Source organism: Uloborus diversus, chromosome 3 (assembly GCF_026930045.1).
Source record: "Uloborus diversus isolate 005 chromosome 3, Udiv.v.3.1, whole genome shotgun sequence".
In the NCBI taxonomy this organism is placed as follows: Eukaryota; Metazoa; Arthropoda; class Arachnida; order Araneae; family Uloboridae; genus Uloborus; species Uloborus diversus.
This window is the reverse complement of record NC_072733.1, coordinates 92982696-93054784: the sequence shown is the minus strand read 5'-3', so window position 1 is coordinate 93054784 and position 72089 is coordinate 92982696. Positions and strand designations below refer to the sequence as shown.

The 72089-nt window shown below is 31.2% G+C and overlaps 1 protein-coding gene across 1 annotated transcript; it reads right to left on the bottom strand.

Moving 5' to 3' along the window:
• Nucleotides 1-14970: 14970 nt before the first annotated feature.
• On the bottom strand, nt 14971-45280 carry LOC129218098 (mannose-1-phosphate guanyltransferase alpha-A-like). Its single transcript, XM_054852294.1, has 11 exons — nt 45241-45280; nt 37095-37296; nt 35146-35335; nt 30850-30909; nt 29829-29962; nt 29439-29579; nt 26030-26174; nt 21916-22008; nt 18387-18558; nt 17447-17576; nt 14971-15250 (listed from the first exon to the last, which is right to left on the bottom strand). The coding sequence occupies exons 1-10, from the start codon at nt 45278-45280 to the stop codon at nt 17476-17478; spliced, it is 1278 nt and encodes a 425-aa protein (XP_054708269.1). The 3' UTR covers nt 14971-15250; nt 17447-17475.
• Between the last annotated feature and the right edge of the window lie 26809 nt (nt 45281-72089).

Here is a 72089-nt window from a genome sequence, read left to right as displayed (position 1 = left end):
TGACTTCCCATGATACAAGGGAGCCCCCTTGTTTATTTTCAGCCATAAAGCAGTTGAGAGATTTTTGTTAAAAAACAACAAGATGAATTTTGTTTTAAAAACCAAGTGTGGTTATTAGGAATTCTCACCTCCGTGAACCGAATTTCAGGGATGTAAATTAATGTGAAAAAAGAAGTGCACATGTTTTCATATGCTTAACATGTGCAGATTGTAGCAAAGAAGAAAAAGAAAAATTCCCTGAAAAATGTATCCATTAAGACTAGATTAAATTGAAAATTCCTCACCTGCGTGACAGACCTTATCAGTGTCATTATTTCTGAGGTGAGAATAAATTATGGAGGGGAAATACATCAATGTTACGCAGTCTACCAAAATTATAAATTACCAGTATGTTCTCAAATTTATTAATTTGGAAATACATTAATTATATACTATTTTTAACACAAATTTGAATTAAAAGGATAACTAAAATTTAAGCTGTACTTTAATTAAGATCATTTAAGATTAGATTAACAATAATCATTAAAATAGCTCATTATGTGCACAATTAACAAAATTACTACTTTGATATTAAGTTTGCTTCTGTTTTCAAACACTATAAACGTTTTTTTTTTTTTTTTTTTTTTTTTCCCATGAACAAGGCATTTTTGATTTTTCTTATTTATGAGTAAAATAATTGGAAATTAGCTGGCCATTGTTTATGGTTACTTGTAGTAGGTAACTCTTTCATGTAAAAATTTAAAAAAAAAGAAAACAAAAAGTTTTGAAATTTAAAAATTTTTTCGTTCAAAAGTTACACATTTTGGAGAATGACCCATTAATGTTGTGAAAGAAAAATTTTGAGATGAGGACCAAAATAAGAAAAGAATCATGCTTAAATCTGAAGCAGTGATTTCTTTTTTTTTATGAATTTTCCTTATTAGTTCAAGACTTTATAACCACTCTGCATTTCTTTTGGCACAATGAAAGTGCAATGTCAACATGCAACATAAGTTACGCGCTCGCAATGTACAACACCAAGAATCGGATGCAATTTCGTTTCTCTTTCGAGTATTGTCATAAATTAGAGTTAATGAAAGTAAAAGAAGTTTTTATCTACTTGTTTTTAAATCTATCTAGAAAAAACTATAAAAGCCCACTTTTTGGTCATTCGCTGTTATACGTTTTAAACACATATCTTCCTTCAGATTTTGTTTATTCTCCGTTAAATCTGCATTCAAACAAGATCTCGCTTTTCACTTAATTACAGACTTCACTCCCAACCGACATTTGAATCTAAGTTGTTCGCGCATTTTCCGAGATTTCTGTTTTCGAGATACACTATGGGTACTCTCTGAGATTTTTTTTACATTTGGTGCAATATGTAATCAATTATTACAAAAATAAGACGACCTACTCAATAAAAAATGCCCTCCCCCTCCCTCAACAATTTCATCCTCTGATTCAAAACTATAACTTTACGTTATAGTTTAACTGCGATGATGTTGTACATCGCACGAAAACTTCAGTTGTATGTTGAAACTACTCTCATCTAAAATCAAGAAAATTTTAGTGAATTTTTAATTCGAATGACTATTAATTTATTTACTGATTTATTTTGTGAAAACGAGAGTGTATTTTGAATATGAAATAGAAGTTATGCACGCAGTGTATGGTATCATGAAATTAGTTTAAAAATGAAGTCTAAATTATACAAAAGAAACATAAAAATGTAATATCAATTGAGTAATTCGATTTTAAACTATTTTTGAAAATGTATTAATTGATATCTCATATAAAACAAATATTCTTAGTTTTATTTTCTTTCTCAAGTAAAGGAGAATAATTTCTACGCTTCGCGTCATTAGGTAATTTTAGAAATTGCATAAGTAGCATTAAAAATAATGAAGGTGCTTTCGAAAAAGAAATCAAAATTTTGAGGGGTAAAATTTGTTTGCGAAAAGGTTTAAATCTGTTCGTTTTATCAGCAGCATATATAGAGCAGAAACTAAAATCCTTGGTAGCAAAGAACTGAGAAGACTCGGGGCTGAGGAGAGGAGGGGTAGTAGAAGTAAAATTAAAATAACTTCTACTTTTAAAAAAATTACATTACAAGAATGAAATTTCAAGCGGTATGCAATGTTAGGCGAAGCACACAATTCAAGTTCGCTCGGTTAAAAACATGTAGTATTTTACTTGCACAAGGTAGATATTAAAAGAAATTTAATTTAAGTGCTTGCTATCTTTAAAAGTTTACGGAAATCATTAAAATAAATCAAAATGCTATAAAAAGAAAACTATTGAAATGTTAACAGAAGTAATTTTCAATGAAGCGCTCATATTTAATTTACAAAATGTCAGTACCCAAAATAATAATAATACTAATTCGTTTTTCTTCCTGAATGTTTTAGATGCTTAAAAAAAGTAATACAGTCACGAAATGTGGATACTTTAAATCTAAGCATTTCACTCTTTTCAAATCGTGGTAGCAAAATTGTATGTAGTTTAAAGATCTCCTTACTTTTTGATTCCAAAACTTATTAATAAAAATATATTTGAACTTTCGTTTATAAAAAATAATTTTCATATTCGTGAATCTAACCCTTCAAAACACAAACTGCCATTGGAGTCATTCCACGTCACAACTGACCTAATTTTCCAAGTCATCCCCACTCAACCATCTCCGATTTGAATGAAATTTTATAGAAGCGTCGAGATGCCTTTGAAACTAACCTATGCAAATTTTCAACTTCCTATATCCAAATCATGAGGACCTAGGATCTCCGAAAAATGTGATCCAAGATGGCGGATTAGCTTTTAGTGCCAAATTGCCAAGTTTACAGAAAATTTTATCACACTGGAAACCTGAAATTTTAGGCCCTTAAAGTATGTTTGACCTTTAGTATATTCAAGTGTTTCTGTGAATTTGAGTTCTTTAGATTTTGTGTAGTATGCGCTTGAACTTGTGAAAAAGCGCGATGGGAAAAATTTTTCCTAGATTTTACGTTGTCATAAAATTTGAACAAAAATAATTCAAAAACTTGAACTCCCAGATTCTATTGTAAAAATGCTTGTTTTTAATGGGTTACAGTTACAGAGCTTTAATATCTATTTTCTTAAAGATACTGTGATTCAAAGTGGCTATCAAAACCGCTCAAGTAAAAAATAGCCTATTTTCCAAGCGCTATAGCTCAAGTTTGTCACCTCGCATCTTTTTTTCGCTTATACCATTAAAAAGAACACATTTTTTCCTTTCAAAAAAAGTTTTTTCTTCGATGGTATTCTTTCGAATAAGGATTAAAAAAAAAAACAAGCTTGAAATTAAGTCTGTCTAACGAATTGCCATGTTTAATCTCAGATTACGGGACATTTTATAACACTAGAAGCCTGAAATTTTAGGAGCTTAAAGTACTCTTGGTTGTCAATACGTTCTAGTATTTTTGTGAATTTGAATTCATTGACTTTTGTGTAGCACGAATGCAAAGTCTTGACAAAACCTAGCAGAGAAACTTTTTCCTGGATTTTGGAATGTCATAAATTCTGAACAAAAATGATTCAAATGCTCGAAGTTTGTAATTCTATTGTCGATATGCATGTTTTTAATGGGTTATAGTTGCAGAGCGTAAATATTGGTTTTTTAAAAGATATTGGCATCCAAAGTGGCTATCAAAATAGTTCACGTGAAGAAGAGCCTGTTTTTAATGCCCTGTAGCTCAAGTTTGTCACCTTGCATCTTCTTTTCGTTGGTACCATGAGAAAGAACATATTTTTTCCTATAAAAATAATTTTTCTTTTCGATGGTGTTTTTTCAGATAAGAAGGAAAACATGAGCCTGAAATACTATTTGTTGTTAGCGAGAAAATCTCGTTCTACAGTAAATAAAGAATGGTGAATGCCGTGACAATCGACTTATAGTGATTATGCAACTGTTATAAGTGAGAAACAAATTTTTATCAATCATTTAAAAAAACACTTTGCAAATGAAATATGTTTTTAAAAAAAATTATCTAGTTCTGTCTGATGTATCAGTCTGCTTCCTGAACAAAATACTTTTCTGATTCTAACATATTTAACTTGCGAAAGAATTTTTTAAATGATTAATGAAAAACTATTTCTGACTTATAACAGTTGCAAAATCCTTATAAGTCGGTTGTCCACGGCATCCACCATTCTTTATTTATTGTAGAACGAGATTTTCTCGCTAACAACAAATAGTATTTCAGGCTCATTTTTTCCCGCTTCTTTGAAAGAACACCATTGAAAAGAAAAACTATTTATATAGGAAAAAAATATGTTCTTTCTCATGGTATCAATGAAAAGAAGATGTAAGGTAGTAAACTTGAGCTACAAAGCATTAAAAACAGGCTATTCTTCATGTGAACTATTTTGTTAGCCACTTTGGATGCCAATATCTTTTAGAAAATCAATACTTACGCTCTGCAACTACAACCCATTAAAAACATGCATATCGACAATAGGATTACAAAGTTCGAGCATTTGAATCACTTTTGTTCAGAATTTATGAGATTCTAAAATCCAGGAAAAAAGTTTCTTTGCTGCGTTTTGTCAAGACTTTGCATATGTGCTACACAAAAGTTAATAAACTCAAATTCACAAAAATACTAGAACGTATTGACAACCAAAAGTACTTTAAGCTCCTTAAATTTCATGATTCAACTGTAATAAAATGTCACGTAATCTCAGATAGAACGTGGCAATTCGTTAGGACAGATTTAATTTCCAGCTCGTTTTTTTTTTTTAATCCTTATTCGAAAGAACACCATCGAAGAAAAAACTTTTTTTTGAAAGGAAAAAATGTGTTCTTTCTAATGGTATAAGCGAAAAAAAGATGCGAGGTGACAAACTTGAGCTATAGCGCTTGGAAAATAGGCTATTTTTCACTTGAGCGGTTTTGATAGCCACTTTGAATCACAGTATCTTTTAGAAAATAGATATTTAAGCTCTGTAACTGTAACCCATTAAAAACAAGCATTTTTACAATAGAATCACGGAGTTCAAGTTTTTGAATTATTTTTGTTCAAATTTTATGACAACTTAAAATCCAGGAAAACATTTTCCCATCGCGCTTTTTCACAAGTTCACGCGCATGCTACACAAAATCTAACGAGCTCAAATTCACAAATGTAATTGAATATACTAACGGTCAAACATACTTTAAGCGCCTAAAATGTCAAGCTTCCAGTGTAATAAAATTTCCTGTAAACTTGGCAATTTGGCACAAAAAGATAATCCGCCATCTTGGATCAAAATTTTCGGAGATCCTAGATCCTCAGGATTTGGATCTAGGAAGCTGAAAATTTGCATAGATTAGTTTTAAAGGCATCTCTACGCCTCTATAAAATTTCATCTAAATCGGAGATGGTCGAGTGGGGACCCCTAGGTCACTTGACAGGAATGACTCATTGGATAACTTGACTTTTATTTCTCAGTGAAAATTAAAAAAAAATAACTTTTTTATTCACAGGTTTTACTACTGTGCTTATACTGAAGAAAGTGCCAATTTTTGCAAATGGACTTATTTTGCCAATTTCACAAGCATCACATTTCGGCAAAACAGCAAGACCACGCCTATGGTAAAAGTGCGTTAATTCCCTTCCTTTAAAAAACGGTTTCTACTATACATCCAGTTCATTCGAGTCAACCATCAAGAACTGTTTCAGAAACAGACATCATTTTACAAACATTTCATTATATTTATTGTTACATTATTTTTAATCATCTGCCAAAATGTGCAAATTCTGGTTTCATAAAGTGTTTTTTAATACTATCCCATTTTGTACTTTTATTAAGTAGCGTAAATTTGTTTGGAAATCAAATCACTTCAATGAAAAAAATTTCTTATGACTTAACTGGAAAGACCTACAGTTTTTTTTTTCACTGAAGTGATTTTATTTCAATGTAAAAAATTTTGATTTCTACACTAAAAAAAAAATCTGGAAACGTTTCTACATACATAAGGCAGCTGCGGTTCATGAAATTTTCAAAAACGTTTCCGAGTATTTCTGAATTCAGTTTCTGTCATTTCCAGAATTGTTCGAGTATTTCGGTATCCTCTTCTTTTTCTAGTTTTCAAAAACGTTTCTAAGAAATTTCGGAATCCTCTTTATGTAATTTCCAGAAACGTTTCCGAGTATTTTTGAATCCTCTTTCTATAATTTTCAAAAACGTTTCTGAACATATTGTGCTACTGCGGTTCATGCAATTTTCAGAAACGTTTCTGAGTATTACTTACGAAATCCTCTCTGTAGTTTTCAAACATTTCGGAATATTTTTCCAGTGTCTTTTTTTTTTTTTTTAACCTGAACTACAGTGTCGCGAACTATAATAATTTCAATTGATTCTTTCACATCTAACAGCAAACAAGCTGTTAAACATGCGATTATGAAATCATTCAAGTTTTTTTTTCTTTCGTACTTAACATCTTATACGATTTTGATTTTCAATGTCAGATCAATTTCAAGGTTAATACTGAAAGAACCAATTGAAATTAATATAGTTAACATATATCCGTTAAGCTTTATTCAATAAGGATTCATATAATTTGCAACGGGTAGCTATTGAAATAATAATGACAGCGTGATTAACAGCATAACACATGCACAGATACATAAAAAATGGTTAAAACTTCTCTAGGATAATCTAAGTATAAGATTCCTGACAGAAGATATTAGGGTGCGGACATTAGAAATCTTTCCGTTGAACATGACATTGTTTGTACAACATTAGAGGAATAACTTCTAATAAAATTTCTCAAAAGCAGAATGAAAATCAGAGAAAAATCGAAAATCCGTTTTTTTACGAGCACTTGATTATAACGAGTGAATATTGCCGCTCTTCATGCTCGTTTTAAGCGAGTTCCACTGAAATATTTCACATTCCCATCAATTTTGATTAACTTTGATTTATTCAGGGATAATCTAGTACTGATAAAAATTACCAAAAAATAAAGAGCGTTGAAAGCACGAAATATCAATAAATATTGCAGATATGTATTTTAGAGTTACAAGAAACCCATTCTTAAAACAAAAATACTTCAGCTTGTGAACGGAATGCATAACTTCACTACCATAATCTCTCATCTTTCTGCATTTAAAAGGGAATCTCCAAGTAGCCCCAAAGTATCTCTACAATTTTTTGTCATTTTGCTCTTTTAACGTTGATTTTTATTTTTGATTAAGGATTTAAAAAAAAAAACAGGATTACATCAGTGTAGTATCAGTTTACAGATGAATTTTTAACTGGTTTAATGATGGAAGATCTACATCAGAGCTTCTCAAACTGTGGTCCGCGGACCCACAGTTTGGGGTCGTTGGCAATTGGTCGTTTTCAATTGGGTCGGCAGAAAACTTTGAAAAAAAAAAGTTTAAAAAACCTTTAATGATACTGAAGTAATACTTTTAAATTGAAAAAAAACCTTCAAATTTCAACCTTCGAAGTATGAAGTGGTTCTTTCAGCACTCCTTTCTGACATCTCGAGCTACAATGCTGCAAAATCATGCATAGGTGGTCGAATTGTTCAAGTTGTTATCATGGGAATATGAATTATCGATAGACACAGGGCCGATCCTAGCAGGTGTACAGATGTGCGCCGCACAAGGGTGGCCAAATCTAGGGGCGGCCGCAGGCCGCATCATATAGTTCTTATATAATCAAGCAAAATTCCTCAAGAATTTCTCATAAGATAACTTATAATAAGTAAAATAAATATGCTGATTTTTAAATGTTCAATTGTCAAAGTATGTGTCGATTTACCGACAGCATATCATAGTTTAAGAAAAATAGAATGTTAGGGAACATTGTGTTGGTTCATTGTCCATTAATATCTACTCTTAACACACATGCTTCATTTAGTTGCAAAGTTTGTGACAGAACCGGTAGTACAGGGGAGGGGAAAGGCCCCCTTCTGAAACATGAAATGGTGCCGTCTAAAAGGAGCACCGAGGGCGGCCACTAATGAAAAAGCTTTTCAAAAACCTCCCAAAACGAAAAAGAAAACCCCCCAAGCTTTTATAGACCTAAACAATGAAGGCATATTTTATTTATTTAAAAAAAGCTATACTGATTAGATACTCTCGCAAGCATTTCAAACAACAAACAATGTAACAAACTCTGTGTTTAACAATCGTGGATGTGTCAGGCACGGATCCACGGGAGGACAACTGGGGGAACGTTCCCCCTCCAAAATCCCAAGTGTACCTAAAAATTTTCAAAAGAGAGTACGGGGAAACAATTCCGTTTTTCAAAACTTGAACTTTAAGAAAGGCGCTAGAAAAAGTGAGGAGAGAATTTCAAAAGCGGATCTAAGAAGAGGAACTGCTGGAATGTCCCCCCCCCCCACACACACATACACCTCGGGGGGAAAAAAACAAGTGTGCCTAAAGCTGTTCAAAAAACAAAGTACAGGAAAATGTTTAAGTTTTTTAGACCATTAACTAAGGCACCAGGAAAAGCAATTAGGCAACAACAGAAGCGGATCCACGGAGGAGAACTGGAGGAACGTTCTTCTCCCCCCAAAAAACCCATATATACCTAAAAATTTTGACAACAGAGTGTAGGGAAATTCTTCTGTTTTATAGAACTTAAACTTGAGGAAAAGCTCCAGAAAATTTGATCAAACAATAGCAGAGGCGGATCCCAGGAGGGGAACTGGGGGAACGTTCCCCTTCCTTTAAAATCACATGTGTACTTAAAATTTTTCACAACATTGTACAGCGAAATTCTCTTGTTATATAGAACTTGAGCTTGAAGAAAGGCGCAAGAAAAAGCGAGGAGAGGATTGGAAAAGCGGATCTAAAGAGGAGAACTGGGGAATGTTCCCCTCTTCCCTGCATAAAAAAAAAAACAAGTGATCCTAAAACTGTTCAGAAAACAGAGTACAGGAAAAATGTTCTGTTTTTTAGAACTTTATACAAGGCTCCAGGAAAAGCGATTAGACAAGAGCAAAAGTGGGTCCAAAGAGGGGAACTGGGGAATGTCCTTCTCCAAAACAAAAAAATGTTAAGTAAACCTAAAACTGTGCAGAAAACAGAGTAAGAAAAAACCACCTGTAGTTTACGCTTAAAGGATTAATTTTTGGTGTTAGTTAACATAGCTTGGAGGGAACTCATCCTAGGGGAAACTTTTAATAAGTTATAACTGCACCAACTAGTCCCCTATTATAATGCAATTTGCTCCAGTTCTAAAAAATCGAAAATCCGGCACTGCAGGAATGCAAAGATAGTTATATTATAGAAAAATACAAAAATTTAATGCTTTTTGTCACAGTTTATAAGCTATGCTAAGTTATAAGACTACGAGAAGTTAGCTACATAAAAATTCGAGTTCGGGGACTGATAGTAAATATTTTTCATCGCACTTATTTTTTAAGACTCATCGATATTGTACAATACAGCTTTCCAGTCGTAGTTCAATTTATCCACTTTAGGGCCATTTTAAGTCTCCCAAATTTCTGTACTTGCTTTTTGTATCTGTTTTCCAGTAATCTTTCAAAAAAAGCCTCTTTGAACACAAACCTATTTAAACTGTATTTTGCATTTATTTGATGAAGGGTTGATCATTATAATTTAAAGCTTCTACAATTCAGTGGCGCTATCAGAGGTGGAGGCGGGAGGGGGGGCACAGGGCGACATGACCCGTGATTCCCCAGAAGGCCGAGTAGAATGTTTTGTAAGACATTTCTTATAATTAAAGAGAAAAATAGAACGTACCTTGGGAACAGTCCCCCTTTTTTAGTCGGTCTAAAAATAGGAAAGTCTTCATAATGCTATGCTTCGGAAGTCCGCTTCTTCCGCCAGCACCTTTAAAGCGAATCTCAAATCTTGTTTTCAGGACTTCAATTTTGAAAATTTTAAAGTGAAGAACTACCTAACACCTCGCATTCTAATAACATCGAGAATCATTTAAGATTGCTTTTTAGGAGCTTCAATTTTGAAAAATTGCCAAACCCTTGACTTAACCAAATATGGTCTACAGTCATGTTTTTAAGATTTCAATAACGAAAAATTTCCAGACGAGGGTTTAAATGCTCCTGTTGAAAATCTGAACAATAAAAAATTAAAATTTTGAAAAATTTAATGGGGAGAGCGTTTAAATCCTTTATTGCCGAATATCGCTCTATTCTTCAATGGATTTTTTCTCATGTGAAGTGGGGAAATGGGAAAAGGTTGGAAAAGTAAGTGAAAGGGAAAAGAAGGAAGAATTCAATAGAATTCCTTGTTATCCATTTTCCTGAATATAGTTGTGTCTGGATTTGCATATGTTGAAGGATTGCCGTCCTATAGCTCCTCCCCCAGATTTGCCACAGGAGAGTTCAAGCAATCAGCTACACATTTTGAATCAAAAAATGTCTTTCCATCATTTGTGTCCTTCATATCAAAACATTTTATGCACTGGAAATGTGCTTTTGAATGATCTCAATGAAATTCTAGTTCCTTGATTTAGAATAGTGTTAGTGTTTATGAGTATTTTTTACTCATACTAGTGGAGTGTATTTGTTAAATTATAATCGATAATCAAAACATGTTAAATAAACACATAATTAAAATGTTTAAATGCATTGATGTATTTTAATATGTTCAGGTAGAGCTGACAAACCACTCTACACTAGTTCATGAGTTCGCAACCTTACCACTATTGGTCACATTGAGATTAAATAGTTTTCATTTAGAAAAGAAGAGAGGGAGGGATGTGATAATGAAGAAAAACTAGCACAGCATTGATTGAAGAAGCTTGAAGTTAGCAAGCCTAAATCAACTTGCTAAAATCCAATTATAAAAAAATAAACTAGATAAAGCTCAAATTTCAATGTCATGTAATCAAATGTCCATTTCAGCATTATTATACAGACACAACAAACAGCATAGATAAACAAAATTTAAAATTTCATCAATAGATTAAATAACATAATTCACTCTGTGCTTCTTACATGGAGTAGAATAAAATTGTCATAACATATCAGTATCAAAAATTTTTAATTTAAAAAAATTAATTTTGCAATACAGCGGAGCGATAGGGTCATGACATAAATTTAATTAATTATTAATACATAACCCTTGAGTCCTTAAATTTTGTAAAATTGTATTTTGCACACTTTTTATTAATAAATGGGCACATTTTGCTCAATACTTTGATTGTGAGTGTGTGTGTGTTTTTTTTTCTTTTTAACTATTTTTAAGGTAAAATATGTGCTTTATTAGTATAACACAAATAATCTAAGCTTTTTCAAATATCAGTGTTGAATGTGATAAATTCAAAAGCAAAGTTCTGGGTTCTACCTAGTAACCAATCACATTATACTGATATTGCCCCCCCCCCCAAACACACACACACAATTTTTTTTAAAAATCAATTGCAATAAATAGCATATTAAACCTCTATTATCTCCTGTGACAAAAGCACAGAACATTTTATACAGCAAATTAAGTACAGTTCATTTACCATTTGCAATACTTGACTCAAAATATTGATGAAATAAAATGAAACAGTAAAGTCATAAAACAATTTTTTTGCTCTATATTTGCCAGGGTGAGATTGACATAGTACTTTATTTAGCATATGCAAACTCCAATTTTAAAATATAAAAAATATATTACTAAAAAATTTAAGAGCATAATTTATCACATTTAGGGTAATGAATCTATTTGGGAGCAAAACGCTGAATACCAAATTTAAATGACAGAACCAAAGTAGTGTTTTCAAATACATTGTAAATATTGTATACTCCATTTCTACATTGTGCTATTGTGCAAAATAAGCATATTTAATAATATTATAAACTTAAAATTACAAGCGTGTTACAAACAGAATAAGCTTATAAATTTTAAACATTAAATTTATTGGAATCACTTGACTTCTTTTTTCTTCAGTACAAGTTAAGTTTCAGTGTAAATGGCTATGTGTTCCAAGTTAAAAGAAGTTCCAGAGTGAACCTGAATATTTTTGAAATCACAAAACACATTGTATGGAATGCAAGACCTAGCATAAGTTGTAATACATAATCAATCAGTAACTTTTAATTAAGAAGCTCATTTATGTTTTGCTCAAAACTAAATATCACATGCCAAAATGTTTGCAATTTTTCAATAAATCTGTTCCAAAATAGAAGTGATCCAAACAATAGTAAGATTTTACTAGGTGAAAAAAGATAAATTTGGAGGGATACAAATACCAAACATGCAATCAGAAATGCAAAATTTGAAAATAATTTATTCAAATAAATATTGGCACTAGATTCAGACACATAATTCAGATTTCTTGGTATACATAATTCAGATTTTAGACAAACAAAAAAGAAACAAAATATATTTTCAAAACAAAACATTAAAATAAGTATCGTCATAAAAATAAGTAATTTAAGTATATATTTTGATCAGCATAGCCTGCTTAAAATTTAATGCATATTAATTGTATGTAAATGACAATTTAAAGTAAAAATAAAGAATTAAGAATTTGGGTATGTGCATGAAAAAAGTTTAGTTCTACACTTGTATTTGAAGTGAATGAAGTGAAAAGGGGGGTGCTTGAAACAAGTGTGAGCACCGACAACTGGTCTATTTTACTGCACATTTGTATTTACTATTATTAAATGTTGTTGACCGTCAGGGAATGCATGATACCAGATGCCTCCAAAGCAAGCATGGGCTTTGGAGGCAACATTGGAGGCTATCAAAACATTACATGATGTGTAGAGTAAACTTTAAGAGTAAATCACAAAAAGTTTCATAGAGAAAAACCAATTAGTTAATTTATTACGTGTTCCATAGAATTGAATCCTGTGAAGTTCATGAAGAAATATCTGCTACATGAAATAATTGTACATCCACCACCAGACATACCCTGGAATCTGTCAAACTAAGGAAAACACTTGATTTGTGTAATTCATGTATCAATTTTCGATGTCAGTGATGTCATTCTGTTATCTCTTGCTTGACTCATGTGAATAAACAAAGTGCATCATCCTTTCAAATCCCCTTAAGGAGTTTTTGAACGCTTTATGTATGTTTCAGCATTAATATCTTATATATATTTTTTTCTGCAATCATTTTCTTAACAGAAATTTAGCCATGTGTTGCAACCTCTTTATCAATTAGTGCTTACTCTTCAAACATGATGGCAAGGAACTGAACTTGCTAAATTTTTGCAACGTTTGTATAATTTTTGAAGAACACAGGAATCTACCAGTTTCAGAAATGATCTAAGCCAACAAATACTTAATCTATGGTTTGTCCAGCTTTAGTGAATCTCAAAATCAATTATTTTTCTTTTTTTTAGACTGATTCTGAAAAGGATCAATCATTAGAGGAATTCAGTTTAACATCATTAAAAATATGCATTAACATTCTTTAAACTTAAGAGTGAAACCTGTGTGAACAGTTGTCATAAGTATGCAAACATTTGTAAAAAGACACAAAGCATGGGGGAGATTGAAAGATGTAGGAATGACAGATTAATGTCTCTAGTATTGTACACACACTCAAACACACATAAATATGTACAGACACAGACTCCAACAAAATTTGTAAAATCTTAGGAGCCAGGAAAATTCTTGAAGAGGCGGACATGACAAATTATTTTTCAGATTTTATCATTTTTACAAAATGTAAATGTACATGGAACAACTTGAACCTTTTATTTAAAAAAAATCACATCAATAAATTAACAACAAATAAATAAACAATAAGAATCAAAAAGCAAACAGGAGCTTGAAAATATTCGAAAGATACATTTCTTATGAATTTTTTTATCAAAAACTTTATAAAATTTTTGTTCAGTTTTAATGATTAATTTAAACATAGTGGATGCAACTGTATACAGATAAGCAATTCTATATTGTTGCAAATCAACAACTTACTGAACTTGATTAGTGATTATAGGCTCCATTTTGCAACTCAAAAATAAAATTTCAAAAGGTAAAAGTAAATGAGTGAAAATAAGAACTTTTTTACACTAAGTTACTCATACTTCAGACATTAATATGTTCTGGTGATGGAAATGTTTTAATATTTCCTGTTAATTAAATCTAAATTTTTACAAATATAAATTATACTTTACTACTTAAATATCATTTTACTTGGAGTTTCGTAAAAAAAAAAAAAAAAAAAAAACTTAATGGACTTTTTTTCTCTTGTTTTGAATGAACAAGGCAATTTTTTAGTCGCACGAGCGACCTGGCACCCAGGATTTGCCATATCATCCCTGATTTATACAATATATTTATATATATAATAGCAAGAATTCTTGATTTTAAGATTTTAAAAGAAAAGATATTGAAAACTTAAGAAGCATGTGATAAAATATTCACAACAAAATAAGACCCCAGTAGTAAATATCCAAGTGTTGCATAAATGCCCTTTTTATATGGTTATTAATATATTATTTATAAAGTTAAATATTTTGAAATATAATAATCAAATTAAAAAAATAGACAGCAAAAACAGCAATACCTTACTTAAAGAAAGGTATTGTAAAGCATTAAATGCATATTTGTTTTGTATATCTTTAACAGATACACATTTTTAATGAAAATATACATTACAATAATGATCTTTTGGGAAATAAAGACATGACTGCTGACTATGAAACACAGTTCACAAAAGTGAAATGATTTTATGCAAACAATCATCTCATGCAGCAGTAGAAAGAAATGAATTTGTAACAGCTAATATCATCGAAGAATTAACAACTGTATAATTTCACTGATAACATTCTTCCCTGCATAATACTAAAACTATAAAATTTAAATCAAAACATATGTGAGTAAGTTTGCAAAATAAATACAAACTAAAATAAAAGTTACGTTATTAAAAGTAAATTCTAATTAAAGAACATTTGTGACAAGTAAAAATAATTTAAGTTGAAACACTGGATTTGTTCGAAAGAAACTGAAAAATACAGTGAAATTTCATTACAATAAATACCAATACAACAGAATATTCATTTCAACAAAATAAATTTTCTCTACTCATTTAATTTCCATTATAATGGTTGAATTAAATTGCTATGAAATTCCAGTTAGAACGAAAAATATTTGTGGTCCTTAAAGTATGTTGCAATGGGACTTCACTGTATCTTTACAATTCCTGATAGGCAAAATCATATAAACTTAAAACATTGTGTTGAAAAAAAAATGTGGCAATATCCAAGGTTTTCTTCCTTACTGCTGGGATAAGATTTGGGGATTTCTTCTTTTCATCCTTCTAGCAACTACTTTTAGAACAATATTCCCTAAGATGAAAGGTTTGTTGCAAAATACCTGTGGAAGAATTTAGGTGAATATGATAAATGTGCTAATATATAAGAATACCTCTATATAATGTTTAGTACCTCTTTTATTTTTAGTAGTAGTTTTTATAAAAAGAGGAAAAGCGACAATGAAAAATTAACTAAGTAAAAAAATAACTTATGCATATATCATAACAACAATATTGTTGCAGATTTTATTTAACTAACAATAAATATTACTAGCAACAATACTCAAATAACAAACATAAATATGTTTTAAATTAAATTACTGTAAAACCGGGAACATTGCTCCTCTAGGGATAACATTGCTCCAAAAAGTGTAACAGTGGTTTTACTGATTTTCGAGGACTTCAGTGATAAAGTGTTTGACAATGCGGAATTTCTTTTTACTAGGTAGAAGATAACAGTAAACAGATAGGCAAGTTGCCAATCCAAGACCAATATCAGTAAAAAAACTTGTACACTTTTTGGAGAAATGTTATCCCTAGAGAGCAATGTTCCCTTGTTTTACGGTAGCAATGAATTGCAAGTTAAACTTACCAATTACAAGAAAACAGAGAGAAAAAGCTCGATAACATTCTTTGCACATTAAATCAGAATATAGTTCAATATTATTGTTATTTAAAATCTATAAAAATTAAAAATTTTCCAGCTCCATCTTCACAACTTATCTAAGTTTTTACTTGTTTTCTAACTCTATGTTATAAACAAAAAGTAAAAACGATTTTGTTTGGAAAATGTAGTTTTTGATTTATTGCATATTTGTGTTATAATAAAATTCCTTAAGCTAAACCTCTATGCAAAATCTATGCTTGTTACTTGAAGTTATAAGAATGAAGCGACTGCTTTGTGTCAGAATCTATTCAGAATTGTCACAAAAGTTACAGAACAAAAAGCCTAGACTTTTCCAGCTTATTTTAGAAAAGATCTAGGTTAATCGATGCTGACTTACATTATCTAAGATTAATATATTGCATCAGTGGTGCACAACATTTTTTTTAACCCGAGACCAGCTCCTCAGCAGGAAAGGAAAGTAAATTACTAACCAAGAATTGTTGTCACAATTATTGTATTCTCATTTTATTAGTACGAGTTTTCCATCTGAATTTTAGAAACTCAATTCTAACTATTTGGCTCTGAATTTACAACAACTATAATTAATATCAAATGAAGATAATCAGTTGTTTTTGAAGATTCCAGAATACATTTTTGAATTCAAAAATATTTAATGCAACAGAGGTTCTAGGATCAGCTTTGAGGGCCACATTTGGTCGATGGGTTGGGCACCACTGTAATACATTATTATAACTAGTATTTATATGCTACAAGCAAATTGTCTGAAATCATGCTTTTTGAACTTGAATGCCGAAAAATTGTCTGCAGAGTTCCTCTATCTCGGCTCAAGGGAGCGGCCATCTTTCCCATTGCCATCATCACTCCCTTGTATCCACGCTTGGTGGTAACTCCCACCCACTTTTACCCACTTTGATCCTCAGTTTTGTATTCAAGGGACATAACATCTCATTTCCTCAATGAAATGATCAGTATAGGAAGAACTAAACCACTTTTGCTGTTGTGTTTCCCCAAAGATAGGGAAAAGGCAAGGGCGTATCCAGAAATTGTTCAAGGGGGGGAGGCTGATTTTTTAAATTATCTCTTGTTACATATCTGATTTAAACATACGGGGGGGGGGGGAGCTGAGACTTATATTTTTATCAAATACAACTAAAATGTAGAGATTTATCCAAGGAGGCCCCTGAACCTATTGCTTCCCTTTTTCTTTGAAAGAGGTGTTCTAAAATTATGTTTCAGAACTTCAATTTTGCAGTAATTCCGGGGAATGTTCCGAAACTCTCTTCCCCAAACATTACCAAGCATTGTTTGAAATTGCCTTTTTGAAACTTCAGCTCCGGAAAGTTAGAAGGGTAGATTTGAACCTCATTCCTTTCCTTAATGTCGTCAAAGATGGCCACACTTGCGTTTTAGAGCTTCAATTTGAAAAAATTGCAGGTTCAGGGTCCCTCAAGAGAAGGGCGCACCCATCGCCCCTCCTTTGTATCCATCCTTGGGAAAAGGCTTTATGTTTTAAGGCAGGGTGTTGAGAAGCAAAAGTATTTATAATTTACATAATATATTTCTTTCAAAAATTCCATAACTTTAGAAACTACAATAAAAATTTTAACACTTGTGAAAACAGATTTTTTACCTGACCAGCAGTTGTCCTTCAAATAGTCTCTATAAAATAATTTCATTTTTGTAACTCTGAGATAAATCCTTGTGAGGAAGAACAATTGAGTTAAGCACAATAACTTCTGGGGGGACTTGCACATTGCAACCTGAAACGTAAAAATTCAGTAATTATACATATCAATGCAGCAATTTAACATGCTAAACCCCATGCTGGTTTTTCATGCCATTCAATTATGCTATGCAAGTTTCCATAGGTGGCGGGGCACCAAAAAAGTGTGGGGGGGGTCCAGGTAGGTGAGGGGGCAGGTTAGGTAGATGGAATCCTTAAAGCTAACTTCTTTTAAATTGGGCAATTGAATTTTAAGGTCTTTATTGATCACAAGACTTTTGCAAAAACAAAACGGGACACAGCTTCAAATATTGGGACAGATGTTTACAGTATATATAAACGCTCTTTTTCCAATTCAATACTTCGTTTTAATTTTTATGTAACAATAACATGTGAAATATATAAAACATACACTTATTAAATCAATTCTTCTGTATTTGATTGCATCAATGGATCATCATTTTCCCATCGCTCGTTAATTTTAAACTTAAAAAGTGGTTTCTCCCCTTGCCACCTCCCTTCTTTTGAACAAGTTGCCTTTGCCAGTTTTGTTTAAGAAAAAGAAAAGAAGAATATTAAAGTTGCAATACTGTCTCTTAATTTGTTAAATCAATTAGTCAAATGTTCCCCCTAAAAAATTTTTGGGGGGAGGTTACAGTGGACAGTGACCCCTGGTGACTTCTCATCGGGGTGACCCTGGAGGAGGGGGGTGAAATTTCTTAAGTTTACCAGGGTCGCCAGACCCCATAGGTACGCTACTGAGTACACTGAAATTTATATTGTCAGCAGTTACAATTAATGCTAAAATACAATTTTAAAATAACATAAGCTGGCAAATATTACATACCTAAAACTGTTATTGACGGATTTAGACGGCCACTGTTGTTAAAAAGTGGAACATTTTCCATTTTTGCAAAGAGTTTATTAGGATTTGGATCACAAGGTGTACCTTCTACACGTGCCCATGTTCCAACTGTACTATTCCAACCAATGATGCTGTGAAGAACTAAAGCATGATCCTAAAATTTATAAAAGTCCAAGTACAATTTGGTCAAACAATAATTGAAAAAAAAATTTCTCGTCTAAAATAGTTGTAAAAATTTTGAATTTATTTTTTAAAAACACACAAAATGAAAATCTTTTTCCTTAAATTTAGAATTTTCTCTGAAACAGCTAGAATAAGTCCAGGTCAGAATTCTGTTGACAATAATTATTCATACTAACTGAAAATCAAACTAACATTCAGGTTTACTTTTACTGTAGTATTACTTAATTAACAAAGTTTGCAAAAACTAGCCATTAGTTAACAGTCAGCTAGAAAAACAGAATGATTATAACTATACATAATGCAATATATCAATGAGCAATTTATTGAAATTGATAGCAATAAAAGGCTAATGAGGATTTGCTCTACGGACAACTGCTACTTTAAAATTAAAAAAAAAGACTCAAACTAAGAATAAATAAATTATTACAGTGAAATCTCATTACAACAAATATCCGTTTCAGTGAGAGAAATTCTCCCCCCTGATTTTATTTCCATTACATAACATGAATTATATGACAATGAAATTCCAATTGCAACAAACAAAATTTGTGGTACCTTGAAGTTTGTTACAACAGGATTTCAATAGACTTTATTTCAAACTGATAGAAATTCTAATTATATTTCTTCAGCCAAAATAGTAAAACTGCAATAATTTCATTAAATAAGTATAACAAATAAAAACTCAACACACAATGGGAGAGCAAAATTGGGGAAAGTAAGTCAAGGGAGCAAACAAGGACTTTGTCACTGTGTGGCTAACCCCTGAAAGAGTTCCACTTATTGCCAATAGCCTTCTTGAAAAAAAGATTTAGTAAAATGCATTCTCTCATATATATTGCTGTTTTAGTGGCAGGGTTCAAAATGAGGAGTAGTTCAATGAATTTCAATCCTAAAAATTTCATTTAAGCAAGTATCCTTTTACACCAAGTTGTCATCTTTAGCACTTTACTTTTTAAGAAAGTAATTAGCTGAAGACTATCATTTTAATGGTTATATTTTAATTCAATGCACTAATGAAAATAAGCATCTGTGTAACATCTAAATAACGTGACCAATGTCTCAAAGTTTTAGATTTTGGATCTTAACATTACCAACAAACCTGAATGAATCAGCAGCTAGATAGTTTAAATTAACAACAATATCAAAATGAATTGTTATTAGATGCTGGTTGACAATTTGTACATTTTACCAGTTAGTTAATTTGAATTGAAAGACTAAGTTATTTCAATTAGTGTTTAACATAACAAACTACTACTGAGAGAGCTGTTATAATGTCAGACTGGAAATCATCAATTATAAAGCATCAAGTAGTACTTATTCAAAATCTGATCATATTTCATCTGATTTTGAATAAGTCTTGAAATTTACAGAACAAATTATAAGGTATCAAACAGTTTGCTGATCAAATGTACTCCACTTATAAAGTAAACATTTTTTTTTTTTTTTTTTTTGGGCTAAGGTGTAAAATAACTTTTTTTTTTTTTTTTTTTTTTGAAAAGACATAAGTTGGGTAAGTTCTTTTCAGGCTGAATCATCATTGATTGAACCATTATTTCAATGAACACACTACATATTTAGCCAAAATATTGACCACATATATATATATTTAAGATCATAAATAAAATATATAATAGTTTCCATGAACTAATTCTTTAACTAATTTTTAAAAAGTATATTCAGCAACTGAAAAATGTCTAGTAATGATGAAATTTGTAACTTTAACTAACAAGTTCTAAGTGACCCCTTTGCACCATTTTTTTTTCTTTTTTTAAAGAAATTTGTTTTATTTGGCTGCAATTTTTTAACTGAAATGACAGTACCCTTTTTGAAAAGATTCCTTTCAAAAATTTATTACAAAGAATGCTGAAATTGAATGGAAATTTCAAAAATAATAATTGCCATACTCTTTGTTAAGCAGTTTAAAATAGTTAGTGAGCATCAGTTTTATCATTGATTCAACTTTCAGGTAGGATTGTTATTGCAGAGATGTCCAGAATATTCGGCTGGTGTTTGATATAGTGCCTATTTGGAAGACAAACCGAATATTTGGTTTGGCGAAATACTTTAATATTTGGCAACCAAATGTTAAACAAATTATAATATCCCACAATTGAGGCAGTGAGAAGTAAAGGGATGTAAGTGGCAAAACTAAAAATTTGGTGATAACCAGTACACATGGTAGGTGAACCTCTCCTCTGTCTTGGGGCAAGAGATGGTACTAGTAACCCTGGTAGTTGCTGCTATACAGCATGATTTAGAAACAAATTTCAATGAAAGCCTACTTAGGATGTTATCTTTAAATGCATTTAACTCAAAACTTGAAAATGTCCACTTACATCCCTTTGCTTCTCACTACCTCAATTGGTAAACAAACACTTATTTGTCTGGACAATAAATTAAAGTTATAGTATAGTACCATAGTACAACTAATATCATCATACTCAACGTAATTTAATGTACACTTATGGGATTTACAAGGTTCTTTATTTATCACATAACATGTAGACATGATTATCAGTTATCAAATCATACTTTAGGAAAGAGACTAATTATAAATGTATGCAGAATTGCAGAACATTAGCCAAATTAATCATTTTCTACATTAATTTGCTTTTGGAATGATTTTTTTTTTTTATATTTATTTTAAAGTAATAATTATAATTTTAATGCAGATAAATTTATGATTTTGAAATGGAAATGCATTCTACATTTTCAAAAAGACACAAAATAGATAAACCATTTTAATTTGGCATAAAACAAAATATAAATATTACAGTTTAAAAAAATTAACTAGATATTTGGCATTCAGCAAAATATGTAATTTGGCATATCTATAGTTGTTAACGCTCTTTGTGCACTCAAAAACAAAAAAAAAATGAAATTTGGAAAAACATTCAATACTTGAAAAACCTTCAGTGGTATAAATAATGAAATGCTCCCTCAGCAACATTGTGGTTTGGCCAATATTTTAATTCGAAACATACTAATTTTGCTTAAAAAAAATCCAACTATTTCATAATTTTAAACATGACCCATATTCTGCATCAAGTTAAATCAGACAAGTTGGATGATTCAAAAATAAACACTGCTAACAAGTCAAGTTCTTTTAAATGAAAAAAATATAGAAAATGCTTTGAACTATATGTAAAAGAGTAAAATGAAAAAGCAATGTAAATGAAGTACAAAAATATCCCTTAAAGTGATTGACTTGTGCTTTATTTACGGGTTTTCTCATTTTACTCAGCTATTTTTAGTTGCATAATGATACCAGCAGTTAAAACAGCACAATGCAAAAATAAGTGAAAGTAAATACAAAACCATTTTTTACCTGAATTGTAGCATTTCCCAAAACAATTGATTCTCTAATCCTAACACCTTCACCAATTTGAGCATTCATTCCAATGCTTACATTAGGGCCAAGCTGTAAAAAACTGCTTTTTAAATGTATTGCATACAATTACAAAAAATCACATCAGTAGCCAAAAAAAAAGCATTACTAGGCACAAAATTCAAAAATATATAACATGTATTAACTTCACAACTTTAGAATTAAAATGTAGAATATCTAAGCAAAAAATATATATATTTTCTATGAATATATATGTTTTTTCATTCCTTTATTAAATGCACTTTTAAAAATTTTATCTGAATACTCTTTGAATTATCTCATTTCTTGTCTCCAGCAAAGTTTTCAAAGGTGAACCAATTTTGCAAAACTCCATTTAATGTCCCTCTTAAGTCCTGCAGATCCTCTCATCATGACCCCAGGTGAAATTAATGATATGCATCAGAAGTTTTTACCCCTTTTTAGGTCACCTTAAGCATGAAGGACAATCTGTCATAGTCAAGTAAAGTATGTGGCAATCATAGTCAAGATGTGAGGTACCAACATGCTGATGTATAAATAAGTTGTGTATTATCACTAAGGGTCCTTTTGAAGAACTAGGACCCTAAACAAATGTCAGATTTACCTCTATTGACTAATGGAAACCGAGTTTCACTGAGAAAACCAATCGCTTCTCCCATTTGCACCTACCCCCAGTGTATCAAGTGAGAATTTTGGTTCCTTCTTCCGTGCACAGAGTAGCACTAGGTGTGCAGGAGAGGCACCTCTCCAATTGTACAGGAGTTTATTTTCCTATTGTAAAAGAAGCTTGAAACTCCTTTTCCCACAGTATTTCAGGATCCCCGGACTTACTGGAGGTTTTTCCTCCACAGTAACGGGAGTCCACAACTACTTTTGTCTCTCACAGCATTTTAGGATCCCTGGAATTACCTCACAGACAAACAAATTGACAGACACACATTTCTTAATCTCTATTTTCTTTTCTTTTTCTTGATCATTAATTGTGATAACTTTTTTTATTAATTTTTATTTTTAAATCATTTTTGCTTTTTTTTTTTTTTTTGAAGATAAAGCTTTTTTATGCTTTTACTTATTATTATTCTTTTTTTAAAGACTTCTATTGGAAAGCAAGTGAATAAAATTTGAAGTCTTAATTTCAAGATTCCAGTTTTCTAAGATAATGTTATTGTATTCTCATACCTATGATATTTCTTAAAATCTGAAATGAAGGGTTTGAAGGAAACACGATAGCTAGAGTAGAAACTAGAGGTTGTTAATCTTAATTTACATCAAAAAATTTCTCTTTTGACAAAGCCAAACTTGAATCTTCATGCGGGACATATTTGTTTTGATTTTATGATTTTGCACAAAGCCTTGGAAAATGGGGAATTTATGTGATAAAGAAAAAGCAAACCGTAAACAATGTGCATATTTTATGAAAAAAATAATGTAGGAATCACTTTTGACTATATTGAAAAAAAAAAAAAACTAAAATCCTTCATAGCCTTCTTTTAAGGGGAAGCTGCAATAAAAATAACAAACTAAAGCATATGCACAAAACAATTTTATTTATTTTATTTACACTGCATTTTTTTTTTTTTTTTTTTTCAATTCTGAGCACTGTCTTTTTTGAATATGATCCCCAGGTATCTTTATCAGTAGTAGAACATGGAGACAAAAGGCATTTTTTTTAATATCAGCAAGCACATAATCTTGTGAGAAATATAGACCAGGGAAACTATATGTACTAGGAGCATGTTTTCTAGACATTTATTCTGCTTAGAAACTGGGGGACAGGGGGAATGTTGAACAATGAAAAAGATTCCAGAATTTAACTTTTGAGTCATTGAGAACAGTTTTTTTTTTGTTGAGGATTCTTAGTTTGTGCCCTAGTAATTTTTACATTGCTGCAATTGAGGAAAAAGTAAAAAGTCTCAACATTTTTGAACAACAATCATTGAAGGATATTTTTTTATTTTAAAGGTATGCTTAAGCTAAGCATGAAAACTAGTAAAAACTCTTATCACAGCATGTCATACTGTAAAATGTTCAACAATACTGATGCAAAAGAATCTATTAGGTCTTTGGCTTCAATTACCAACTTCTATAATTTTTATCAAAATCTCTCTATCTTAAAACCTCTGAACCTTGATTTTTGTGTGTGTGTGTGTCTGTCATGAAATTTGAGACAGACCAGTTGGATTGTATGCATTAAAATATTTTTTTGAAAATTATTTGGATGTACTGAGAATTGAAGACAAAAATGGTGTGCTTACTTTTAGCTAACTCTGATGAAACATATCCCTACTCTTATAAATTATAATGTAATTACACAAACAGTAGTAATTAATCATTAGGTCATTTTTTGAAATTAGTTTTCATGTGAAAATATCTATCTGAAATAATGTCTCAAATTGTTGAAAAACATCATAAGAAGTGAAGTACACTAAAGAGCAAGGGTCAGCAGAATCATATGTAGAGGTGTGCACCCCATGTAACCACCAATTATTTCATCATTAGGGGAGAGTGTTGTACTTTGGGACTTTTGTATATTGGGACACTGCTAATTTCTACGAATCCTCTTTTAGCAGCCATGTTTTTGTAATCTCTAATAATAACCTTCACCACTAAATGGTGCCACAGTAACAACCAGCATCAAATTAGTAAAATTAATGATTCTGTGAGAGAAAGAAATTTTCATGACTCAAAAGTAAATATTTTCTTCATTTTTATTTCATTTTCTGTCTTTGTATTTGTAAATTTAACAGACTGAATTTTATTTTGTTATAAAAGAGAAGTACTTTAAATAATTTGCTTATGAGAAAATAATGATTGTGCATCTAGATTGACCATCATTTTGGTTTTACTCAAGCCACGTGGTGATTGTACCTTGGGACAGCCAAACATTTTATATCTTAGGACAGGTTCCAAGGTACAACATCTTAATAATTAAGATATGTTTAGGGTCATGGAACAATGATCTAATCTTACGTAGTCTTTTAAACACATTTAATGTTAGATAATAATTCATAATTCATTATTAAATATTCATAATTTAATTCACTACCATTTTTTTTTTTGGTGCAAAATTGGCTCAAGTATATGGCTGTTTTCTAAATCATGAAGACTTTCCCATAGTACAACAGGATGTGTCCCAAGGTATAATAGGATGTTGTACTTGGGACAGCTTGGAACTTTTATTTTAAATTGCTGGCGACACTTTATTTTCAAACTGTCTGAATTTAAAAAAATATATTGCATAGAAGTATGTTGCGGTATTTTAATGTGACTTTTAGATTTTATATTTGATTCAAATAATTGACGTTATAAATTCAAATATTAAAAGTGTCCCGAGGTACAACACTCCCTTAATGTTTTAATTTATTTTTTAATTATTTTTAAAACTTGTGTTTAGTTTAATTTTATTTATTTATTTATTTATTTTTGAGGTGAATACCACCACATAGTACGAATTGTGAAAAATTTTCAAAAAATACATTGAATACATAGATTTTGTTCCTGGTGCTATGTAATTTTATTCAACTACAGCTGAGGCACTTAAAATTGGTTTTCTCCAACCACACAGCAACAATTTTATGGCTCTTAATACTTATCATGTGTTTCAGCTATGGAATAAATCCACAATGAGTGACAATAGAAGGGTCGCTGTGCATAAGATAAGAGTAAAAGAAGATGTAGAATTTGTCAAAAATATTGTAAAGTTTGGACAACCAAGAATGCAGTTGTTGTTTAAAAAACAATCTCATATTTATTTAATATTAACAATTAATTTCCAAAAAATATTTTTGAATATAAATTAAGTATATTTTTCATATTTTTTAAATTAATTTCACTTTACTTTTTAAAATCCGGGGGAATGCAAGTGCAAGCGTGCTACAAAATAATATTTCACTCCTAAAATTACAAAAGAAATATTCACAAATGTTTAAAATTCCTGGAACAAAGTATCCATCTTAGAGTACATTTTTTAAGCTATACATATTTTTCACAACTATAACTAACCAAGTTCTAAGATTAATTCCAAACAAAAAAATAAAACAAATTCATTTATTTCCATACTTTGAGCAATGCTTACTGTGGCAGTTGGATGGACAATAGCGGATGAATGGATAAAAACATCGCCAACAATTGTTGGTTTCCCAGCTTCATTTTGTGCAAGCCATTTTGGGTGGGTACTATGATAAAGCTCTAAGTAATGTCTATTGGCATAAATGGCAGATCTAAAATAATTAATGAGACATTACTATTAATTATTACATCCATGCAAAAAAAAACTCTTTGGTAAAAACCTTTTTTTTTAAATGTCTTTCATTGCATATGAAAACCAATGTACACTCTAATATCTCTTCACAGTAAGGAAAACTGCAGGGTGAAATTTCATATATATTGATTAGCACAAATTGCATAGTATTGAGATCTTTCAACGGAAAATGTAATGAACAAAATATTGAGAATTGAAATTTTTCATTTCAAAGGAAATTGAGATACTTCAATGCAAAATTTAATACTTGCTTTACATTTAGGTTTGAATTTTTTAAACATCTCTAAAATTGAAATTTTCTGTAACAATATGGTCACCTCAATTGCAAATCAAACTGTTAACCTGCGATCTATTTCTAACTTTATTTTCTTCATTTAGTTTTGCATCATAAGATTATGTAACATGAAATAAATCTACCATGACCCTCTTTGACTTTTTTATGTTTGAAAACTTTCATGCTTTTCACTCTTGAGTGGGTTTTCTTTGGACAAATTTTAACAGAAAGAAGTTTTGAAAATTAAATAGAAAACATAAAAATGATTTTAAAATTTTATCATTTTTTTTTAAATCTGATTGCTTGTGTTTCTGATTCTTTCTGTTTCATGTTCAGTATAATGGTTTTTTTTTTTCTCATAAATGATTACTATTCCTTTCTTACTGTATAGTATTGTACTAAATTTAACGAATATGAATCAGTTCTGGTGTAAAAAAGTAGCAAATAGAAAATATTCTTCAACCCATTTTAGACTCGTGTTTTTAGAATTCTTATTTAAATCAACTTTTGATTCCATAAAATTTTACTTTTTATAAATACTTGTTTTGTTTTCCCAATCAGTGTAGAGTATTTTTTAAATGCCTTTATTTGAATATTTAATGATCCTTTAAAATATTTTTAGTAGTAGCTTTTTCCATAATAGCATTTTAAATACAAAACAGGAGCTTTACATCTTTTATTTTTGTAATTATTAATGTTATTATTTTATTTGGTTATCTACATATTAATAAAACACTATAGGAAAAAGTTAACCAAAAATTTAAGCAGAAGAAAAAGAAATGGATTATGAAAGATGAATGTAGAAGAAAGAAAGTTTATGACTCTATTTTGTTATAATTTTTTCTAATGTAATCATAAATATATGAATATTTTAGGTGTAGTTTGTTTTTCCCTTTTTCCCCCAACTTTTTGAAATAGCCTTTCTTTCCATTGAATTTATATGGTATCTAGTTTCACCCTGACAGTTGCCCAATTTTGCCCATCCTTAGGGCAAAATAGGTGTTTTGCAAAAATTGGAAAAAATAATAATAAAATAACTACAAACATTAACACTTACAAATTCAGAATATTGTCTCTCAAAATTATAAAAGAAAGAAAGCATGCAGACTGATTTTTATCCTATAAATATCTGAGAATGTCCTTTAATTTCACTATAAAACTTATAGTTGCAGTTTTGCCCCCACTTATCTTTATATACATTTTTTTTAAATATTATTAGTATCCCTAGTGCAGGACAAGCCCATGGGCTCAACTCATGGAACAACAAAACAATGACAATATCTAAAGTTACACAAGGGTAATTCCACGTCAAATCAATAAAAAAAAATAAGTTTTTGATCTCACCATCTCCGATTTTAATGACATTTGATGTGAGGGACAGATATTACAAGATAAGTAATCTGGCAAATTTTTAAAATACTACTTTAAAATTTTTATGAATTACAGGGCTGTTAAAAAACTGAAAAAGTACGAAAAAAATGAAAAGTTATGACATTCAAATGACTAACTTCTCTCCTAATTATAGTGAAATAAAAATTTAAAAAACATTGTAAAGCTAAAGAATAGAGATTTCTATTGATATAAATAGGACTTTCTTAGGACTGATTAAAGTTTCAAGGTGACGTTCATTGTGACGTTTGACCTTAAAACATGCACTTTTAGAATTTTTTCAAAAAAATATATTTTATAGCTCTAACACTATTCTTACACTACACCAAAACTTAGGCTGGGATCGCAATGGCAAGGGACTGCAAAAAAATTAGGAATGTTTACATATTTTTGTTAATATTTGCATGTTACAACTTTTCAATTATTTCGTACTTTTTAAGTTTTTAACAACTCTGTATCTCGTGAAATTTTTGAAACAGAATTCTGAAAATTGGCAGGATTACTTATCATGTCATATGTGTCCTTCACACGAAATTTCATTAAAATCGAAAATGGTGAGGAGGTCAAGAAGGTGACTGACCTGACATATGGAATTCCACAACGTAAAACATGTTAACATTCCTGATTTTTCTTTCAGTACTTTGCCATTGCGATCCCAGTCCAAGTTTTGGTGTGGTGGAAGAATTGTGTTAGAGCTTTAAAATATATTGTTTTGAAGAAATTTTAAGGGGGCATGTTTTGAGATATTCAAGGTCAAAAGCCACAGTGAATGAACTTGAAACTTTAATCAGTCCTAAGAAAGTCATGTTTCATATCAATTGACAGGTCGGTTTTTTAGCTTTAAAATGATTTTTAAATTTTTATTCTGCTATAATTAGGACACAAGTTCCAGTCATTTGAATGTCACAACTTTTTTTTTTGGGGGGGGGGTTTCATACTTTTTCAGTTTTTTAACAGCCTTGTATTTCGTAAAATCTTTAAAGTAGAATTCTAAAAATTGGCAGGATTACTTATCTTGTCATATGTGTCCTTCACATCAAATATCGTTAAAATCGGACATGGTGAGGTCAAGAAGGTGATTGATCTGACATGGAATTGCCCACAGACAATTTCTAAAATACAACCATCAAATAATATTAACAACTCTAAAAACACTTAAAAAGTTGGTAAAAAGTGCGCCAAAAAGAGCTGCCTTATTGTCAGCCATATACAATCCAGAATGTGCTTGGACAATGCTTAACGTTCATTGCATATTGCTCAAGATGATAAATGTTTCTCTCCCTCCCCCCCTATGAATATTCTAGATACATTTAATTATGTTAGTTAAAAGTGTTAACTTCAAATTTTCTCTATCAGAATTAAAATGCTTAATTCCAAGAAATTTTCATATCACCAGTACTTTTCTAATTTTGAAAACTTTCTATTTAGAAAGCAGAGGATAACAGATTAAACAATTAAAAAATATTCCGAATATAAAGTCATTTTAAAAACACTATACTAATGCCTATTATTATACACCATCTATTTCATGAAAAAAAAAGTTAAAGACAAATAACATACCCAGCTGTCTTCATTTGACTCCACCATCTAGAGCTGCTAAATACAAATAACTTCTCGGCACCAGCAAGAGGCATTAGAATGTCCTGTTCTAATCTAATACAATCCTTTCCACTCCCTGAAATATCGTTTAACTGTTCATCCCTATGAAAATTAAATTGGAAACATATTCAATAAAAGTTTATATCTGTCTCAAAAAAGAAAGGTTCAGTAAGAAAGATTTTTTTAAAAAAAATCAATTTTAATAAGTGAGCAAAGCAAAATCTGCAATCATACCAGTCAAAAGAAAATACATGTTACCTCAAAGCAACAGTAGGACACCTTACTGTTATTCCTGGGATTAGATATCGTACTGTTGCTCTGAGGCGACACTATGCAACAACAACAACTTACCCATGGTAGTATTCTTGTTGTTTTTGTTTAAAAACAGATGCTAAATAGGTAAACACATCTAAGGAACATAAATAAATTCCACAATTGATGATATTACTAACAAAAGTAGATGGTTTTTCGACATAATGCATTACCTGAAAAAAGCAAAAAATTAAAATGAATATAAGTAAATTGAATATGGACTGAATCTAACTTAATAAAGTTCAAAGATAAAAAACAGAATGATTTTAGGAAACAGTAATGTTAACCAAGTAACTCCATGTGTTATAAAATCAAATCAACTAAAACTAAAGACAGAAATATCTTACATAAGATAGATATGTTTTCCTTTCTGGACACAGATACCAAGTCTTCTATTCAAGCTTTCAAATTCATTATTCATGCATTTTGTTCATATTATGGAAAAAATTTGGTGAAAATAAGAAATGCAACTCATTCACTCTTTAGCAAAATCGCAAAAAAAAAATGCTGATATATCTTTCAAGTTACGAGGAACCCCTTTTTAGTGTAAAATAGTTATTATCATCAGGAGACAAACAATAGTATTTTCAAAACTTTATCACTCTTAAACACTTTACTAAAACTTGATACCTTTTCAACTTGTTCTCTTAAAAGTTATTTAAAGGTTAAATACCATTTTTTTGAGTTGAAAGAAGCTGTAATAGCAATTGCAAAACATTTTCATTTACAAATGAGGAAACGGACAGTAGAAAATATTCAAGAAAATTTCAACTTATATATTGCCCAAAAAGAGCAAAGAACAAAATTGACATCAATAATTTTTCTTTTTTTATCCCCCCCCCCCCACCTCGTTGGGTTGAACATTATCTACCTTTTTTTCCCTTCAAAAATTATCTTTTAGCTAGCAACTGAAAACATGATTTTTCATGCAAAAAAAAAAAGTTATTATGAAAAAGATGTAATTTTAAAATATTATCGAACAATATTATTTCATAAAACAAAACTTTTGATTTAGTGCATAGAAGAAGAAACTGAACTAACTTGGAGGAAATATAATCACCTCATGAGTGTCTTTATTTTCTACAATGCATCCATACTGCTGAGACTGTTGTCTCGTTGCCTGAAACAAATAAAAATTACTACAGTGTTTTAAATCATATGAAAGATATTTAAAACAGCAGAAAAAGAAACTAAAAAAGCTGGTTAGAATTTGAAACGAAAATTGACAAAGTCAAAGTAAAAATTAGCAAACAAATTTATGGATTTTTTGAACCTCTGTTAGCCTCTTTTTCCATCCACATTTGTGAAGCTATTCTTTTCACTGCAAAAAACCTAAGAATCTCAACAAGAAATTTACTTGAAAATTTTCCCAATAAATGCAATCCATGATCAAGATCCATGGAAAAGAATAAAATAAATGATTAATAAACATTTAAAGTCCTCATGCATTATGAAAATAACACTGGAAGGAACATAACTGAACATTTCATCCATAGAACAAACCTGTTAAACAGAAACAATCTTTACTTTTTTTTACAATGCATAATTTTCTAATTAGTAACATATGGAAACAACATATGTTGAAATCTTAAAGTTTATTAAAGAGAAATACAATAAAAAGCAATGGGAAAACTATTCTTCATGAAAATGTAGCACATATGAGCCTAGGTCAAGTTTTACACAAAATGCACTCATAATTTATATTTGACTACTGTTATATTAGAAAACTTAAACTTTTGTCACACTACACAAATAAAAACAAATTGTTTCTGAAAACCCATTTCCTTTTTTTTTTTTTTTTGGCAGGTGGTGGGAAAGGTGGGTATTACCTGTACTAGGTACACCATTATACATATATGTGTGTGTGTTACTATATAAGACCCCAATCGGAGAATTTAGGGGTGATACCGATGATATGTGGAGAATTTTTGATCTTTTGCTGATGTTTTTGCTAAGACAATGTTAATATTAAGATTTTCCAGGTTTCAGACATTCAGAGTAACATATACAACAAAATGTTTCATAAAAGAGAAAATTCATAAACTTCTATCCAGTAAAACATAAAACGACTTATTAAACATACTTCATGGCAATCATTTAAATCTCCTTCCAAATAAAAGTTGTTTTATAGTATATTAGTTAAAAGAAACATGTACTACTTAATATGATTATAATCACAGGAATATCCATGAGGGGATGTCCAAAAATAAACAGATTAGTAACACTACACACAGACAGGGCTTACCTTCCTACTGTTATGTTTGTGTGTGACATAATTTGGTCAGTATTCAACACTCAATGCTTTCGTCAAATAAGACTGTGTCTTGCTACATTGCAAGTTCTGGTGAAAGTATTTTGTTTGATTGCCATTTTGCAAAAGTTAATCTAAGTCAATAGTGCTGGAACTTTGAATTCTTGCTTTCTTCCCCCATAGGAAAACCTGAAGTGTATGAATGGCTTTCTCATTTATAAAGTAGAATGCAAGTTTTTATGAAGAAATTCTAGTTCCTTTTGGGCATGCCTTGCACTCTTTTATACAGTGACATTTAAAAAACAAGACAAGAAACATTGAAGTTTTTCTGCTTAAATTAGCTTTGAAAGTCTAATAATATGTCACAAGAAACATTTCAGAAATAACAATTCGGGGAAAATATACTCTTCAATTCATAACAGTACATAAGACGAGGCTCTAATTGCAGTCTCTTTCCGCGACAAATACTTGTGCTGCCATCTAGTGATAGAACAGCAAGTTAACTTCTAATTTATTATAGTTGATCACAAAACTAGCGGAAAAAATATTGACTGGAATTTTGTTGAAACTATTTTTCATGTACAAAAGTAGTCAATTAAGGAAGAACGCTGTTTGTCTTTTTTTTCAGCGAAGAAAAGAGACGGTATGTTAGTTTCAGCCCGATTCCGAGTCAAAAACTTGCGCTGCTGTTATCTGGTAGTCTATTTTACTATACAGTTGATTGCAAAACTGACGAAAAAAATATTGACTGAAATATTTTGTTATAATTATTTCTCGAATACAAAAGTGATCAATTAGGGAAGAAAGTTCTTAATTATTTTACAGCAAAAAAAGGAGGACTTCTGTTGAAATCAAAAAAATTTGCTAGCTGATGTTTAAGTTCGTTCGAGATTTTTATAAATCATTACAAAATTAATGTTCAATTGTGACATAAGGATATCTATAAAACAAAGAATATAAATGTATGTATGTGTGTATATATGTGTGTATGTTTCCTATACACAGGGCCTGATTATTGCTGAAGGCCATGGCCTATGGACCCTGTTCTTTAGGGGCCCCAAATGGCCCGAGAAGGAACGTAAAGGGGGGAGGGGGGTTACAAACACCAGAAACGGGCGTTTTTCTTTTATATGAGAGAGAAAAAAGGCTCGCAAAGACAAAGATAAAATATCTATAGAAACCACTATAATTTTCTGCATCAGATAAAATTTGTTCCAATGTTCTAAGGTTACGTGAAGGAAGGAACGTGAATTATAACTGGTTTTGATTAATTTCATGCTAACTGCAGGTAAGCGTTCAAATAGAAATCCATTGTTGATAACAGTCATCGTTGAACAACGCTTTTATTAAAATTTGTAGCATGAAGAAAATCATTAAGAAGAAAGATATGTTGTCATTCTTTTCCCTTAGAATATGAACAAATAAAATTCCGACTTTTCCTGAAATCGGGGGATTTTAAATTTTTCCTTTCTGGTGAATTTTCCACAATCTGTCAAGGAATTTTACATTTTTTTTTTTCTTTTGTTCAAGCCTGGCTTGTTAAACACGTGTCACTTGACGTAACTTTTATTTTCGAGGTAGACCGTGCAAAGTTGGGTGACGCAACTAGTAAATACAAATCATTTTTAGAACCCGAAAGATGTATATTCGATGAAATAAAGCTTGTAATCCAAATGCCATTGCTTTTCAGTGCAGGGGGGGGGGATATTACCAAAATTTTAAAGTAATGAAAATGGAAAATAAACTTTTTTTTCACTTTTCACTTTCTTGCACAATGAACAATTTTAGAAATAAATCATTAGAATAAAAACAATTACATTTTAGATTGATTGTAGCTATGGAAAATATCAAACGTTGTAAAATGATCAACGAAAATTCATAACACAAAAATAATCTATTTCATGATAATTTGAAATTTTCTCACAACATTAATTATAAAATAATATTCATAACACTACAAGGAACATGCAGCAGAAATGTCAAAAGCAAATAAGTTTTACCAAAAAGCGTAGCTCTTAATAATGTAAATATCTTTAAAAATATAAAGTTGGAATTTTTTCCAGAAAGTAAAAATGAAAATTAATAAATAAATAAGTATAAAATGATAAATTTGCAAAACCTCTCATACCGGTGCTTTGAAGTCGTGGAGAAGTCTTTCTTTTTAATACAGAAAAGATGTGAGCAGAGACAATCGACTGCTTTGGAGTTTTTAAATCCGCAAAATGACATCTTTTTTGAAAGGAAAAAGGGGTTCCTTGGAACTCCAAAACATGCTTTAGCACACTTTCCTTTACTTATTTTTAGCTGTGCATCGCGGTTTCACCTGCGTTAATAAGACAATAATATATTAAAAAACTATTTTAAGTATGTCATGCTATGACATAAAATTACACCCTTGTCCATCGGTATTTTCCGACAAATAAGAAAACCGAAAAAAAAAATTCAATTAAAAACAATTGAAAACCCTTGATTTAAAAATTTACATGATATTATCGGTAACTTTAATAAAACTGAACGCTAAGACTCTCCCCGCCAGCAGCCGGTTGTGAACCCGAGATAAATGCATCACTAGCCTGGCACCTAACCGATTGAGCTACGATCGTATATTTGGAACAGCTTCATTAAGCAATAAATAATGCATCATGAAATATTATCGATTTTATTTCAATTTATTGCTACTCCACTCCTATTAATCATAGCGTGATGTTATATAACCTATAGCCTTCCTCAATAAATTGGACTTTAACACAAAAATAATTTTTCAATCCAAACCAGTAGTTCCTGAGTTGGCGCATTCAATAACAGCTTTATATTATTAGTGTGACGATATTTATATTTCTAAAAGCTATGCTTTGCAGTAAAACTTATTTATTCCTTTATATTTCTGACGTACGTTCTGATTGTACGAACAATCTAAAATGTAATTGCTTCCATTTTCATGATATATTTCTATAATTGAACTTGCTAAAGTATCGCCAGATGGCAGCCCTTGCGACGCGGAAAGAGACTGAAAATAAAGGTTTGTTACATAAGCAGTACTCAAGTAAGAAAATTAAAAGAACATTTATGCATTTCAACTAAAAATTTAAAATCTCATAATCTTACTTCAGTTCCCAAGACAGTAACTAAAGCACTTTTATTCTCTTTATGAAACTCAGCCATTTGAGTTAGAGGAAAATCTCCACAAACATCACCATTGATTAGGAAAAAGGCCTCTGGATCACCACTCTGAATTTGATCTCGAAAATGATAAATACCTCCCGCAGTACCAAGAGCAGTATATTCTTGAAGATAGCTGTTGGGTGAAAATAATCATACTTGAAAATTTTTATCAAAAAATTCAGCTTAAAAAATTCAAGCATAAAATAAAAGCATTAGAAAATAGTGATTCCTCTTCTAATGTAGCTCTAAAAATAGCATTACATGCAAAATTTATCTTTATTATGACAAACAGGAAAGAATAAACAGTCATTTTTAAATCACAATCCTTTGCAAGATTTTCATTTGAACATCTGATAGGTAACATGATCCATTACAGGGATTCAAATACAAAGCTAAATTGAATTTCATAGTACATTAACTAATATCAATCAACTTTGGAGAATGTGATGGCTAAAACTGTCTAGTTAAATGTTGCTCAGGAAAGATTTTTTTGAAAAATATTTTACTTTGATTCATATGAAACAATAACATGAATGACACTTAGATTTAGCTCTACACACAATAATACTTTTTGGAAGTTTGATACATATGCATATTGCAACAGTGTAGTACAAATATAAGAAGAATCTTTTCGACTAATTATAAAAGGATTTTTATTCTTCATATTTTTTTGGGTTTTCAGTTAAAATACTGTATGTTCTGAAGAAGGTGTTTACACATTTTAAAAACAATTTCCCAAAGACATATAAATGCACAAATATAAGACTTATTTTATAATATGTTTAATCTGATAGCCCTATTGTTGAACAAACACTGTATGCCTTCATTTCCAAACTAACAGAGCATTTATTAAAATATCATATCTGATTTTGTTTCACTCCCAGGGGTTGAACAAAAAGTAATATATCCCCTATTTGTGATGAGTAAACAAATGATTCACTGTTTGAAAACTTACTTCAAAACACTGACTTTTAAATTAGTGTGAATCAGGCAGGATGCAGAGAGGAGATCATGACCCTCTCTCCTCTTTAAGTGACTAAAGATAGCCTAAAGTTTCTTTTTCAGTTCTTCTATTTTAAAAAATTATTCCAGACCAGTTATTTATGCTGAAAAATGACACTTGTAGCTCCCTTTCTGGAAATGGCTCACTTAAAAACCAAAAGCTAGATCCACTTTTAGTGTGAATGCTTTGCATGTCTTATGCAGTTATGTATTTGGAGCAAGACTAGAAAAGCTCTAATACATAACAATTAATAATGCATAGGTGACATTTTACTTCATAAAAATAATATTGAAATTGGCTTCAGAGCAACAAATTCTAGCAAAATACTAAATATAAAAAAGAAATCCTTTAAAATAAATTTTTAATGTTTTTTTTTTTTTTTTTTTTTTTTTTTTTTGTGTGTGTGTGTGTGTGATTTCGGAAGTTGGAGCAGTCAACTCCCCTTCTTGCACTCAAGTCTTCAATTAATTTAATGGAAATTTCAACACAAACTAATTTAAAGTAAAGAAAAGAAAGTAAAGAAATATTAGAATTTAAAGTAAAGAAAATTGATATGAAGTTCTCCAAAGCATCAAAAAATAGATATAGCTAATTTTTTTAAGAAAGGTGTATTTAAGGCCGTTAAGAGGCTATGTCAGCCTGGTCAGAAACTAGGGGCCCGGACCTTGAGAGGGCCCGGCTTGGAATCGGAGTAGCATACATTTTATGTTTTATGGAGGGAGGAGGTTAAACTGATAAGGGGTCATAGAGAGTACAAGAACCAATGATACAAACTACATAACCATAACCAAAACACCAATAAATTGTGCACTCATTCAGAAAAATATACATTTAAAATTCTGACAATCCTTTTAAATAGAAGGCAATGTAAGTAAGTTCACTTCCATACCGTATACTGATATTAAATTCTTTCACCATAGAAGTCAAAAATTGGTTAATGGAGTCATCTGCTTGATAAAATCCAATGAGAAGGATTTCCCGAAGTTTTGGAATCTTGCAACATGCTTCAATTAAATGTTGAATAGTTGGCACGCCAGCAACAGGAAAGAGAGGTTTTGGAATATCAAAGGAAAGTGGTCGAAACCTTGTTCCTAAAAAAAATCAGACATTAAAATTTTTAATAAATAATCTCAATAAATTAAACATCAATATAAACTCAAACTAAAATTTTTGAGCATGATTTAATAAATCGTGCAATAGAAAACAAAAACATTAAAAGGGAAAATAACTGCTCAAGTACCATTAAACAAGTGCTTAATGCAGAGGACAATAAACAAAAATATTGTACAAAAAAATTAAGACATATTTCTGAAAAATTCTGAATCCAGACCTCCTAAAAGTTGTACAGTTAGTGCCAAAAAATAGTCGTTCAAACATAGAATTGACTTAATGGAAAAGAAATGCACAAATATAATCAAAAGACCATTACTGTTCTAAATCATAGAAAGAATTTTGAGAAATGTAGAGTCAGAAATAATGCCATGTATTTACAACAATACAAAACATCATAAATGAACTAAAACCATATACAGTACAAAATTATATGTCTTTATTTTGTTTCATGTGGAAGAATTTTGAATTTATGCTGAAGTGGGACATTGGGAATAGAAAATTTTCCCTTCCTTTAAAGTCCTGAGGAGTAAAAGTCCCCTTGCAATCCTTTACTCCTCAGATTCCAGATAACATGGATGAACTGCATTTTAACACGCTAATAAACGAGCTTGTGTCACTGTAGACATTTTTTGCAATTCATTTTTAGAACTCTTTCTTACTTGAAGTTATTAAACTCATAAAATTCGGAGTTCCCGACAGACAAGTTCTTGGAAGCGACAAATTAGGACAAAACCCACAAGCTTACCGATATTGATGACACACAACCAAAAACTTTCACAGTGAAGTTTTGACCCATCGATCAACAATAGCAAAACTGATCCTTCTGATTTGTTAGAGAAGGAAGATCTAATCATCGAAGTGATGTGAGAAAGCTTGATGCCTGAAAAAGAACTTCAGAAAAAATGATTAATATTAATTGATAATGATGGCCAGCAGACAATCATATCCAGCTATTTTTATAAACAGAAAACTTTTTTGTGTTTTCTCTATGCACATCAGGCATATGTAAAAATAATTGCACATTAAATTTATAATGCAATTATCTACCAATAAAATGAATGACTTATATGGTAGAATATAATCCCTGCATAAAGCAAGGGTATACTGGGGTATACTGTATTATCAACTGGTATTATCTACTACATTATCTTCTTAGTTAAGACCAAGAAAGGTTCTTTTTTCAACTAGTTGTACCTAGTGAAGATTATAAATAGCTAATGGAGTATCCATGTCAGTGTTGACAGATGGTGATAAAGATTTTGTATCTGGATGACATACTGGCAGTGGTGGTTTGTGAGTTATTTAAATGAAAGTTCACAAAATATTTTGAAAGTTAAATGGGCAGATACATTACACAAACCAAATTTTTAACATTTGCACCTTATTTTATTTATTTATGTATGCATTAATTTTTAAGGCAAGTAAATCAAGTAAGGCATATAAAAATTTGCGTGCAGTGGATCGTTGTTTAATGGGGGGGGGGGGGGGTTACGTTCCACGGAAATGGAGGGTAAATCAAAACCGAGTAAATTAAGACTTAATAGTAGAGTGTTAAAATAGAGGTTAGGTTCCACAGACAAAAAGAATATTTAATTCTAGTGATAACTAGTTATGTGATAAGTTTATTGTGTAAATAAATACATATGCACAACATGCATAAAGAACACATAAATTTATTTAGTGATTATAAAAAGGAGCTGGTTACGAAAATCTTTTGGCAGTCATTAAGAATTTTTTTGTGGTTCTTTGCAGAGCATTAACGTGTTCATGATCACTCACATCACTTCTTATAGCGAGACTAACACATTCAGTAACAAATCAGAAAAATCACTTGCTATTGTCAAGACATTGCTCCAAATTTTCAATATGAACCATTATAAAAAATGTTAGTTTTCTGAAAATTACTCAGGACTACTGAAATAACACTTTCAGGAATAAAATTTGTTCAATATAACTGTACTATGTGATTTCATTATAGGATTTGTAGGACCATAGGTGCTACTTGTTGGTCATAAAATAAAATAAAAAATATTAATAGTACAGTGCCCGCCACTAATAAAATCACTGGATTATAAAATCAGCCGCTTTATAGAATCAAATCTGGAAGAACAGAATCATTTCTATATCAAAACATCTTAGGTTTATCCTTTAATAAAATCATCCTTGCCGTTTTATAAAATCAAACTTTTGGAGAGCAAAGGTTAATTCTTCTCTGAATAGAACCAGGATTTTATTTTTTCTTTCAAAGATTTAAAACATTGCAGCACTAATAAAGTAACAAATTCCACATAAACAAAAACGAAAAAAAGGTGAAGGTTGTGCGTTTTTTTTTTTTTTTTTTTTTTGGGGGGGGGGGTTGAATGAAAAAAAAAGAAGAAGAATGAAGCAGTCTCAAAGAGAATTATTTTCAGAACCATATATAATTCAGTTGGTGCTGCCTGTTTCCACTTTGCAGAACTGTTTCGACACGCAGCCCTGCTCACTCACCACTGAGTCAATCAGTTCGTGCTCATTCAGCTATCTACAGGGGTTGACAGTTCATTTTTACAATTGAGTTAAAATTGTTAGCTAGCAAGTCCTGATGACTTGAGTGTGAAAGATTAATTCGAAATTTTGAATTAGTAGGTATAACAAGCTTCCTAAATGTAGTTAGTGTGATGCTGCAATTAAATTAGGGATTTCTCAATCTTTACTTTTAAATTCTTTTATTCAAACAACAATAAGTCAATATTTTAAGACCCATGAGAAATTTTAAAAATATACCTTATGTAAGTTAAAATGTTAACTGTATTTTGCAACTGAACTAAAATAATACAATACAACTAGACTAAAAATAAAATACAGCTAATCGTAATTTATTTCTTTTTTAGAGTATTTATACTTAAAAACCTTTTATTTTTTTCAGTGCATGAGAGCCGGTTTATAAAATCAGCCGCTTTATAAAATCAAATGTCCTCAGAACGAATGTGATTTTAATAAGTGGCGGGGCACTGTATTAAAATACTTGAGACCGGTTCAACGTGCTCCATGGTCCAACATACCCCATCTCCCCCTTTATTGCTTGGAGTTATAGTAGCTTATTGAGCATATAACAGTACAGTGCAGCTCACATATAAATAGCATTTCTCCTATTAAATCAATAACTTAATAGAAATTCCAATGATTGAGTTCCACGTTTCAATTCTGAGACCCCTGCTCTATACTTGCCAAGAATTTACATACAATATATTAATGACATTTTATAGTTTAATATAAACAGAACTAACTAACCATTTTTGGAAATAATGAACTAGAGCAGTGATTCTCAAACAGTGATTTGGGAGAAAGTTTCATATTATCTGGGAACAGCTAGTTAAAATTAATTTTATATATTTTTTACAGTAATTATAATTTATTAAAGAAAACTTCTGGATTCATCTCATTTCGCTAAATACAGTTGGCATAAAAATGCTATTCCTATCGTATGTAGTCCGCATAGGATTTGGATGGGTACCAAGTGGTCCTCAGCAGTGAAAAGATTGAGAGTCACGGTTTTAGAGCACTACAACTATCCTTGAGCCTCATTTGCATTAATATTTTAAAAATAGTGTCAAAAATAACTTTGGAACAAATCTGATATACCCCCTTCTTGGCGACTTTTTCCTGTTGGCGCCAAAAAAAGCGTCGCCAAGAAAACTATGTATGACGTCATATGTCATACATCGTTCTTAGCGATGCTTTTTTAGCGCCAACAGGAAAAATTCAAATTATGTCATTAATTATTTAATGAAATTAATGCATTAATTTTTTTCCGTTGTTTCTCCGGGATACGAGCCCTCGGTCTCATAGTACTTTCGTAATGAGACCTCGGCTCGCCGGCCCTGCCTCGGTCTCATTACGAAAGTACTATGAGACCTCGGGCTCGCCAGGACCTCGCTGCCGCTCGGTCCGTTATCCCTCCGACTTTTAATATACATCACAGTCGGATATAAGTCACAGATCTCCTCCGTTCAGTATACAATAAAGTCACAGATTTTATGTGAAATTAACACCATTTTTGTGCTACAAAAATGCCAACCAGACCAAAATACAAACTACCAGAAACACACTAAAAACACAATAATTCAAAATATGTTCACTTACCTTTTTTACTTTTCTTTTACTTCCTCACGTGAGGCAGTGCACATATGTTCCGCTCTTAGGGAAATTATCCCATTTTTTATTATCATTACTTTACAAAAATATTTAAATTATGTTTGTTTAGACAAAAAAAAATTCCAAAAAAAACAACCTTATTTTACTTGTATTTTGTACTCCACCCAATTAATTTCGCGAATTATTTCCAAAAACTTTACAAACATATCCTCATTTTTGTATTCACAATTTTTTTTGTATAAATAATAAGCTGAATAAAATTTAAAATCCCCTAATCTATTATATGTTGGTAGAGTACTTTTAACGTGTCTCCATGTGGATTCAATTGTGTTAGTGTGACATTTAGTTTCTGGATCTACAAAATTAAGTTTATGGTTGACTGTTAAATGCTCATACCCCTCCTCCCCCAATGTATCATATGCCCTCCAACAATCAGAGTGCACCGTCGTGCCTGGTAGTATCCACTGCTTAATTGCCAAAAATAGAGTTTCCCTACCCCTATCCCCAACAGCAACCAAAAAAGTTTTCCCCGAACCCCGTTCAACCCCCCCAAAAACCCATTGTCCCTCAACTGCATGTCCCCGATTATATTTTCTTTTCCCAAATTTAGATTCATCAACTTCAATAACTTTCCCAACCCCCCCTATTTGTTCGGATTTTAATTCAATGTAATTTAATATTTCTTCATTAATATAATTTCGCCAATCGGCTAAAGTTTGTGATGAAAAAAATATTGACTTTCAATATCAGCAGTTTTGGTCCCAATTAAAATCTCATATGTTATCAAAAAAATCTCCTCTATTTTCAACTTGCTAGAACTAAACCATGACCCACTCCTGATCGTTGCTTCTTTTCCACAAACAACACCCCCAATAACCTTTCTACAAAAAAAAATTAACCCATCTGAACATTTTTTAGTTTTTTTTAATTTTCATAACAGAATTACATCTAGAACATAACATTTCATTCTTAAGTAAACCAATTTCCCTTAAAAATTCTAAAAAAACCTCTTTATTTTCAATTAGTTTAAATATAAAAAATCTATTTAGGACTCCGGTACGTCCAAACGTTGGACGACCTGACGAAAAAGAAAAAGAAGATTCATTCAAAAATTTCAATTGATACATTTGGACAACATCACAAACCGAACTCATAATTAAAATAGAAAATTCAACTAAATTAACATTAAAAAACAACAAGAAAAAGAATACTCTAAAATAAAATTTGAATTGAAACTTTATTTTAGAGTATTCAACTTAAAATCTCCCTAAGAGCGGAACATATGAGCACCTACCTCCTACCACACAGACACGTGCAAAAAGAGACTTCGAGAAACTACTTTCCAGCGTTCAAGTTGCAAAACCAGGGTTGCCAAGTTATCGCCTTATTGGCGATTTTCGTATCGAGCGAAAAATTAAAATCTCGCCAAGAGGGGGGCATATCAGAGGAGAGCCATAACTTTTTTTAATTTAGTCATTTTGAAAGATAAACGTCGAAAGTGATAACTCCTCACAAATTAAAATTTTGATTTACATAGCAGATTTTAATCAACCAGTTTGAAGTGCTTGCAAATTTACCATGATGTAACCCAAATTTTATGCTCCTTTGAAAAGGTATTCAAGGATGACCATTTGAAATTTAAAAAACTTACTAAAACTGCACCTCTATTTGGGGGGAGGGGAGTGTCACCAAAACAAAAGTTTCCAGGAAGTGTTTAGAATCTTTTTACCTCGTCACCAACATGTGAAATGAATATTTCAGAATGAGGATTAGAATGACAAATGCTTACTTGGAAACATCGGGTTATGCCAAGTGATCGATTAAAACAGAAAAAAAATGTGAATTCTCTAAAAGTTTGTATATACATTGAGTTTTGAAAAAGCAAAAGAATTGAATACGTTTCTAAAGCAGATGGGCAGTTCTCAAAAGGTGGGAGCAAACACAGACCTCAACTTTGAAGCTTCAACACCAAATAACTTTCATTTTAATTAACTCAAAAAATTTTAAGTTTAAACTATAATACTGTATAGAGACAAGAATTGACATCAATTATGGAAAAAATGCTCTTCAAATGCCCTTAAAAAAAATATTTTCTTTGCTAAAAGGCATAATTTTGGACATACCAAAACGTTAATTGAGCAAATGTACCATTAAAAAAAATTTTTTTTTTAATTATTTCCATACGTTTCAAAAAAAAATTAAAGGTATGAATCTTACACGGAATAACTTTTTGTTAATATTTTATACAAATAACAAAAGTAAAGATAGATTATTTACTTTGTAAATGATTTTAAAAAAACGTAAGTTTGAAATTTGATGTATGTCCAAAAGTTACGATCTTTACAATGCTATTATTTGAGAACTAAGTATATGATGTTTTCGTTTTAAAGGTATTTATAGATCCTCAGAATCAATTTTTAATTGTTTAAAAGTGTTTTCATAAGCTTTTATGCAGTATCTTAGAAGAAAAATGATTTTTCTTAAACATACATGTGAGATGTCCAAATGGCGTTACGATCTTGACGCCGATAATTCTGTCCATTTATTCATATTTTTTGATGATCCACTGTCTTCTAACCTCAATAAAAAAGGTTATTATAATGTTATCTTCTTTAATCCATTGGTATTTTGCATAATTAATACGCTACACATTGAACAATACATAAATTACAGTAGAAACATGGCTGGTTATGTTCGTAACGAAAGCCATTTTGCGCTAAAATTGCCAAGCAAACCTCCATTAGCGACAACACAGTATACGATAAGCTAAAGGTTACCAGAGGGGAATTCCAGTTTGACAAATGTAGTTTATCGTCAGCTGCACCAATTTTGGCGACTTTATTACCTGCGCCAGCAATTTTTTTATTTTTAATTTTTTAGAGTTAAAAAAAAATCGTCTGCAGTTGATTTGTAAACAAATATCAGTTGGTAATTTTCATTCTATCTTGAGATTTGAGAGATAGTAAGCCTTTTGAATTAACAACATGTTTTGAAAAAGTGCTTTAAGCAATATAATTAAGTTCTTTTATGGTCATTATTGAGTTTTAATACCTATTTGCAAAAGGATTTATTGCAAAGTTTAATGCTCACACGAGATTATGTCTCCTAGAAGCAGAACAAAAAGTGAGGTTCTGGTAGAAGTACATTCTAAGTTTGGAAAATATCTGCAGAAATGAAAGTTAATAATCCGGAGAAATACAAATGTTATTTAATAAAAGAAGCTACGAGTTTGTATAGTTATTTCCATGAAGCTTTTTTTTACCTTTCATCAACTTCTTCAAAATCATTCCGAAACTTTATTATATGTAAAGAGCAGTATGTATAGCCATTCAAGTACTTCATTAATATCCTCTTTATTATTAAATTTCAAAATTCAAAAAGCAGTAAATAAAATTTTCATTGGAAAAGTTAAAAATCAGATTAACAATTGTCAAAAATGGTGAAACTTACATTATGATGATGTCCAAAATCCGTTACCTACAGGACAACAATGTCCAAAATCTGTTACGTACAGACTGCTGATTTGATTTGCTAATTAATAATTTTTACAAATACCTGCTGTCTTTTCATGTCCATATATTGTGTTCTAGGTATGCATGCTGTAGAATGAAAGCAAAATTGATGTCAAATTTGAAAATTTTTGAAATTGCTCAAAGTTAACTTTTTTGTTCCCACCTTTTGAGAACTGCCCAGATAAGAAAATGAAAAAAAGTAAAAATCAAGACGAAATCAATATAAAACTTTTCACGCAGAAGATATCAATACAGATTTCAAAACATTAAACCAACCTTTCTGAGGACCCCCAATAAGAATAACCGCTTTATACATGATGGGGAAAAAAATACCTTTTGCAAAACTACACAATCACACGTCATTAAACTAAACACTTCTACTATTGACAAACACAATGAAGGCTGCTGACTGGCTGTCCTTAGAGATCACGTGCCCGATTCCAATCCGTTGCTTCTTTGCTTGGCTTTATTTAAAGCGTTGTGATTGGGCATCCATATTTTATCATTGAAGGCTAAGTCTACTTCTTTTTGTGACTCTTGGGCTGCGTTCGGATCAGTCTACCGGAAACGGAGTCGGGTCCTTACGCGAGGGATGCGCTCCAAGAAACGCGACAGATTACAGGAAGTGGAAATGGAGTTGGAAACGAGAAAGGTTGCCAGAAAGTTGCTAGATTGGCGACATTATCACTTTTAAATAATTCTGAAAGAGACGTTACGGATACAGCTAAGATATATTATTAATAGGCTACAGTTAAAGAAAAAGGTAATACAGAAACATTAATATACACGTAAACAATGGTAAATTGTATCAAACTTATCCAGTTTGTATTTCTGTTTAGAACTGTTTAAAACCTTACGTTTTATCGTACAATTAGTTTTTAAAAACGAAAAGAGCTTAAATAAATAAAGCTCAGAAGTCGAAGAAATTGCATACTCTAACTTCGACTTCATGTTTACGTTTGACGAAAGAAGCAGATTATAGGAATCGGCAATCGCCAAATTGGAAACAGGAAATCGCCAAAGCACGCCAAATCGTTAAAAACAGCCTTATGTCCTTGTTTCCAATGGAAACTTTCCACTTCTACTACTATCTATTGTTATAGTTCTATTGTGTTTCCCGTTTCCGCGTCTCTTTGGTTAGGGGTGTGATAGTATTTGAATGTGATCAATAAGTTTAATTTTGAATATTTTATTGCATCATTAAGCTTGTAGTGTAGTATAGATAAGTGTTAGCATGTGTAATTAGTGATTATTTTACCTTTTTTTGTGTTACAACATCTTGTTTAATACAATCGCTATTTCTCCCTATAATACATTCTTGAACACTGCTTGTGCTTAATTGCAAGGCTTTGGTACGGTAAGTACCGTGGTTTTTACCATCTTCTCCGGTGTTTTTTAGAGAAACTATTTTGTGAGAAAATATCAAACAGAATGTGTCAAACTTATGTTTTACATTGAATATTTATTCAATGTGAAAAATCAAGTATAATATATGTAACTTCTAAAGCTTCTTTTCTAAGCTAGTTACATAGAATTTAAATTCTTCATTAAAAACTTCAATTCGTAAGCATGTTTTTTTTCATAGTAGTAACCAAATTTTTTGATTCATTCAACAAAAGTGTGCAAAAGAAACTGTTCAAACTAAAGTGCAATAATCAACTTGAATGCAATAAATGACTTACTTTTGTAGCTACAAAATATATAAAATTAAATATATGATTTTAAAAAAGAATAAGTTTAAAAAGAAATGCATAATTTTATCATTAATTTATTGTTCTTTAATCTATGATTTAAAAAGGATTTCCTTAAAAACATCATGTGAAACTTATATGCAAAAACCATTAAAAAAATTTAAAACCCTTTTTTTTTTTTTTGCACTTAAATATTTAACATTTATTAACATGCCTTTGAGTTATAAATGGAAATGAAATAACTGTATAACCTCGATTTAACAATTCTGAAGGGATTAGAAAAATGTATCATTAAATCAAGGATATTGTAAAATCGAGGAGCATGTACATTCAATGAAGTCAATTCCGGACCAGTGAAACTTATCACTAAATTGGGTTTTGTTAAATCGAAGTTATGCTCTAGTTGTCTTGGTATCTGTTATATTAGGAATTATTTAATGTAATAAAGTTATTGACTATTTTTAAATAAAATGTCTTTAAAATGAACATTTCAGAGAAAAGTATGATTAAATACGCATTAATTAAATCTTATTAATATTTGTTTATGCATAACAAATATTGCAGTGAATACAAATTGATAATAATAAATCCCTTTAGCTTTAGCAAACTTTTGAATAGTTTAAGACACTTTTAAGGAGTAAAAACGGCTTGTCCTTGACCTAAGGCAGTTTGACACGAGTGCAGAATATGTCCGATCTAGGATCGGGGGAAATTTTGCAGATTTGATTTTATTATTAATTTTCCATTTTTTTCGCAAGTGTCTTTTCAATGAATTTTCTTTTGCATCAATACTCTTTATACTTTCATTAATTATTTGTTGGATAATAATTTACTTTTTAAATACCTAGTTCTACAAGTTACCAGTTCATTCTATTAGTTTTAAAGATACAATTTTGTAATTTTTTTTTTAAATTATCTATACCTATAGTAATAAATGAATTTTTATCTGAAACATAAAACATATTTTAAAAATTTGGGGAAATTTTCATATAGAATGGGGGAAATGTTGGCAGTAAAAACATTTTCTGCACCCCTGGTTTGTGACAGTCCGAAACCCAACCCTGCTTCATTGCCCTATAAAAGATTGTATCCAAAGTTCTTCAAAATAGTTAATAGCTAAAATAAAAATTTAATTTCATTATGGCTGCATAGAGTAAAAACCTATTCTTTTGATTTAACGATTAAAAGAACCTCAAAGTGTATCTATTATTGAATTTTATTCATTATTGTTTGTTTCTTTCTCCCAGGTTGCTACAATTTCTGTATGTGCCCATCTACTTTCCAAAAGACTACAATCTGAATGACACTAGCAAAGAGATTTGGTTTCATCTGCTACCATTTCTTCTGCTTGTGTTTTTCGGTGACTCAGCTCTACTTATTGGATCACTTTTCTGTACCGTACATGGAAGTGTAAAAGAACATGATTCCTTGATGAACCAGGCTGATATAACGACTAAGCTAAGTGGTGGAAAATAGCCAAGCATGAAATCACACCAATTCAAAGTTAGTGGATATTAAAATGGTTTGCTGCCTTGTGAAAGTCGAGTGTTGTATTAATAGTCGCTATCAGTTTATGTACGCTTGTTTGGAAGAAGAGTGCCACAATACAAAATTTTTAACTTTTTTTTTCCATAAAGGGTTTTAAGTGTCGTTATCTTCTTTGGAAAATAATAACAGATTTTTGTTCTGATATGAAAGAAATTTTATTTCATCTGCTACCATTTCCTCTGCTTGTGTTTTCTCGGTTTTCTTAAAGGTAACCAATGACCAGTGCTGCCAAGTTAAAAAGGAACAGTCTCAAAAGAAGAATTGAAGAGTTGGTTTTTTTTTCTGAGTGTGTTAATACGGAATGGCTACATGACAGAGAGAGTTGGTGTGTTCTATTCTATCAATTCCTCTGCGGTAGCTTTTCAGTGGACACATATTTGATGCTTAGCTGTTCATTAGTTTTTGAATTGGATGTTTTGTACTTTCCTAACCACAGAATGAAATAGCCTTTACTATGAAAACACAGATTTCAGAGTTATTAAGTCAACTCATAATTGTTAACAACTTCAGGGACCTTGAAAGAAAATTAAAGTTATGGAGGGTGAAATTTATTGATAGTTCAAATTTCCAAACATGTATATTCAAGCATGGATTGTCTCTTAAAAGACTCTCTGGGTGCACACAGCTTAACTTCTATACTAACAAAATGTACATGTTTTTAGAGCAAATCTTTTTTTTTTTTTTTAAGTTAACCAATGACTAGTGCTGCCAAGTTTAAAAGCAGCTGTTTCAAAAGAATTGAAGAATTATAATTTGCATGTACGATACTGAATGGTTACATGACAGCTAGATTTGCTGTTTTGTATTTCACCAATACCTATGTTGTAAGTTTTCAGTGTATGCACACTCCCAGAAGCAGAATTTTTTCAGCAGTGTTAGGTATTATATAAATTATGTTAACATCACAGAAGAATCATTTTCTTTCTGGTGTAATTGCAGACATTTACAGAAAAATGAGTAAGTTGGAAAAAAATCACAAGCATTCATTTCTCTTATGATTCCAACATAGAAGATATTCAGAGAATACAAGATGTACAAGTGTCATGCAAAATTAGCGGATAATTCGGATACAAGAAATTTACATGTAACTTATTTAAATAAAGGGTAATGCATAACCTTTAAAATTTCGTGCATTCAGAATGATGGAATGGATTTCAAATTTGTCGAAAGCTATTTAACAGAAATATGATCAGAAATTTTGGTGTATGATTTCATAATCAATTATTGACATTAACTTAGATTATTAAATAACCTGGGGCACCCTGAACCTAACTTTTTTGAAAGGGGTAAATTAATCAAATTAACACCAAATTATGTAAATAAAATACCAATATGTGCATGCATATATCTATAAAAATAGACATTAGGCATAATTAGAAAAGGATTGCAACATTACAAAACTGTCTTCAAATTTCCTGAAATTAGCCGAATAAGAAGCATTTTGTTCACAGGGACCTTCCATTTAAGGCTACTTGTTACTGCAAACTTTCATGCATGGCAACGTGATACAAGTTGGGAAGAGTATATGATTTAAGGAAAAAAACTAGTCTTTTTATTTGAAGTAACACTATAATCCATAAGTTAAATGCGAATAGTGACTTAAATGAAGAACTAAACCAGTTGATTTTTTTTAAAATGTTGATTGAAATTCTGATTTTAAAAAAAATTAAAATGTTCAAAAGAATGAATTTGATAGGCGTAAAATTCTAAGTCTTCTTGTTAGGAAAAACAATAGATGAACAAATATGAATTATAAACAATGTTACCAAATTGTTGAATATTTATATTGTTGTTAAATAAAGTAAATTGAAACTGAAGAGGGAAAATATCAAAGTAGCAATAAAGTAAAAAGAAAAGAACTTGCAAAGGGTATACAAAACAAGATGTTCCATTTCAATTAAATTAAGTATTATGAATGGGATTTGTTGGGAGCTAAGCTATATATTTAATCATTCATTAAAAAAAAAAACTACTCATACAATCCTCTTCTAGATCCATTAAATTAAAAAAAGAAAAAATATTCATATTAATAAGACAAGAACTCCAAAAAAAGAATAAGTCTGCTTTTCATTCCCTGATGAATTTTATTAAAGATGATAAGTCAAGAAGCAGGTACAGTCGACGCTCCACCTTCGTCCCACAGAAAAAGGTTTTTTAATGAGTAGTCGTTATAAGAGGTGGAATTTAAAAAAAATATACACAGCATCAAGCGCGTTCCATTGCTCCAATAAAATTGGCAGCTTTTCAAAGATTCCAAAAAATGCCCAAATTATTTTTTATTATTGGAATTTTAAAGAAAATTCTGGGTGTAAAATATTGAACAGATTTTAAAGTAGAAAAAATAGGAAAATGCTTAACATTTATTTTCTGATGAGGAAATCAGAAACAGTTGTTTACTTTTTCAGCACACACAGTTTTCCATTTCAGTTATAGATGATAAAGTATTTTTCTGGCCTTTCAAAGAAACATTTAAAAGTCCCTCCAGCATTCGAAACATTTTTCATACTAGGAACTTTGTTAAGTCTCAATTTCTTCTTCATCTGATCATGATGCATCAAAATTGCTTTTGTGCACAATATTGGGAGATAGTTCATCTTCTAACACATGCTTGACACATTCTAAATCATTGTAGATTTTAGCATAACCATCAAAGTTTTAACGCTTCATCCAATTTTATTATCTTAGAAATATTTTACAGTATTTCATCTTCATCAAAATTTTCACATTGGATTGAGATTCCATCTCCATTTCAATATAGATTCCATTTCCTTTCCAAATTCAGTATGATGAAGCAATTCGTGCTGGTTTTTTCTGAGGCTTCATTTCACATGGTGCTTAAGAGAGGTTCAAAGCTGTAAAGATATCCACTTTGTAATCTTCACCTTCGTTTAGTGCAGAAATGAACTCATAAAAAACCCGTGATCCAAACACCGAACTAGCAATACATCTGTCAACCCTTTTTTCCTTAGGAATAAAACAATTTCACTTTTTCCCTCCCTGTATTTTTTTCTGTGCCAAGGTGAGTGGTATTTACCCAATCCCCCTTTCAAAGTTGGGTCGAACACTGAACTGAAAACCCCATGCAGCTGTCTGTAAACAATAATCAAGGTCATTTCAAGCTACAAATTTGTTTTATTGGAGTGATTTTTTGTTCATCATTTACTCATTTGCCTTTGACGCATTCAATACTTTAAGCATGGAAATGTTATCCTACTTGCTGACATATTTTACCTATAAAGAATTAATTCTGTCCCCACAAGGCCCAAGTTTTACCACTTTCATTGAGATTCAGAATTGAAGATATGGCAAAAAAGTCCCACTTTTAATACAATGTATAATTAGAAGAAAGAATATTAATACTTTAGTTTTCTTAGTAAAAAGAAAATTCAATTAAACATGATGAAACATTGCATGGACCTTATGCAAGCGTGTGAAAAATCTTTAGTTAATTTTCTTTACAATTTGAGTGCGATGAAGAGCTATCGTACTTCACCTGGTGTGCCCTAGTGTAATTGCGCTGATATGTTATTATAATTTTCTCACTTCATAAACTACAATTTACTTCCAGCGTTGTTGCTGAAAACAGAGAAGGTATAGCCAGAACTGGGCTTTACGAATGTGGGGCCCCATTGAAGAATTCTGGCGGGGCCCTTTAGAGAAGGATTGAATTTAATTTGAGATACCAAAAAAGAATGAAGGAGGTCTATAAGTTCAAAATTCGTCACATGTGTGTCGGTGGTTCTTCTTAAAACATAATTGGTACTTGGTAACTCGGCAACTCGGTACTCAGCCGAGTAGTGAAAGGCCGAGTACTCGGTCAAAGTGCCACTCGGTACATCTCAATTCCACTCCATTCTGCAACTATGTCAACATAGGTTGATAAAGACTGAAATTGGGTTCGTTTTGGGGAGCTTTCACAACATTTCATAAAAATTCGTTTGCTTAAAACTGCTTTATTCAACTTATAAGCTCAACCAACTCCCCCCGAAAACATACCATAAATATTTAAAATAATTGCTCGACCTGAATTATAAATCAAGCTTTCAATTTTCTCCCTGCGAAATCCTTTAAGCGAGAAGGATTGCAGGTTTGTGAAATCTAAAAATTCTCAAAATGGATATTTTACAAAATAAAAAATACAAAAGAAAGGAAAATATCCAAAACTAGCTTTTTTTTTAAATTTTACAAAAATAAAGTTCAAACAATATTCTATCTTTAACAAAAAGCGGACACAAAAATAAAAACCTGGAACGACCTCCCTTTTTTTTTAATATACAAATTATTTGCATTCGTACTTCTATTTTCTGACACAAAAAAAAAAAAAAGCTTTCTTTTCACACGTCATCTGAATAACAGAATCAAATACACTCTCGATCTTTGTTCTCCTTTATTAACTCAGTTTGCATAATGTGCTGCACAATTTTCAAAATTTTTCCAACCGGTTTAATTTATTTACCATTTACCATTATTATTACTATAAATATTTAAAATAATTGCTCGACATGAATTATAAATCAAGCTTTCAATTTACTCCCTGCAAAATCCTTTAAGACAGAAGGATTGCAGGTTTGTGAAAGCTAAAACTTCTCAAAGATAGATATTTTACAAAATAAAAAATACAAAAGAAAGAAAAATATCCAAAACTAGTTTTTTTTTTAAATTTTACAAAAATAAAGTTCAAACAATATTCTGTCTTTTACAAAAAGCGGACACAAAAATAAAAACCTGGAACGACCTCCCTTTTTTTTTTTTAATACACAATTTATTTGTATTCGTACTTCTATTTTCCGACAAAAAAAAAAAAAAAACAAGCTTTCTTTTCACACGTCATAACTGAACAACAGAATCAAATACACTCTCGATCTTTGATGTCCTTTATTAACTCAATTTGCATAATAGGCTGCACAATTTTCAAAAATTTTCCAACCGGTTTATATTTATTTGCCTAGTTGTCATAAAAAATCATGTTTTCCCAATTCAACAGGACACGTCGGTCAATGCAGGAACGATCCTGGGACCATGGTTACCATATTGGCGACTTCATCTATTTCAAGGCGAATTCTTATCAACATGACGAACATGATGCCAAAAAAAAAGTGCGATACCATAAGCAATACAGTTGCAGTTTATTTCTCCTTTTTGGAAACACTTCCTGAAGGAGTATGTTCTTTCCGATTTTAAGTGTACTTTTTTTCATGTATTGGTATTTTCAAGAATGGTAAACATCATTAAATGCAAATTAGTTTAAGAAAATAAACTGGTTCGTTCTGTATTCTAAAGTTATATATTTTGAATTATAATAAAACAAACTAAATGACGTTACAGTTTTTTCGCATTTTTTTTTAAATTCCATTTGCACCAAAAAAATTCTTTCCTAAATCAGAGATGCTCCTCTTCCCCCTCAAGAACAATAACGTCGCCTCCCCTCAAATGCATCCCCTAAAAACGACAAAGACAACTTTTAGCAAACCCTCCTCTCCCTAAAAATTTCAATCATGTTGTCTGCTCTGAAGTCCCACTCGTTGCACTTTATTTATCTATTAATTTAGAAGCTAGACAGCTTCACATAGATAGAGGACTGCGTGCCAAGCGCCTTGGCTCCGGACACACACAGGAAAGATTTACAACACTAGAAAAGGAAATAACACTCAAGGCACAGGCGGGATTCGAACCCACGATCTTCGGCTTGGAAGACGAAGCTTCTACCACAGAGCTATGGAGGCCCCCTCGTTGTACTAACTACCTTAATTTTGATAACATATAAATTGACCCCCTTGAGTGCCCACTCAAGGGGATCGTGGCATGAACCGTACCATAGAAATTTTAAGGGGTATCCTGGGTGCTGCTCACGATTGGGGGAGGGGACAACTACGAAACACATAGATGCAGAGGGGGGGACTTTTTGCCCTCCTTGGGGAGGTCATGGCGCGCTGCACCATCGAAATTGTTATGGGGGGAAAGAAAGTATTTCGAGTTGGTATTTTCCCTGTTATGGGGTCTTATTTTGGAGGGGGTGCATCCTTGCTCTTAAGCGGAGGGGGGAACCCCTAGATGCAGTAATTTTGCAAACTTTTTTAACCGACTTCAAAAAGGAGGCGGTTATCAGTTCATACCGTATGTATGTTTTTTTTTTTTTTTTTTTTGTTTGTCCACTCATAGCGTCTCACCTAGTGAACCGATTTTGATGATTCTTTTTTTAATGGATAGGGGATGGCTCAACTTAGGTCCCATTACTTTGTTTGACCATATTTGTTCTTTAGAAAAAAAGTTATGGGCAAAAAAACAGTAATTTTTATGCAATTTCCCTATTAAATGATATTGTAGCGAAGTTCGCACTTTTCTTCCGCGGATAACGGTGGCTCAGTGGTAGAATTATCGCCTCCCACAACGAGCGACCCGGGTTCAAATCCCGACTAGGACAAAGTGAATTTTACTAAAATTTCATTTCTACTGTTTCCCGTATTTTCTCGAATGTTCCATTAATTTCTGTATCTTTCGAAGTCTGGAAAGTTCCAGCACTTTCTCTTGTATATAACGGGATGTAACGTTTATTCGTAGTTCTGAATAAAGACCTCGAGTTGAGACTAACGAGTATTCGCTTCATTTGGCTTTCACATTGTCTTCGCTATCTTCATCTACGCGACAATATGAAACTCATTGTTATAAAAGTTTGGTGACATATAACAGTAACATTAATAGTAATTGTAATGATAATTTTGAATAAAGGCTTTTCTAAAGCAATACAGTGATATAGAGCCGAACTTCTTACTAGGTAACTTCTTACTTTTACTGAAATATCTACATTTACACTAAAAAGAATGAAATTAAAAAATTTTGAAAAAAAAACAAAATAGAACCGACTTCAAAATTGGTCTAAAAAGTGAAAAATAATTTTATTCTTTAAACACCATCGATAATACTTTTAAACATAATTTTTGAAGTTGGCGCAAAAACAAAAAGTAAAATCCATTGTAACCATGCTTCGTTCATATTTTTATCAAAAAATCATCCAAAGTTAGGAACGAAACATTTATATCGTTACTCAAATATGCTGTCATCAATGCGTAATGCATGTGGTAGTGAAGAAACTGAACCTGGTTAAATTTATACTTGTAGTTGAGTTATGGCTGTGAATGATTTTATCGATCGTTTTTGCGCCAACTTCAAAAATTATTTTTAAAAGTATTATCGATGGTGTTTAAAGAATAAAATTATTTTTCACTTTTTAGAGCAATTTTGAAGTCGGTTCTATTTTTTTTTCAAAATTTTTTAATCTGCAAAATAATAGTTGTAACATTTTTCATTAGAAATGGTTCATTAAAAATTTTAATATTTTCTCTCTTTTCTTTTTTTGTAACATAGATACAGCATACGCAACTTTCAAGAGAAACAATATTAACTTTTGTGTCAAAATAAACTGTATATCGCTTTTCCAACCCCATGCCGTTATGCATAAGCTTTGGAAAAAGCAGCAATAAATAGTTGGATACTGTGGCAATAAATATTGAGAGTTCAGAGATTGGTAATAAAATGATATGTATGACTTATTAAGAACGTGAGTAAATAGGCCAAGCAGTACTTCCTTGCAAATGAAGAAATTCACAGGACATCAGTGGACGCCCAAAAACAGAAGCACAACCTTAGATATTGGGCTTGGGAGGGGGGGGGGGGCATCTTCATTGAGTCTCAAGCAATTCTCACTAATCCTTCAGTGCTTATGAAAACACGAAGATTGCTAATGAGCCACAAGTAAGTCCGTCGTCATTTAGGGGGTTCGGGGCATGGGCGCGCATAAGCAAAATTTTAAGGGGGGAGGGGGTCAGATATTTTTTCCATGGTTTAGTAAGATACTTTCCGCATAGAAACCGATTTCAGTACAGTTTAGAGTTATTAAAATTTGACATTTTTAATAATTTATTCATTAATGGCTGGAGAAATGTTTTTACTTTCTTGCTAGAAAAAAAGTACTAAAAGCAAGGAAGCTCTATTTTCCAAGGTGGGGCTTGAGCCCCCACTTGCCACCCCCCCCCCCCTCCATGTGGACGAAAGGGAGGAAGGTCGAAAGTCCCCCTTGCTTTGGAAAAATAATGCTTTTTATTAGTTATAAGTGGATAGCGGGCGTGTTTTTCGTTGTTTTCCCCCAAGTCAATTCCCATTGAGTGCACACCCCCTCCCTCCATGTCAAATTTCGAAATGAAGGACCGCAGAAAAATATTTCCGATTGTGCTGCCCCCTAATAGAGAATATGTTAGAATTCCCCCCCCCCCCCCTTCCACTTCAAAGAAAACGCAAACCTACCTGGACTTAAGGCTACCCACCGATTTGTTACGTTAAACTATTATTTATTAATTTATTGCAGCGAAAAGGCAAGGAGCAAGTCACTACTTCATTAAGTTATTTACTTAGCCCAATTTATATAATATGTGCATATAAGTATACGAAGGGCAAATAGCGAAGCAGAAGCCTCAATAAACATTTGAAAGAAAGAAAGAAAGAAAGAAAAAAGGGCAAATGTATGTTCAAACTGACAAACTAAAAAAATTCCTATCCTCTCCTACTCCATGAGTAACAGACATTAAATTAACGTGACTAGGGGTGCACCCTCCCCCTCCCCCCTGCCCGTTTAAAAATTCCCTACTCTTGATTTTCTCCTGCAATAGAAACTGAGTATTTTTCGCATCGTTCCCTTGTTTTTTTTTTTTTTTTTTTGAAATGACGAGCCTGTCAGGTGCTTGTACACTCAAAATAGCCTTCATTAAAAAAAAAAAAATCAAAACTATGACTTTTTAGTAATAAAAAAAAAAAAAAACGTTTAATACAGAAAAATGTTCATATAGCAAACGGATTAAGGAGAAAAAAAAAACGATAACACTTGTTTAAAATAGAAAAGATTTTTCCAAGTAATGTGCTACATATGATACATGATAGAATTCTGAATAGATTAAAATTTGACAAACTCTTAATAAAACTCTATGCGAAACATAAAGTTAAATAACAATTCTCAATAAAACTATTTAATATATAAAGCTGAATAATTTTCTTGTAAATATACAGGCGTCTTTCGTATTCGTTCCGTGTAGTATCGAAATCATGTTATACGAGACTTTTTTAAACTTATTAACATATTTTTTACACTAATTAATCATGTACATAGTAAAAATCATGTCAATATGTATCGTGTTTTATCGAAACCGTGACGAGACTTAGAAATAATGTAAATCAAAGCATGTCTATCGTGTTATATCGAAACCAAGTTTCATGAAAAACAAAGTAAAACCTCATTAGAGTTATCAAACATTAACAGAATGTATTAAACAAAAAAGAAATGTCTTCTTTATTAAAGATAACTTTCGTGTTATATCACGAAAATATAAATAGAAAAATATATTTGACCCAAAGAAAGACAATCATTTTCTCTTTTAACTATAGTTTTGAAATTTAATATTTAAATACATAATTGAAAAAACTATATATGTCATTGCTTTGACGGGATTTTTGAAACATATCAATAACATAAAGCATATATACCACTACTATTATACACTTAAGTTTTGCTGATACCTTTTACTTAAAATGCAATGTTGATTTAATGCTCATTTTCTTCACTCACTAGAATATTTTGCTTAATTTCTACTTTCCTCATACCCCTAATTTCTTACACCATAAAATTACAGATAGTGATCTCCAAGTTTTAATGCCAGCATGCCAAAGAAGTTTTGTAAATGCTTTTCTTTTGACATTTATGAAACTTATGCACCAGAAAAAACTAGAGTAGAGCTAACTACAGGAATAACTTAGAAAAGCATATTCATTCTTAGTATGATAACAGCAAGAATTTGTTTTAAAATAGAATAATACACAGATTTTTTTAAAGCCGGCTGTGTTACAATTCTAAGCAAAATAATTGTACCAGAAATAAAATATATCTGTGACCAAGTAAAAATATTCAAACCAAACTTTTTATCTCGAGGAAAATTAGCCTAAAAAATGTTAGCATTTATAAAGAGGGTTTTAGTCATAAATTAAGTGACAACATCCCTTTATATTAATTCTGTAAATGCTTTTTAATACATCAGACACAAGAATCATATATTTAGACTATACTATATGCAGGGTTCATACTCTGTTTGGATGAAAAAATTCCATGACTTTTTCAAGACTTTTTCATGACTTCAATGAAAATTTTCATGACCTCGTTACACAAAGAGTACTATTTAATCTCAAACTTGCTAATTTTTGGAATTGAGCATTTGCAAAACATCTACATGAATGCCACAGCCTCATTGAAGCACTTATTCATAATGGAAAAATATAAGTGTACACTTAAAAAACTAAACTATTATTTTTTGTCTTCATCATATAAATTTAAGTTAAGTAAAAATGCAGTGAAGCGATTAGCTTAAATGTCTGATATTTATTTTTATAAACAGGCAGAATGGTATTGAACGGGACAAAGGTTGAATGAGTCATCACTAAGTTTCAATAAATTCGTTTCAAAAGATGCCTTTTAGTGTCAACAGTGCATTTAATCATTTCTTAAAAATCCATTAAAAAAAATCAGTAATGAATTAATCTCCTGATTCAAAAGTATACTTGTTTTGTTTACTTATTTGCACATTTTCAAAAGCATATAAATTAATAGGTTCAGAAATTCCAGAACATGCTTGATTCCTGACATTGAACGTAGCAGTGGGTCGCATTGATTAGTTTTGCGGGCCATATGTTGGGCACTTCTGTTTTAGAGTATTAGAATTCCTCTTTTTCTGTATTCTATCGCCTGACTAAAGATCTTTATTTTCTAAAACCTTCAACAAATTAAGATAAAACTCTGATAAATGTAATAATGAAGTTCTTACAAGTGATGGAATTGAACTCAGATGCAATTGAATTGCTTTTTTTTGAGTGGGCGTGGCAAAACTAAGAATGGAATTTCACTACTACAGAATATGAAATATAAGAAGTGTTGAAAATAACAGTAAATTCAAAATAAGTGATGTCCAAGCAGTAAAATCACATCGCAAAAAAAGGCAAGCGGCTGCGACAGAAGTGGATGCAATGAGATTTCAAAATTCAGATTTGATTTTGGGATAGTTCAATTTTCCACTTTTAAGGCTGCTCTTCAGTGGGGAAGAAAAACGATGTCGCTTGAAAATGGGCATTTTCTTTAAACGAAAGCAGTGTACATCAGTGAAATGATTGACACTTCAACAGCCAATAGAACGAACGGTGACCGATGAAAGTGTGGATCATGTGACCTGTCACATTTTGCAGGGGGACAGACCGGACGCTCCCCCTGCTGTGCAAGTCAAGGGAGGTATAGCTGTCGGCGAAATGAAACCGCAGCTTTTTACAGACCCTTCCAAGGAAATTCTAGTTCTTTCCCTCTTGAGTCTTGACTACATAAGTAAAAGAAAAATAACTCAATGTAAAAGGCGCGAAATTTTACATTGCCGCGCATTTTGCAATCCTACTTGTGATATTAATTTATTTGTATTCGCGCTAAAATTAATTTTGAAACAAAGATTTTTTCCCCCATTAATACGGTTTCAGATCTCATCTAGGAAAAATTAACGAATGAATGAATATTTGCAATAAATAAATTCATAAATTCGTTTTATTTTTAGAAAAATGTTCGTTATTGAAAATTGATGATTTCAAAAAAGGAAGGAAAAAAAAGATAGCCTGCATGACCACACTGAATTTTAACGAAATGAACTCCAAATTCTAACCAAAAAATATTCTTTAAAAATGGATGATAAAACTTAATATATTTGAAAAATCGAGTGCCGAATAAAACTGGGGACTAACTAGTTATCGGTTGGCGAAATTTTTTCGCTTCCTCTGCCTGTTTGCCACTCTCCCCAACCCCATCCAAGTTGCCAGAAAACATTCTTCTTAAAAATGAAACTAGATCCTCCCTCTTTGCATAGTTAATACTTGATTGTACAATAAACATTAATGCCACTAATTAGTTACATTAACCTTTATTTGAACTGATAATATTTATATTTTAGTGCTAAATTAAATACTACTTTGTTGGTTAGTTATCTGTTTTACAAATGCAGTGGCGAATAGAAAAAAATGTGGCTACTATAATTGCCTTTTCTCACCACTGGTGACCAGAAAATTCCCCTAATCTTTATCTTTGAATCCTTTTCTTTTTGAAAAAATATTTATTTATTTATCTAATTTTATATGTAGATGAGAAGGCTACGATAGCATTTCTCAATGGGTTGTTATGGTGAAAGTTCTTTCAAATTGAGCATAACAACGGCAAAGTCGCGGACGGCTACGGATAAGGATTTCCTGAATTTGAAAAATTAAAGATTTTTCTGTGATCTTTGTTTGTATGCAGGGGTGCTCACCCTGCTCCAAGCTCAAAGGCAAAAATCATTCCTTCCCCCACTCTCAATGTTTGTAAACTATCTTGCGTTGAAATTTTAGAATAAAACTAAACCTAGCACATTTAGAGTTTCAGATTCCCAGTTACTAAATTCGGCAAAATACATGAGGTATTACATACACTATATGACCAAAAGTATTGGGACACTTTCAAAAATTCACAATTTTACGGATTTCTCGAGAAATAAAAGACCAATTGCTCTCTGCTCTGTAATTTTTTTTCTCATGAAAAGTATACTCCAGACGTCAAATCCAATAACAATTAAGTCTGCTATTCATTTAGGGGACCAGCAACAAATAATCCGTTCTTATCATGAATCACTCTGTAACGGTGGCAGGAAAGTGTTGCCAGTTTGCTAACAATCCCTTACCATTCGTCGCCTATCCTAGAATTATAGAAATTCGGCTCATTAGATCGCTGATAACTTTTTAAAATTTAAAGAAATTGCGGTGGAATTTTTTTCATGGATTGTAGGATGTATCTGAGCTTTGAATTATGAACGTTATAAATTGCTATCTTTCGTGCATGTGCAGTGAAAAATTAATAGCTTTAATTGTTCATATTTCATCAAATTTTCAATATTTTAACTTCAAATTTTATTATTATGTTTCTCTAAAATGCTGTCAAATATTCTAAAAGTTTAGTAACGTTTGACGAAATACTCTGCGTAATATGAGGCGAAAACCGTCAAAATTTTTTTGCATTTTCGGAAGAAATGCTTATATTTCCATGGGTATAAGAGATATTTTCACAAAAATATAAAAATAAGTTTTTGATAGATTTTTAACTCATTTCTGAAAATTATAGCTTATTCCCAGCAATTTGCAATGAAAAATGATCAAAAAACTTTTTTCCTCAATTTGTTGTCGGTCCCCTAAATGAATAGCAGACTTAATTTTTATTGGAAAATGACAACTAGAGTATACATTTTATGCGAAACAAATTATAGAGCAATTGGTCTATTATTTCTCGAGAAATCCCTAAAAATGTGAATTTTTGAAAGTGTCCCAATGCTTTGGTCATATAGTGTATATAGTGCTTCTACTTCAACACATTGAGTTTTTATTAAAATTTCCTAATAAGTCTTGTGAGTGTCTGATCCTCGTTAGTTGTCATAATAAATATTAAGGGTTGTCCTTTTTCTCAGGAGGCACGAAAATATTACCTACATGTATATCTGCCTGAAAAAAAAAAAAAAAAAAAAAAAAAAACTCGAAATACTTAGGTGAAAAAAAATCTCAACGCCTCCCCCTGCCAGATTTTAAAGTTTTTATCGCTCTGCCTCGTTTTCATGCATCTTGCATTTAATGAATCAATAATAAAAAATAAAAAAAGGGCAAGAAACAGATTTGCAGGAAATACATAAAGTTAAAACAAAAATGAAAATGAACAGCTTACATTTAGGAAAGCAATTATAAGTACAAGTAAGGGTTCACAATTTAAAAAGAAAAAAAAAAAAATCAAGACAAACTTTTTCTTTTTAAGTTCTGTGTTACGCACTTCTGTGCCGAAAAATTATCGTATCGTGTCTTCAGTCACAGAATAAAATGAATGTTCTAATCAAATGATTATCAAGTAACTTTCATTCGTATAGAACAAAAATCTTTTTTGAGATCCCACATTTTCTATTCTATTGACTCCTAATTCCTAATAATATGTAAATACAGCGAGAGAAAGGATTTAGCTTCTTGTTTAGGAGAGGGAACCATTTCTATATTTAATTAACATGATCTTTATCGTAAGCATACTATTTACTCAGAAATACTCCCTATTTTCCCAAGCACTCTGTTTGGGGGCTATGCCTTTTAATTTTCACGAAAATAAAATTTTCAAAATGCACTTTTAGACGAACTCTGGTAGTATTTGGAAGTAAGTAAGAGGTCCTGTGATCTTCCACCAGCAAATTTTTGAACTTGAAACGCCAAAAACACAATTTCAGGTTCTTCAATTATGTTAGGAAACGGGGAGTTCGGAAGCTTTCCCCGGAATTTTTCGAAATAGTCGAAAAACGCAGTCTTAGTGTGATGTTGGGGGGAGGCAAAATTTTCAAAGTGTTATAAACATGATTGTAGGCCATTTTTAGTAACGTTGGGGACATTCAGGTTTTTGAAATCAAAGTTCCAAAAATGCAATTTTAGACGACTTTTTTTTTTATGGTCAAAGAAGGACTTTTCAGAAACTCCCTTCCCGAAATTTTTTGAAATTAAAGCCATAAAAACGAAATTTAAGACGATCTTTAATGATGTTTTTTGAAGGGGGGGGGGTGCTTATGTGACCTGAAAACCTTTATGCCTGTAATTAATTTTTTCTACATTGTATTAAAATGCTGATCTAGCTTCTGAGAATGAAAATAGAAAACAGTGAAAACTTGTAACCTTCATTCTATATTGTTCACATCTTAGTTAGCTTTGTCAGCAACATAAGGCTGAAAACGTCATTAAAACTAATACATACAATGCTCAGTAATTCTACCACGGTGTGTTTTTTTATATTAACCGAATCATATTAAATTGCTAATATGTTTTTCATGATTTTCTATGTATTTAATGAGTATGTTGGTGTAAGGAATGTTTTCCGCAACTGAATAAATGTTTTTGAAAAGTATTTTTATTCTCCAAAAATACAGCTTCCAAATTCTTATAAAGTTTAAAAAAAAAAAAAACTATTTCTATTGTGAAAACTTTCTGAAGACATCAGAAAGCCTTCTGTATTTTTGTTTTCTTGTCAGTCTTGAATGTCGGTATTAGTAATCTGGAAATTTTGTATTTGGATGAAATTTTGCTTTTTAATTTCATCCACATTGATGTTTTTTTCCTGAAATGTAATTTTACACACCCCCCCCCTTTTAAAAGTAAAATCTACTTAAGTTAAACATTGAATGAACACAAACGATTAGTAACCATGGCGACGAAAATTTGACTTCTTAGTAAATATTAAAACAACGAGCTAGAGTTATTCTTGTCATCATGACAATCTGAAAAATCAGAGCAACATCAGCTTTGTTCAAGTAAGGATAATAAGCATTCGCAATTGCTCAAAAGAAAAAAAAAAAGAAACTTATTTTTTTCTGGAAGAATAAATATTGTCCTGAATTTTAGTAGTTTTCCAAAAATGATAGCACTGTTGGAGAAATAATATTTAAGCAACGTACTTCAAAAAATATAAAACATGTTTTTAAATTGTAAATACTATTTGTACAAGCTTGATTTGCTCTGAAAAGTATGGAATAACACAAGTACATGATTGCTTGATTAAAACACTCAAAACCTGCAGTTAATCACAATATCCATATGTTTAAGCTATTTCCAAAACAGCTAATTAAAAATAAGTGTTTTAACTTTTTTTTTCATTGTTTCTGGCAATAAATAAAAATTTGGGGTAAAACGCAGGAATTATGACACAAAATGTAAGCTAGGAAATAGTCTTTAATAAAAATAAAATTAACCACGGTTCGCATTGCTGCGCTGTAAAATAAAAATTATGCTATTTTGTTTCTCACGTAATGTTTTAAAAACGGTATAATATCGTACATGTCTTAAAAGAAGGAGTAATATTGCGACCCCATAAGAAACGTTTCACGATTCTATTTGGGGTCAAATTATGCATCGTTTTCCTCCTTAGGAATTTTCTAAAGAGAAATACAGTAAAATCCTATTACAACGCATACTAATGCAACGAAATACTTGTTTCAACCAAATAAATTTCCAATCCCGATTCCGAAATTCGATGGATTTTACTGTATATTATGAATTACATGTTCAATGTATATCTACCTTCTAAAGAAATTTGATGAGTCTGGCTCTTAAAGACACAAATTATTTTCAAAAATGTTTGTTGAGCTGTGGAAAGCACTTTATGTGTGTACATTTGTAGTAACATAAAACACATGTAAAACGATGCAAAATACCTAGTATCTGGAATACGATTTAATCTATATATAAAAATATTTTTCTACTGGAAGGGAAAAATGACAACTTTTCGCATTCGAAAGCATTGTAACAATGTTCATTATATTGTTAATAAACAATTTAACTTAGAAATATCCCTTTCAAATCTGTTTCTTTTCAAACCACTAATTTGAAAAAGAGCAGATGTTGCTAATTTAACAGCTAATAGCACGCATCTACATCGATTCACTTTCAAAAGCACTTGATTCTTCAAGAAAGCCTTAGGAAAAGAGGAAAGAAGAAAGGACGTCCAGCGAAGGTCATTGAGGGGGACTAATGAGAGGGTAATAAATCTTACACCCCATTAGTGTTCACCCCTCAAAAAGGGGAGTTAACTTATAGGAGGCGGAGCGAATGTAAAAAGTGAACGTATTTTGTAATTTTTTTCAATAGTTAGAACATGATATTTGTTTAAAAAATGGTCGCATTATTTCAAACAAGATCTCAAAAGAGAGCTGGAAATATTTTGCATGTCAGGGCGTTCTTAAAATTTCGATAGCACGAGTTGCAGATGTTTTACAGAGCGAAATGTCCAACAGTACCTCGTTTTCGAAGAAATTCATTTTTTCTCGAATTTTAAAAAATCGGAGAATTGACACATCAAAAAAGTAAAAACTAAAAGAAACAGACATGGTCTTGAAAAATACTCAGAAAAAAAACCGGATCCGAAAACTTTACAGGAATTTGTAAAACAAGCTCCAACTTTCCCCCCGTAGGTTAACATTAGATCCGAATCTTTCAGACTCTCAGTGAAGAGCACCCTTAATAGCTTTCATATGCTATGCTGATGAATCACTCAAGATTTCTGATGCTCCTTTAGTTATTGTTACTTCCTCTTAGTCCAGGACATTTTTCCATGACTTGAAATAAATTTCCATGACTTTCAATAAAAAATTTCATTTTTCCATGACTTTTCCAGGTCTGAAATTCGCTTATTTTTTTCCATGACTTTCCAGGATTTCCATGACCCGTACGAACCCTGTATATGACTGATGTTGAATGCACTTGAATTTTAACAAGTCGGTTTTAAAGCATTATTGCCAGCAAAATTAGTACTTCACAGCAGACTTTAATAAAGTAACTGTTGTGCAAGTTCTAAATTCAACTTCATGCTTTAAGTTTCTATAACCTCATCCATCTTCTTATTATTCAGGATCAAACAATTGACATCTTGGTAAACTATGGAACCCTTCTGAAAAACAGATACATTAATAAACAAAAATGTATTCATAATTCAAAATACAAATTGAACATTCAAGTTTGGGCCACATTGAAATAATTATTTTTACACTTATATTCACAGGAAGTTTGTGCATCAGATGAATTTAAAACTGATTTCTGGCTGCAAAGCATAGACCCACCATTTCAAAGATTCTATTGGTTGTTCTTACTCATTGAAAGGTCCAGTTAAAGCATTATTACCAGCAAAATTAGGACTTTGCAGCAGACTTTAATAAAGTCACTGTCATGCAAGGTCTAAATTCAACTAGTGTCATGCTTTAAGTTTCCATGAAATCATTCATCTTCTCGCTATTCAGGATCAAACAATTGCCATCTTGGTAAACTAACATGGAAAAACCCTTCTGAAAAATATGCAATAAGCAAAAAATGTATTCATAATTCACAATATAAATTGAACATTCAACTTTGGGCACATTGAAATCATTTTTTTTATACTTATCCCACAGGAAGTTTGTGCATCAGATGAACTTAATACTGATTTCTGACTGCAAAACATAGACCCAGCATTTCAAAGATTCTAATGGTTGTTCTTGTTCATTGAAAGGTCCAGTTAAAGCATTATTACCAGCAAAATTAAGACTTTGCAGCAGACTTTAATAAAGTAACTGTCATGCAAAGTCTAAATTCAACTAGTGTTGTGCATTAAGTTTCCATGAAATCATCCAACTTCTCGCTATTCAGGATCAAACAATTGCCATCTTGGTAAACTAACATGGAAAAACCCTTCTGAAAAATATACAATAAGCAAAAAATGTATTCATAATTCACAATACAAATTGAACATTCAACTTTGGGCACATTGAAATAATTTTTTTTATACTTATCCCACAGGAAGTTTGTGCATCAGATGAACTTAATACTGATTTCTGACTGCAAAGCATAGACCCAGCATTTCAAAGATTCTAATGGTTGTTCTTGTTCATTGAAAGGTCCAGTTAAAGCATTATTACCAGCAAAATTAAGACTTTGCAGCAGACTTTATTAAAGTAACTGTCATGCAAAGTCTAAATTCAACTAGTGTTGTGCTTTAAGTTTCCATGAAATCATTCAACTTCTCGCTATTCAGGATCAAACAATTGCCATCTTGGTAAACTAACATGGAAAAACCCTTCTGAAAAATATACAATAAGCAAAAAATGTTTTCATAATTCACAATACAAATAGAACATTCAACTTTGGGCACATTGAAATAATTTTTTTTATACTTATCCCACAGGAAGTTTGTGCATCAGATGAACTTAATACTGATTTCTGACTGCAAAGCATAGACCCAGCATTTCAAAGATTCTAATGGTTGTTCTTGTTCATTGAAAGGTCCAGTTAAAGCATTATTACCAGCAAAATTAAGACTTTGCAGCAGACTTTAATAAAGTAACTGTCATGCAAAGTCTAAATTCAACTAGTGTTGTGCTTTAAGTTTCCATGAAATCATCCAACTTCTTGCTATTCAGGATCAAACAATTGCCATCTTGGTAAACTAACATGGAAAAACCATTCTGAAAAATATACAATAAGCAAAAAATGTATTCATAATTCACAATACAAATTGAACATTCAACTTTGGGCACATTGAAATAATTTTTTTTATACTTATCCCACAGGAAGTTTGTGCATCAGATGAACTTAATACTGATTTCCGACTGCAAAGCATAGACCCAGCATTTCAAAGATTCTAATGGTTGTTCTTGTTCATTGAAAGGTCCAGTTAAAGCATTATTACCAGCAAAATTAAGACTTTGCAGCAGACTTTAATAAAGTAACTGTCATGCAAAGTCTAAATTCAACTAGTGTTGTGCTTTAAGTTTCCATGAAATCATCCAACTTCTCGCTATTCAGGATCAAACAATTGACATCTTGGTAAACTAACATCAGGGTTCATACCCTTTAGGCAGAAAAAAATTCAAGCACTTTTCAAGTACTTTTCAAGGTAAAAAATTTTGTTTTCAAGGCAATATCATAAATTTGTACTAAAAATATTGTATGCAGATTTCATTTACTACAAACACATAGAAATAAGGCAATAATACAAAAAGTATAGGAAAACAAAATTGCTTTTTCTACAACAAGAGACGCTTTGATGAAAGATCTACTGCGTTGAAAGTTATTCTGAAAATGTTTGAAAAGTTCAATCATAAAGAGAAGCAGATACCAAAAGGTTCAATTTTGAGGTTTTTCAAAGGCTGCAGCAGTCAGAGGTTTGTATATTTTCTAGAATCAGCAAATTAATACTTTAAAAAAAAACCTTTCATAAGTGCTTTTAACTTTTATGGGAAGAAACTAAAATACCCAAGTTCAATGGCATTGCCAGAGAGGAGTTTTTGAAGTCACTCCCCCCCCCCCCCCCCGGGTTTCAACATTTATTTCCAATAGTTATACAGTGGTTTATTACAATATGAGGGCGGTTAGGACAAACACTACCCAGAAAGTTATTTCAGTTTGCACTATTAAGTTCTAAAAATATTAGGTTTGCAAATCATTTATAAGTATGCAAATCAATTATTCGTATGTAGTATGTATTAGTTGCTCAGCCAATAAGGCATTTCAACTGTCTTCGAAAAATTTAAAAATTAGGAAGTAAGAAAAGTCTATGAAAGGTCCACAGTCCAGTCTCTACACCTCAAAATATACAAAAGCAGCTTAAGCAGTGATAAATACTCTGAATGCAAACTTGAGCCTATTCAGCTTTCATTGATTAACTTGCAATAGTCAATAAATGTGCAAGTTCAGATTTATAGAGCCATATTTCGAAATTGAAAAGATTCACAAGAAGTTGACATATATTATGACAAAAGTAGTTTTATTTTGGGAACAAATGGTTTATTGTTGAAATTAGAATTTAAATTTAGAAAGGCAATAATATTCAGGTGTGATTGTGAAAGGTGAGTTCATAAAAAATTACCTGAAAGTTTCAAAGAGCAAAATGGGGTGAGGGGGGGGGGGATAATTTTTGAAACTAAGACCTCTATTACTTGAATATACATACTTACAACAATAACTTTTGCTACGCATACAATTCATAAAATAGTTTATTAAGTCAAAATAGTCTGCATAGAAATACCATGCCCAGTGCCTGTTGATAACCAGCAACAGGCACTGGGCCTAGCTGGGCTGGTCCTGGTCAATTTATTAGATCCAAATGAAGATCAATGACCCTCCTTAAGCTATCTACCTCTTTGCTGATTAAAGCCTCTTTCAGTAAGCTGCTCCAAGTACCCACACCCTTAATAAAGTAGTAATTTTGAACATTTGAGGAAAAGGGGAAAATTGGAGATATAGGGAGGTAAAAGCATTAAAACGAACACTACTGGATTTCAAGTGAATAATCATAACACAACCAACCCTTTTATACACCTTAATTATTTTAGCACACATAAAAAAAAATGATGTACTTATAAATAAAATTCAACTCAATAAAATTATATAAATCAACTTTATATTTAAAATACAAACTTTAAGTTAATTTGCTAGGTGCTCAACTACTGAAAATTGAATTTTTTTCAAAAAATCTGTTATGACCAAAAATTAGGTAAAGATAATCAAATTCGAAATTGCAAAAATAAATAAGCAAATAATTAAACAAGACCAAGGTAATAAATTCTTTAACTCTTTAGTTATTAAAATAAAAAATAAAATAAGCTAATCTGATGTAGCAGTGTCAAAATAACTACTAATTGCCAAAAATATAAAAATATTTACAAAATGCAAAAGGATTGAAATCTCAAACAAGGGAAGCAAATTTTCGCGAATTAAGTTGAATGTTGCCATGTTTCCCATAAAAAAAATTATATTTTACTAAAATTAAACATAAAATATGCTAATCTAAGGTAGCAAATATGAAAATAACATCCGATTAGTGAATATATTTAAATATTTGCAAGATGCTAAAAGATTAAAATTTCAAACACGAGAAGCAATTTTTCGCGAAGTCTGAGTTCGTTCGACGTGGCATGTTTCCCATGAAATAAATTTATTTGTTTTTTATTAAAATTAAACAAAAATATACTAATCTAAGGTAGCATATGCGAAAATAACATCTGATTAGCCAAAATATTTAAATATTTGCAGGATGCAAAAAGATTGAAATTTCAAACACAAGAGTAATTTTCCGCGAAACCCGAGTAAGTTCAATGTTGTCATGGTTTCCAAATTAATTTCTTTGTTAATTAATGAAATTAAACAAAAAATAAACTAATCTAAGGTACCATATGTCAAAATATCTTTCGATTGTAAAAAACATCAAAATATTTACAAGATGCAAAAGGATTGAAATCCCAAACACGGAAGCAATTTTTCGCGATGTTGCATACTGAGCACATGTTCAGAAAATTGCATTGGTGAAATACTTTTTTAAAACTTTTGAGCACAATTCGTTGATTTTTGAGAGAATTTAAGCACTAAGAAACTTTTTCAAGGTTTTCAAGCACTTGAAAATGAACTTTTTTTTTTCAAGCACTTTTCAAGGTTTTTCAAGGGCGTACGAACCCTGAACATGGAGGAACCCTTCTGAAAAATAAACAATAAGCGAAAAATGTATTCATAATACAAATAGAACATTAAACTTTGGGCACACTGAAATAAAGCATTTTTATACACATGTCCGCAGGAATTTTGTGCATCAGATGAACTTGGAACTGATGACTGACCAGTGAAAAACCCACAATCTCTAAGATCTCAATCATTGCTGTAACAATGACTGCTCACTGAAAGGTGAACTTATACTTCAGGTTCTATTGACAAATGTACCAGGTGTCCTACTAATTTAATAGAATAGTGTTTCATGCTTAAATAATTTAGCTCTTAGCAAACTACAAAAATCTTTCATTTGTTGCTAGACAAAGTTAAAGTTCAGTAGAGATTAAAAATCTGGCATATAATTTTAAGTAATGAATTAAAGAGCTAAATAGTTTCAATTATGTAAGGATTAGGAAATAAGTATTTCACTCATGATAAACACCTATTTGTTACACATCTATAATGCTGGATAAGAATAATACCTAAAATTCCTGAATTTTGACAGTAAATTAAACAGCATACTGATTTCTGACACCAAGAATATGAAAATTAATAAATGTTCATTTTTGGCACACCCGGGAAGGCTAATAGGGAGAATATTCAACAAGAAGAAAAGATATGATAGTTGAAGGGAAGGGGCTTAACAGGAGGAACCTTTACAGAGTTAATTTTTGAAGGAAATATTTTGCCGGGAAATTGAACAGTTAAAGGGCTATTCCATGGAAAACGGTAATTTTTTCCCGCATGTGACGCTTCGTATATTTCATAAAAAATAACTAAAAAGAATAATGAACAAAATTTTGTTGCTTAAGACATCACAAATGCATGTGTGACTTCTTTAGCCAAAACTTTCTTCTAAAACTATTTCTTTTTTATGAAATACAGAAACCGTCACATGCGGGACAAAATGACCATTTTCAATGGAATAGGCATAGACATATTTTTTCTTCAATGGTTTAAATAATTATTTCTAAACTTATGAGATATGTTTCCTTTACATTGGAACCATAGCTTTCAAAATCTGCAATTTGTTTCGTCATTGCTGTATTAATAGAGCAAAAATATTAGCTTATCCACAAGCAAGTTACCAGAGGTTGACTTTAGATGTTCTGTATGTGACGCATGTAAATAAATTTTAATTTAAATAACAAAATTGTTTCAGAAGTATCTTTGTATCAAATTTAAAGATTAAAATAATTGCTTGCCCCAGTTTCATTGAAATATTAAGAGATATGATTAAATGTTAATGAAATTTAAGCGTATTTTTGTCCCACATGTGACGGAGGAATGGCCCTAAATAGTTTCAACTATGCAACAGGAAAAGAAAATAAATGTCAGAATGAAGTCATTTGATGCTCAACTACACAGGAGACAGAAAGAATCCTTACTTAAGACTTGATATCTGAAAGAAAGTTAATTTTGGCAGAAAATTAAATTTGCTGCTAAATATTCCTAATTGTTCAAGGAACAAAAAGGCTTTACAGTACAGTTTTCAATAGCGTTCATTAGAAACACATCTTTGCACGCTAATGGCTAACAGGAGGAATCTGCCCTTGAGAATAGATGACAGGAATAAATTTAATTCTGACTGTAATTAAATTAATTATACATCAAAATGGTTTTACTAAATGAAGGAAATTAAACAATTTACTCACGATAACAGATTTCTAGTTGACGCAGATCTACGCACGCTAAAGGCTGACAGGAACAATTCTGACAAAAGTCAACACGTCTGAGAAAAATGATTGTTAATTTTGGATAATTAAGCAACTCAGTAGCTTT

Excerpts from the sequence above, each read along its gene's own strand:
- LOC129218098 (XM_054852294.1), bottom strand. The coding sequence starts at position 45,280 with ATGTATAAAGCGGTTATTCTTATTGGGGGTCCTCAGAAAG. Across the intron at positions 37,297-45,240 it reads TATTGGGGGTCCTCAGAAAG|GAACAAGGTTTCGACCACTT; the intron begins GTTGGTTTAATG and ends GATTTTTTTTAG. Across the intron at positions 26,175-29,438 it reads AGTCAAATGAAGACAGCTGG|ATCTGCCATTTATGCCAATA; the intron begins GTATGTTATTTG and ends TAATTATTTTAG.